The following is a 60,948-nucleotide window of genomic DNA, read 5'->3' on the forward strand; positions in this document are numbered from 1 at the left end:
ATGAAAGTTGTATATCTCGTTGATAGCTACGTGTGGATATAAAACTCATGGAAAACAGAGCTTGTATGAACAAGATATGAGTTTTCTAAGATTTTATAAATATCTGCATACAGTCATGCGTACAGACACGATGTGTGGTGTGTATCTAACAACCCACAAGATTGTAACATGTGTCACCACTAGATGAACGCCACAACACCACCCCCAACATAGTGTGCGGCGTACCCCGGCAGGGTGCGCAACACGCATTGCTTTTTCGGCTATATATACTCGCATTCGTATAAGCTTTCTTCCTCACACCCCTACACGTCCTTTCTCCTTCTCTCTCTTTCTCTCTCTCTCTCTCTCTCTCTTTCTCTCTCTCTCTCTCTCTCGATATTCTTCGAATTATAGCCATTTTACCTTAGGTCCCGTTTGATAGATTGTGTCTGGGAAAGTGCTGTCTGGTAAAGTGTTGTATGGGAAAGTTTTCTGACTGGGAAAGAAACCATGCTGTTTGATTGTACATCTAATTGACTGTGCTGAATGATGAAAAAAAGTATTAATTCAATAAAAAAAATTAAAAAGAAATATTTAAAAAAAATAATAATCCAAGAAAGAAAGAAAGAAAGAGATGGGGTTTGGTGCATAATTGTCTTTCCAGCCCATTCAGCCATAAAGATATGATTTTGGGGCTTTCTGGGAAAGACATATCTTACCGGGAAAGACCCTTTTTTTGTGCGAATCAAATAGTATTTCTGGTCCATTCAGCCAGAAAGATCTGTTTGGACCTGGAAAGATGCGTATCAAATGGGGCCTTAGTTTCAAGTATACCGGCGAAGCCCTACAAGCCCTGAGTGACCGATAAGTAATAGCCATCGAGTAGAAGCTCTGCCAGTACAATTTCCACACTTTTGTCTAGGAAATCTCTATAAGTTAAATTGAACTCTATATTATTTTAGTGTAAATTTTATTTATATTCATAGTCGTTATTATGAATTTAATAAATAAGATTTTTCAGTGATTCAAATGTCATAATACTAATTGATCTACTTACGAGGATGATGTCTAGGCTGGATTTAGTGAGGTGTTTAAAGTGAGATTTCTAAACAGTATACTTTGGATACCAAACAGACCCTACCTCCGATATGATCCTACCTGAATGTCTCTTATCGACTATAGATCAATAGACATTGGGGTTATTGAGAAATCTAAGCTATTAATTAGTCATAAAGAATAATAAACTAAGACTTAGTGATAATTATACCTAGGTCACATCAAAGGAAATGCTAAGTGCTAAAGCAAAGCGCTACCCAACTTTCCAGTCATCCACTTTAACATTGTGTGCATAGTTACTTTCGGCTTACACATAGATATAAAGTATTTGGATGATTAAATGTTATGTGTACCTATTATCTAAATTACTTGATATTCGTGTTAGATAAATTATATTATTTTTAATTGATTTAATCATATAAGTATTTTCTTGTATATTTATATAAAATATATTGGCTAGTAATAGGTGATGAAAATGATGAGATGGTGATAAGATGACTTGACTATTGATGAACCAGTTATCTAGCAGAGTATAGCCGACGACAACAGTCTAATGGAAACGATAGCAGGATCGCAACATGTAGGTGTCAGAGAACTATATGTTCATTGATATACTCTATCGCCCCCCCCCCCCTCCCCATGGTTGCCTTATGGACACATAGACACATATTGCTAAAGGAATCCACCAAACATTATTGTCTCCCCATTGATGATGATGATCCTTAGGATAGGTCCCTTGAGATAAGTATTTAGGATCAAATATGTGAGAATAACGAGAATGGGAAATCATGTGAGTTATTTGTTGTGAGATATATAATTAAAGAATTTAATTATTGTGGGAAGAAAACCTTATGTGCTCACCAGACCCCCAAGTCTGACCCACTCAGTTTCTTTGTATCACAGGTAGCGGCGCGAAGGCCCAAGGATGTTGAGTGATTAATGGATAATTGTAGGCCATAGTGTAATAAGCTATTGTAAGGCATGTAATATTTTAGGTATGCTTATGTTTATGTATTGACAATGACATCCCAAAGTTATTAATAAAACACATTTCTTTGGAAATGCTTAGTAATAATCTTACCATATTATTGGGAACAAATTTCGCATTATAATTCTTTCAAAATGATACTCTGAAATGAAACAAGCATAATTAAATCTGTCTTTTCTGGCCGTGAAAATTGGGGATGTCACAGTTGGTAACAGAGTTTTAGTTTTAAGCGAACTAGGAATAATTGATGATTTCTAGACTTAAACATAGAATGCTAACGATGATTGTAAGATGCGTGTTTGTTATATTTTAGGTAGTATGTCTGAACTGACACATGCACTAGCCTATTTTAGGAATGATGCTTATATTACTTTTATGTGCTAAACGATTTATGTTAAATCATACTATAGCAATAAGATGCCTTAAGATGCTTTAAGTTGCCTACCTAGGAGGTTATTATTTGAATAAATCGATGGTCTGTTGCAAACCCATATTTAGAAATTTTATGTGTTCGAGATTCTAAACATTTAATCACGGTATTAGAACTGACATATAACTTTTTTGAGTGGTAAGGAAGTCTTATGCGTCTAAACATATCTAAAACCTTCCATATCTTAAATTTTCGTCTCAATACATTGAACGCTTGCTTTGGTGTATAGATCGACATGGTGAGAACTTGAAGTGGATTAGGAGATGGTAATCAACAACCTGAGCCCCATGCAGTCGAGCATGAACCAGGGGAAATGCCTACACAATCTAAATGAAGAAAAGTCTGAGGAAGAAAATTATAGTCGGACTGTCAGTCAAGGTGAGCCACGTGTGGTTAGAAGGAACCAACCAAATGAAAGAGATGATAGAAGTGGATGCAAGTACAAGGACTTCATGGAATCCAAACCATTGAGTCTTTTTGGAATACCAACACTAGTGGAAGTCATGGATTAGATCTCTGAGATAGATATGATGTTTGAAATTTGTGATTGTAGCAACAAGAAAAAGAATGTTCTCACGATCAGACATTTGAAGACAAGAGTATTAAGCTAGTGGAAGATATTGGTTGATAGCATGCCCAAGGGAGAAGCTAGTAAGATATCTAGGGAATACTTTTTGGTGAAACTAAAAATGCAGTATTGCTCTGAGCAGGATCTTCTGGAGATTAATAACAAATTCAAGAACCTAAAGAAGGAAAAAATGAGCGTCAACAAGTATGCTGCAAGTTTTACGGAGAAAATGAAGTTTGTTCCTTACTTGGTTCCAAATGAACTCTCCAAGGTCAACAAGTTTGCGAATGGATTACTAACAAATTTTGGTCCAATGGTCAAACAAGCAACTATTTTGAAAGCCACCATCTGGTCAGCCAAGAACATGGAAACTCAATTAAGGGAAAAGGGTTTGGAGAGAGCTGAGGTATAAGAGAAGAGGAAATTTGAGGGATCTTCAAGATCCAACAAGAAAAGCAGATTCTCGAAGTCTAGCTCCAAGAAGTTGGGAGGAGGAGGAGTTGAATCAAAATGGTGTGAGAAATGAAAAAAGCACTCTAGAAAATGTAGTGAGGGGGTGACCTATTACAAGTGCGGAAGGACGGGTCACTATGCCAACGAGTGTACATCCAACAAGAAGATGTGTTACATATGTAGTGAAGAGGGGAATATTGCGAAAGAATGCCCGAAGACGAAAGAGGCTACAAAGCCTAATGTGTCGTCGAGGCTAAAGGCGAGAGCATTCTAAATGAATCTGGAAGCAGCAACGGAGGAAACATATATCGCTTCAGGTACCTTTCTAGTAAATGATTTGTCTTCTAATATATTTTTTGATTCATGAGCTAACTACTTCTTTATATCGCATAAATTTGGTAGAAGACTAGCATTACTTGTAGATAGACTAGATAATGCCTTACTAGTCGATGTAGCTAGTGGCAAATTCATACATGTTAGTGATTGCATTAGAAACACCGTCATTGACCTAAATGGGAATACGTTCCACGATGAATTATTTTCCATTGAATTAAACGGATTTTACATAGTATTAGGGATGGATTGGCTTAGTGCAAAAGATGTCGAGATACTATGTAGAAAGATGATGGTAAGAGTAAACCCTCCTAGAAAAGGGTCATTTATGGTTTACGGGCAAAAACGTCGAGTAAATTCTGAAATCATCTCCCTGATGAAAGCTAGAAAATTATTGGCCAAAGGATGTACATCATATCTAGCATTCGTGATTGATGCGAAGAAAGAGAAGTAGTAGATGAAAAGAATACTAGTGGTGTGTGATTTTCCTGAAGTCTTTCCCGAACATCTTCCTGGATTGCCCCACGATAGACAAGTAGAGTTTCGAACAAACTTGTTACCAGGAACCACACCGATAGCAAACGCACCATACCGATTAGCACCAACGGAGATGAAGGAGCTTGTGATACAATTCCAGGAGTTCTTCGACAAAGGTTTTATAAGACCTAGTTCTTCACCTTGGGGAGCTTCAGTGTTATTTATACAGAAAAAAGATGGAAGCATGAGGACACGAGTAGATTATAGAGAGCTAAATAAAGCAACAGTGAAAAATAAATACCCATTTCCTAGGATAGATGACCTGTTTGATCAACTACTGTAACATCCTGAAAATTGTGAGGTAAAAATTTCATTTTTAACTCAACCAAAACATTGATTATCTTTAAGTCGGCATTCAATATCCTTTTACTAAATATTCAAAACTACTTTTTAAGAAAACATTTATCAGAGTACAATCCCAAAATCATCATAATGCGGAAATATGGGTGGATGCCCTGAGATCAAGTCAGACCCTTCCCTTTTGAACCAGAAATACCTGAAACCATAACCATAAAAATCGTAAGCATAAAGCTTAGTGAGTTCCCCAAAATACCACATACCATACATAACAGACACATACTGGCCACCCGCCCTTCATCAGGCCTCGCCGGACATCGAGCCCCACTAGGCATACAGATCTGTCAATCACCAGGCCTCGCCCGATATATATATATATATATATATATATATATATATATATATATAACATATAAACATATAATCATTATAACACATGCGATAATCACAAAGATAATAGCATACAATACAGTCATCGGGCCTCGCCCAACATCGAGCCCCACTCGATGTACATAATAATGCATACACATGCAAGAGTCACGCATACATATATCATCCTATCATAATAAACCATCAGCCGACATTGGTGCCTTTGACCCGCTAAACATAGTGAGGAAACTCACCTCAAGCTTCTGAGTATCTCTTCGATAAATCTCTGCCTGCTAGTCCGATAAAATCCTTGTGCTATCATCACCAACAACATCCAATTAATAATTAGATCCCGACTCATAACTAGGAATCTAAACTAGGGTAAATGGCCATTTTACCCTTTACCAATTTTGGCCTAAGGCCAAGGCCCAAACCAACTACTCAAAAAGTTCCAATTCCAAAATGGACACCCAAGGCCCAATTTTCCAAATTGGACCCAAACCCCTTTATAGGTCTGCAACCAAAAGAACCCAACATAATGACATCATTCCAAAAATAGAAATTTGATGGCTAAACAAGGCCCCAATCTCCTAATGTCCAAATATGGTCCCAAAATCGAGAAGCCCAAAATCTAAATCCCGCCTGCTAAGTACATAGGGCGTACTCAGCCCGTACGCTTAGCGTACAACGTACCGGCTTGGTACGCCCATAATACTCCCCAGTTGTCCACCCCACTTCATTAAACACTTAATCCATTAATACTTCAAGCCAAACTCTCAGATCTGATTCAATAAGACCTCTAATCACGTAAAGTTGGCAACTTTACACATATGCATGGCTTAATGGGGCTCAAGAGCTCAAAAAGAGCTTAACAAAGGTCTTAACACATGCATGATCCAAGATACACCATAAATATTGCATTTTTATGAACAATGGGACCAAAAGAAGTCTAGATTTAACACCTGGAGTGAGCCAAGAATCTCATCAATCACTCCAACGACTCAAAATGCATAAAAATAACAACATAACTAGATCTAGCATCATGCATCATCAAGATGTGAGCTTTTTACCTCAAAAATCTTGCAAATGATGAGCTAACCCCGAATCTTCAAGCCCAAGACACTTCTCCAAATGGTCTTCTTCTTCTTCTTCTTCTCCTTCACAAATCACCAACAAACACTCGTTAAGGCTTAAAACTCACAAACACACACTAGCGTTTCGATTTTTGAACAAAGGAAGGTGGAGGCGGGCTAAACATGACCAAATAAGGCTATCACAAGGTTTAAATATGGTGCAAACCCTAAAAATTATGGTTTCACTCATGCCCATGCACGCTATACGTACTCCACATACGCCCCGCGTACATGGTTAAGACCTGCGATCCAACATGCACCAGTACGCCCAACGTACAAGGAGTATGCCCATCATACTCCAAATTTCCCAAAGTTGGCAATTATGCCCCATAGGAACCAATTCTGAAAAACATTAACACCCAAGGGTCCAAACTGAAAAATACTTTGAATCGGGCGTTACAACTCTCCCCTACTTAAATTAGATTTTGTCCTCGAAATCATTCCTTCCCATCCCAGACACGCCAGAAAACCAGAGCAATTTAACCATAACCCCAATGCGGACCGTACAAGCAACCCTGTGCATACAACAGCCTCCCAAAAAATGCAACCGAACCTAGCCTTAGCATAGCTCCCAAGTCCCGACGATGGACAAATCCTTACTCAACTTAATTTAACCCCTATAGAATAACCATTTATGCTCTACCCAAAATCTAAAATCTTAAGTCTAACTCCCCGATAGCCAGCTCATATTGAACCACTGCTAATTCAACTCCACGTTGTATTCCAATTGATTGCCTAACTTCTGGTTACTAGTTGTTTCCACTGGAAAACAGAATCACTAACCATTTGCTGTCGTCGGAAACTTTTCATGTGACAAAGGAGATTAGATATTCCTTCGAGTAAAAGACTCATCCTAAAGGTAACGAATCCATGAACACAATGAGCAACAAAAGACAATCTGCGAGTTAAACCTTCTAATGTTGAACAAGTCACTGATTCCTTAATTGCCGAACTGACACACTATTGTTATAATTCTGAAGTCCCATAATTTGCCAGACCCATACACAGATAGAATCATTCCACATTTCGCTTTCATCAAATTTAGGTAAATTCTCAAATTTGAGAGTTTCTTCTGAATTTAATTTCTTGCATAACAAGTTATATTTCTCCATTGAACTGAGTTTGATTTGTTGCTTGTATTTTGTTTTGTTAAAACATCTTTTAACATCCTTTTGTTTACTTTGTACTTAATGTATTCTTCAATTTGCTCAAGTCCAATCATGTAAGCATCACTCATAGATTCATTTGATGAAATCATTGATTCGTACCTATAACATTCAGCATCAATTTCATCTTCTTTTAATTCTAAGAAAGGTAAAATCATTTTATGTAAACTTTTATGCAGTTGGGTGATGTTATTGTAAAGACTTTTCACAATGAGACAAAAGATATTTCTTTGTTTCAGTACAACTCTATTGTCCCTTTTAACATTTATTACATTATCATTGAACTCGACCACATCTAATTCCAAGGTTTCTATTTTCATTCGTCTGTCTTCATTCTTAGATGTAATCCTGCAAAGAGAATCCTCAAGATTAGAATTTCTTATGTGAGTTCTCTTTAAACGATCACTAAGATCAAAAATAGTTTCACGTAAATCTATCACGGGAAGCAGGTACGTTAAGAGAATTAAGAATAGAGTGTACCTTATCAATTACATTTTTGCATTCTGTGAAATGCTCCTTCACTGTCTTCACCGTCTTCGCAGAAAAGCATGTGTCTGAAACATTTCCTTCATTTGTGAAGTGACTCTGAATTTCTGAACTTACACTCTTGACCACGAAACATCTGCCTCCTCTCTTCTTTCCATCCTTCACCATAAAGAAATCTCCATGAGTTGGCCTATTAACTTCTTCGTCCTCCGAACCAATTGACCAAAATTCCACGTTCCCATCATCACTATTGTCCTATGTCACCACCAAAGTTGGCTTGATAGAATTCTTGCGAAGTTCTTCAAGCTTCTTTACGTAATAAGCTTCATCCTTATTCTTTTCTTTTTTTCTCATTCATCTTTCGTAACATGCATTCTTTTGCGAAACGATTCTTTCCATGACAATAGTTACAGTCAAAGTCTAAATAACCAAAAAGCTTCTTCTCAATGTTTTCATCATTTCTTTGAGAGTTTTTGAAACTTCCATTTCTTGATCTTTCTGAATTTGAACCTCCTTGCTTGTGATTATTTCTAGCAAATTCATTCTTGTTATTTTTGAAACGTGATTTTTTTAAAGAATTTCTTTGAATTTGTCACCATTAGAACTTTGTCTTCTTTTGTAAGATCTTCATATGAAATATCAGATTCAGAATCTCCCATAACAATTTTTGACTTCTTTTGCTTTGGACTTTCACTTTTTGTCGCCAATGCCAAAGAACCAACATTTGTAACCAAATTTTCTTCTTTTAGTACTTCATCTTCATGAGATTTTAATATACCAACAATTCGTGCAAAAGAGTAATTCTTGAATTGTTCATATGCTTTGACAGTAGAAACAATTGTCTTCCACTCTGATCTCAGACTATTCATGAATGTGACCTTTTGTTTAATAGATTCCATTTTCAACCCATGTTTCAGCATACGACTTAAAAGATGATTAAATTGATTTACAGTTTTTACAATTGTTTCGTCAGAATTTTGCTCAAAAGATCCATATTCAAATAGAAGTGACGTTTGCAAAGAAGTAGTGAGATCAACCTCTCCAGGATACAATTCTTTCAATATATTCCATATCTTGTCTGTAGATTCAAGAGAGATAATCAAACAAAAAGTATCAGGAGTAAGAGCAAAACTTATGATTCTCAAGGCTTTCAAGTTGCTAAGTAATTTATCTTTTTCCACGTAATCAATTTGTTTATCTTCAACAATGATAGTCTCATAATCATTTTTAGTTAGAACTTCCTTCTTTGTCTTATTATACTTGTGCGTTCCATTTTTGATTGCTTTCCAGATGCTAGATCCATAAGTTTCAATCCTTATAACATAATCTTCAAAGTGAAGAGCCCAAACTTCATAGTCTTCAGGAAATAAAATTGGAATTCTCATTGTGGAACTAATACTACTTGGAAGATTGGATGTGACGGAGTGTGAATCATCATTAGAAATTTTGAGTAAGATTTGATGTGAATCAGATCAATGAACTTGAAAAGGAGTAGATTAAACGACTCAAACAAAGAATTAAAGATCAATTTGCAAAGCAATTTGTAAAATGCAGAACAGATCTGAAACTCGATGAATAGATCTGGAAGAGCACAATCAACACAATACACATGAAGAATAGATCTGAAAAAGTTCAAATAATCACCTGCTCTGATACCAATTGATGGAACGATTAGATTTATAAATCAAACAACTATATGATTCACAAGAACACATGATGTAAATAAGATGGTCCATCTTGCGCCATGATGGCGCAATAGGTGTATGGATGGTGCAGTTAGCTTTAAGTGTGGCGCAAGAACTTCTAGGTTGGAGCAACATCACCATCTTGGTGCGACAAGAACATGTATGGGGCAACAAGGCTATGCTTGGTGCAACAACATACTCCACGACGAAAAAGGAGTACCCCACGACGCAAGAGGGAGTAGCTTGGCACAAGAAGGAATGCCCTTGGTGCAACAACATCCTTCTTGGCCCTACCCTTTATCAGACGGCGCAAAAAGGTCCCCTTGTTTCTCCATATAACTCCCAAGTGCTCCAAACCTCTTCCAGGTGCTCCAACCCCCTTTTATATGACCCGTTCCTTTGGCACTTGATCCACTCCTTTGTAAGACGATCCATTCCCTTCACAGATGATCTGTTCCTTTGTCACATGCTCCACGAACCCCAAGTGCTCCAAATGCTCCACGTGAATGCTTCAAATGCTCAAGTCACATTTAACAATACTAGCATGCAATTCTAAAAGCTCAAACAATCAGGCATATAAAGGCATCTCTCCTAGCATGAAATCCTTAGCATATACTTAGCCCTAATCTAGCATGCAATTCTTATAACATATAACATAACAAACATGTATGGGTATTTTGGGAATCGCTTACTTGAGCTCGGATGATTGCACATACCACACCGTTTTCTTTTATTAGAAAATATTTTAATAAAACATTTCTTTTTATGAAAAATCTACCAAACTCTCATTTTGAGTTCAGATACACACGAGAGTATACTCGAATCCCTCAAACCAAGGCTCTGATATTAACTTGTAACGTCCCAAAACTCAGAACCAAATTTTTTTATATATAATAATAAACCACCAACCAAACATGTTCCTCAAAAACCATAAGAAAATCAAAGTATATCAATGATCATCCAAAAATACATCAAACTCAATAAAGCGGAAAATCATGGTGTGTGCAATGCAATCAGCTCGAGCTTTTTCCTTTTGAACTAAAGGTACCTGAAACATAAACTGAAAACCGTAAGCAGAAAATTTAATAAGTTCCCCAAAATACCGCATACCATACATATACGTCAGCTCAAGGCTATACCGGGTCTATTTCACTCCCGAGGCTATTTCAACTCATATGTCAGCACAAGGTTGTATCAAGTCTATTTCACCCCCGGGTTTATTTCACCCCCAAGTCTATTTCAACTTATATGTCAGCACAAGGCTGTACCGGGTCTATTTCACCCCCGAGTCTATTTCAACTCATATTTCAGTACAAAGGCTGTACCAGGTCTATTTCACCCCACATACATATATCAAATAGGTACACAGGCATACATGCATACATCAGGAGTCACAAAGACTACAAACACATACAATCCTTAGTGTCCTACAGTATAGTGAGCAAACTCACCTCAATCCACTGTCAATCAAATAGATGCTCGAGCTATTGGACCAGAGAATCCCCGCGCTAACCAATCAAATACAACCATAATTAATAATTGGGTCTAAACCATAATCAGGACTTTAATTTAATAATCCCGACTCCTGGGGTAAAAGACCATTTTACCTTTCCCTTCAATTGGCCCAATTAACCATGACCCAAACTCAATGACACTTAATGCCCAAAAATGTCCCAAATCCAAAAGACACTCAAGGCCTAATATGGGCCCGATTCTATAAAGGCCCAAGGCTTAACAATGGCCCAACTCAACAATACGTGTGGCCCAACAAGAGCCCAAAACCCTAGAGTCCAAAAGTGGCCCAAAATCAAAAAGCTCAAATAGCTCCCGGTTGAGTACGCTCAGCGTACCACTTGGGTACGCCCCGCGTACAACTCGCGACGGAAGGGATTTTATGAGGCTTGAACTGAGTACACGCAACGTACAAGGAACTACGCCCGATGTATTGGTCCATGAGCCAATCCTTCTTGGATGGCTTAATCCCTTAAGACCTTCCTGTCTAAACTTTAGATCTACTCTAAAACAAAGTCTTAATCCATAAAGTTGGAAGCTTTAAGCTTATGCATGGCTTAATAAGCCCCACAGCCCAACTTTAGCACTTTATCCTCATGATATGAACACCAACCTTTGCATGGTTGAGTTAAACCCATAAAGCTACCATTTTTATTGACAAGGGACCTTAGAAAAACTAAGATCTAACATCCTAAACTCCTGGAGTAACTTATACTCATAAGAACAACTCAAGGGACCAAAATATGTTAAAAACTTCAAGCTATCTGGATCTAAAAGATACATCATCAAGGTTGCAACTTTATACCTTCTAGAACTTGCCAAGATGATGAAGATTCTAGATCTTCAAGCTCCACTCCAATAATTGCTTGATCACTAAGCTCTTACTTCTTCACAATGAGCCAAAAACACCAAAAGTTTACTTCCAAGGCTCAAGAACACACAAGAAAGGCTAGAGTTTCATATTTAGGGTTAGAGGGGATGGAGGTTGAAGATAAGGAAGGTTGGAAATGAGTTAAGGTCTTTAAATAGGGTCTAAGACCTTAAATTAGGGTTTGCACCTGGCGTTCGTATGCCCAGCGTACCAAGTTAAACACTTTGTGATCACCTAGTCCGGTATACCCAGCGTACCCCAGGCGTACTAGATTGACCCATAATCCTCCTAACTTCTGAAGACCACAACTTCTTCGTTCCAACTCCGTTTTTGACGATCTTTATATCCATAGAAATGTAAAGAAGAGTTCTACAACCCTATCTAATTACTTTTGAATTAAAACACACTGAACTAAAATCTTTAATTTTAATAATAGGCCTGAAGCATTACTTTTACCATTATGTCTTTAGGCTCCACAACACAAACCGAACTCATGGATCACATAATCTACATTACCCACTTCCAAATAGGTCTAAACCTCTCTTTCTGATACTTGATCTTCGGGTCACGACCTCAAATTATAAAACCACTCGAAACATGGTGTTACATTTACTCTCAACCTTAAATAAATTTTCTTTTTCCAACACTACATAATTTTCATCATTTTATAAAAATAAATTAACCCAAACATTTTTTTTATCTTATAAAGTCATAAGCTCATAGGCTGCAACCTAAAAAGATAAACTTATAATAATTTTTATTTGTCAAATTATTTTTGAAACATACATATGTTTTAGTATTTTAATATTTAAAAACTACCGTATAGCCCTTTTACTTTTGTCACCTTTACAAAATACTCTCGCTCTACAGAAAAGAAAAGGTGAGTTGGGGGAAGAAAGTCTTTTGTTTTTTTTCCTTTTTAAATTCGATAGAGAGGAGTCTACAAAACCTCATGTCCGAGTAGACAGACTGAAGCTTCCGAGATCAATTTCAGGCAACAACAGATCATGAATGCAAGCAAAGTTGAAGAAGATGTCTTTCATCATCACCTTGACTCAATCGGCGATCCACAGCCGTTGATTTTAGATCGCCATGACTCAATCGGCGATTCTCAGCCGTCGATTTTAGATCACCATGACCACCAGGAGGAGCAACAGCCGCCGTCTGAATTTTCTCTGCCTCCAATGTCGGAATTCGACTTCTTTCGTGATGAAGATGAGGATGATTCCATTAGCCATACCTCTTCTGACGCAGAAGGTGTTCAATCTTTTACCAACGATGCTATTTCGTCTGATAAAACAAACCCTAGGTTTCAATACATTAACCCGGAGCCTCATATATCGTCTCAGTTCTACACATTTAACATCGAGTCTCACTCCTTGATGATCCGGTGTATCCTAGAAGGCCGTCTCGCGACTCCCGATGAGATCAGACTGGCGACGCCACTCGCCGTGCTCACTAGCTGGCGGTCGGTGTGGAAGGACCGTAACGAGGACACAGCGTACCTGACGGCTTGGAAGCGGATTCAGGAAAAGCTTACAGTTCACGTCGGCGAACAAGGTAACGAATTCCTATGCTTCAAGAACAATTCGAATAATCAATTCGTTTCGCATATTAGTCAGTGGCAAGAAATAGTCATGAGCTTTCATGGTGACGGTGATCTAAAACACCTAGGGTTAAAGGAGACGATCGAGAGAATCAAACAAGTTTGGACTGTAGGTGCTAAATTCTACGGAATACCTGAATCGTACATTAGGGTTTGTGTAGCTGCCTGTCCCGTTTGTCTCGATTCAAGTGGCTCGGCAGGGGCACGTTCTAAAAGGCGTAGGTTTGAATACACAGAATCATTCGATGTCCCAGCAAAAGAGGTGCCAATCAAGCTGCAACAATTGGCAGCTAAACACAATGTTGTTTTGTGTATTAGGCAAAAGTATATTAGGTATAAACCTTTCATGGCAGAGGTTAAAGATTATGCATGTCATCGAGCAGGGGAACCTGCATCTTCCTCAAAGAAATCAAGAAACTTGAAAAGAGAAGCTTATGCTTCAAAACGATGTGGATGTAGATTTCGAATAAGAGCAATTGTCCCCATTTCAAATTACAACGAAAAAGACAAAACTTTTGTTTATCAAGAAGAAGGAATAGCTGTGTTTAAGCTGTATGCAGTGCATTCAGGGCATGAACCAGGGCCATTAGATGGGAATGCAAGAATAATGCACAGAATTGTTGGGCATAAAGGAGGGTTATTAATGGAACAAGACATGGTTTATGGAATGAGTGAAGAAGAGAGTTTTTCATTCATGGGGAAAGATGATGGTGATATGCAAAGATCCGTGTTGCAGCAAGTTAAAGAATTGAGAAATGAAGTCGGGTTGCTGGAAGGGAAAATCACAAAAATACCCCCTGAGCTGCTAGGTTCAGTTTCACAAGAACTGTTTGATTTGTTGAATAAAGTTAGAAGTGTAGGGGGATATGAGGAGTCAAAATCAGGAGGAGGAGGTTTGGTTTGTGAGAAGCTGCAGTCTGATGATGATCATGTGTTGGTGGGAGTGGGAGAGAATGATTTAGGAGATTGGAGCCATCATCAAAGGATTTATGGCGATGGAAAAGATGCAGCAGATTTAATTGAAGATGATGATGACAGTTTTGGTCAAACACTTGGAGATGTTGCTTCTTGTTCTTGGGATGAAAAGGATCTTTTATGTAAACCTGAAAAATGGCTGAAATGCAGCAGCTGCTTTGATGAAAAAACTATAATACTCAGCGACTCCAAATTAATAAAGCCCAATATGAATATGAACATGGAGACAGATAGCCTTGTATCTCTACAAGTGGACAGTTTCTACCCTGAGAATCCTAGTAAATGGTATGAATGAACGAATAATAATCATAATAATAATACAGAGGGGATTGGAATTAGTGCACAGTAACTTACTTAATCCTGAGTTTCACCTTTTTTGGTTTTGTGAGAGTGACTAATGTATACTAATGAGTTGTATATTTGTGTACAAAGAATCCATCCATGCAACTGCAACATTGTAATCTGTAACTGTAAAGTATATAGCCATTACATTAGGCCTGCTTTTTTGCACATACATAATCATATCTTGTCAATCCATCCATAAATTTTATAACTTTCTTTTTCTTCATTCTACTTTTCCTCATATTTTGTAATATAATCTCTTGTTTGGTTTATGGAGGCTTACATTTTTCAATCAACAATGGTTTTGATTTTGAATAAGCAATAGAATAGTGAAGAGAAAACAAAATAACATTAAATGTAAAAAAAAAAAAAAAAAAAAAGAAGAAGAAGAAACTAGCGCTAGCATATATTATGGGGGGGAAGATTAGGGAAAGAAGCTGTTTTCTTACACTTTTTTTAGCTTTGTTTGTGAGCATAATCGATGAGTAGTAGTACCTTGTGTTGAATCAAGCAAAATAAGTGGAATTCGAATAGCTCCATGCCTGATCCAACTTCATAAAAACATTACACCATCATAATTGATATATGCATGGGTGTTAAAAACCATCAAACGGAAACTTAAATTGAACAAAAAAATAGACAAAAAATAATTAATCGAACTAAACTATCTAAAAAAATATAAAATCACAATTTATATTGAACTATGAATTAAAATGTTCCAAAATATAGATAAAATGGGAGCGAGACCATTGAACTTGTACATGTCCACAACATGTTTGGTAGAGGCGCACAAAAAAAAATATCTGATTCTACTATTTTATTATTTTCTTATTCTTATCCATATAAAATGGTTACATGTGTTAAAACACATTTGAATAAGATTAATGATATTTTAATAAATTTTTCATCATTAATAAGAATATATGTAGAAAGATAGAAGGAAACTAAGAGAATATTTAATTTTTCAAAAAAAAAAAAAAAAAAAGGTCCAAAAGCCCGTCAAGGAAGGGTCGACTTGGCTAGCAGGCCATACCTTTAAATACCAGCCCGTTAAAACCCAAAGGTCTGTCTGGGCTGCCCTTGGCCCAGTCTCCCGAGCATTTTTGTGCATTTTCTTTTTTCGTTTCTCATTTGTTTTGGTGTTGAAATGGATCATATGCAGGCCATACCTTTAAATACCAGCCCGTTAAAACCCATAGTGCGTTTCATATACCAATTTGCATGTTGAAACGGATCATCATATGGGCAAGATTTTCTATTAATGAAATCTAAAAATCTATGCATGTAACTACCAACTTAACGTTTAATAATTTATTCACACATCTTTAATGCTAAAAAGGAGACACTGTTGAACGAACACAAAAAAATTATAAAAATTAACAATTACAAATGTATACCACTCTTAAAAGCGATCTTATTTATTGTTGTTGACGATAGCATGAGGTAGTGACATGACATTTAAGGACCAAACTCCCACATGACAAATAAATTGACCACAGTTTCTATGCTATTTGCAGAGTCAAAAGTTTTCCAAACTTTAATTGTTCGTTGGATTCACAAAAAAAACGTTATAACGATATCGTTAGTAACTGCAATCATTCTTTTAACATATATATATATATATATATATATATATATATATATATATATATATATATATATATATATATATATATATATATATATTACTTATTATGCAAATTTGGTCAAAGACTCAAAATTAAGAGGTAGAAACCATTAGTGCATCATGTACAATGACTTTATGCATTAAACGAATACTGAATCTTATCCGGTCAACATTTATGAAAAAGTCAAATAAGATGATGATAAGATTTTGAATTGGTCAAAATTTAACCAAGTGTTCCTCATATCCTATTGAATCGGTAAATACTAAATCTTATCTGGTCAACATTTATGAAAAAGTCAAATAAGATGATGATAAGATTTTGAATGGGTCAAACTTTGACCAAGTGTTCCTCATATCCAATTGAATCGGTAAATACTAAATCTTATACGGTCAACATTAATGAAAAAGTCAAATAAGATGATGATAAGATTTTGAATGAGTCAAAGTTTGACCAAGTGTTCTTCATATCCATTTGAATCGGTCTAATACGATGTACACGTTATAAACATTTCAAATAAACTTGAAGAGGCACATTGATCTAACATTCGTCTATCATGAATGCCTAGCCATTAACCGCAAAAACCTTGGTTATCTCTCATGCTCGCTGTAGGACCTTTGGTTTTTCTTTCTACTAAAATCGAATGAGCCAAAAATGTCTTACGTTTAATCCTAGCCCAGGTATAAGAAATCTCTATTTGTTCGTCATTTTGTTTAACAAATTTTTTATGTCATTTTGTTGATCCGCACCCGTCGCTTTGCACGGGTAACGGCTAGTATATATATATATATATATTAGGCCTGACAATCGTGTCGTGTTCGGGTTGGCGTGTCGCGGGTTGTCGGGTTGGCGGGTCAAAATATGTTAACCCAAACACGACCCGTTTAAATATACAGGTCACGGGTTGGCGGGTTTGGAACATAAACCCATATATGACCCACCAACCCATTTATTTATACGGGTTCACAAGTTGGCGGGTTCGTGGGTGAGATTTGGGTTCGTGGGTCCAAATTTTAGATATTTAAGTCTTAAACATCCAAATGAAAATTAAAAACATTCATAGAAACATGTTACAGACTTAGCTTATAGGTTACGACTTATGACCTTAGACCATCCACCACGAGTAATAATGTCAAAACAATCAAATGGTCTATGAATAAATGGTATATATTATATAATATTTATTAAATATTAATACTTGATACATAAATACATTTAAAAATATCATAATTTTTTATTAAGAATATAAACAGGTTGACAGGTCAACCCGTTTATTTTTTGAGAAACCCATATATGACCCGTTTAATAAATGGGTTGGCGGGTTGGTGTGTTGAAAAACTCAACCCAAACCTATTTATTCCGTGTCGTGTCGCGGGTCGTGTCGCGTATCGTGTCGAGAATTGTCAGCCCTAATATATATCAACGTGGGCTTGTACAAATCTATATATCTTATAAAGTTAGCATTTTTCTTTGAACCTCATGCATTTGAAACTCTCATTCATTTTTCCTTTCACCAAATTCATTTGAAACTCTCATGGCTTTTTAATTTCTTTCTAATAATAATTATAAGTTGATTAATAAAGTTAAATAAAACCTAAAGTGTAATCATATATAAATAAATTATAATATTAAAATAATATATTTACTTCTACTTATAAAGTTATGTTTTTAACTTTTAACATATTATACTTAATTTATTAGTTTTAAACTTTTAATATATTATTGGATGTAAACGATTATCATTATAAAGATACAGTTTTGGAACAATTTGTATAAAATAGTTAAATCATTAATTTAAATATAACATTACATGGTCAACTTAAATATAAATTTTAGTTAACCTTAAACATCCCAAAAAATATTTTGTAAATAGTTAAAAATGATAAATTGTAATATCTTTCTAATAATGATTATAAGTTGGTTAATAATGTTAAATAAATAAACTAAATTTCAATTTTAAAATAATATCAATACTTTTATTTATAAAGTTATGTCTTTCACTTTTAACATATTATACTTAATTTATTAGATTTAAAATGTTGTTGTATGTAAACCATTATCAGTTTAAAGCTACAATTTTTAAACAGTTGAAACAAAATACTTAAATTGTTAATTTAAGTATAACATTACAATGTCAACTTAAATATAAAATTCAGTTCCACTTAAAAAAACCAAAAGATATTTTGTAAATAGTTAAAAGTGATAAATTGTAGTGATAAATGCAAAAACTAAATTGTAATATCAATTTAACTAAAATATTTCCTAAAGATATTTTTATAATCATTAAAAGTTTTCAAATAAGTAGTTTAAAATAACTTACAATAACAATAGTTAAAAATAATTATATATAAATGATTATATTGTTATTTTTAAAATCAAAAAACAATATTTGATGTTTTAAATAATTATAATGATATAAATTAAAACATTAAGCAAATACATTTTAAAAACTTTATTAACAATAATAATAACTATAAATAACATTAAACCATATATTATATTTAATTTTATTCATGTTTAACTCACGGATAGAAATCATTCAAACGATTGAGATAATGCAGTTATAATAGATGTATATATTATCATATAATTCAAAATGGTCAACATATTATATCAATTTAGTATACAAATTATTATATCAAATTTAACAACATTATTGTTATATTTAAAAAAACATATATTTGTAAAGACTTCAACTATATAGGTGTGCAACGCGCAGACACTCGCCTACTACAAATAATAAGGCAAAGAAAAATACAAAATACAAGTATAAATAAATATATAGTAACAAACTTTATTTACATACATCGTAAAAACTCAGACAATATCACAATATTTAAGTGATTCAGATTCGATATTATCATGCTGGACGGTTGTTTATTTACGCCATCATCATTTTCTTTTAAATATACTGTTCGATGATATGTATCGTTACAAATTGGGATAAGAATATCACACATATATTGTTCAGGGGCAAATATCGTAAATAAGTAAAGAAAAGGGGCCATGAGAACTTCATTATTATGGTTGATGAGAATAAGGACAATAATATGGTCAAAGGAAGTTGAACACCGACTGACCAACTTTTTTACTATTTTCTGTTTTCCCTATCTCGTTTTATTATATATATGTACTATAGTCCAATATATATATATATATATATATATATATATATATATATATATATATATATATATATATATATATATATATATATATATATATATATAGGGTTAGGTTCATTTGAGACCACTTATATTTTGTGAGACCGTGAGACGCATTTATTTATTTATTTTTTATTTATTTTTTATTTTTTTTAGTTAACTCATATCCCGAAAATAATATTTAAAAAAAGAATTTTTTTGATTTTTCCATTTATTTTGCATTTTAAAATTATTTTTAGAATATGTACAGTGTAATATTCTATTTAGAATATTTCACGTATTTTTCAAAAAAAATAGAATTTTTTTTTTATTTTTTTTAGTTAATTCAAGTTCCGAAAATAATATTTAAAAAAATAATTTTTAGATTTTTCCATTTATTTTGCATTTTAAAATTATTTTTTAGAATATGTCAGTGAAATATTCTATTTAGAATATTTCACGTATTTTTCAAAAAAAAAAACGGATTTTTTATTTATTTATTTTTATTTTTTTTATATTTTTTTTAGTTAATTAAAGTTCCGAAAATAACATTTAAAAAAAGAATTTTTGGATTTTTCCATTTATTTTGCATTTTAAAATTATTTTTAGATTTGGTCTCACGGTCTCACAAAATTAGAATGGTCTCAAATGAACCTGAACCTATATATATATATATATATATATATATATATATATATATATATATATATATATATATATATTAATAATAATTTACAGTAAATTTATTTATTTTTTTCAAAACAATATTTTAATATCATAATTTACTCTATAATGAAAACAATATCATAGAAACTACTTACTACATGATTATTAGCTATAATAAGCATACTAAATCATTTTTGGATATATCATATTTTCTTTTGTAAGTAAATCATTTTCTTATGAATAATACAAAACTAAACATTGCATTTAACAAAAATAATATGTTGTCTACTCTAATCATGTATGTTTTGCATTTATAATTTTACAATTTATATATATATATATATATATATATATATATATATATATATATATATATATATATATATATATATATATATATATAGGGTTAGATTCATTTGAAACCATTATATTTTGTGAGAAATGGAGACAAAATCTAAACCATTCATTTTGAAGATAATATATATATATATATATATATATATATATATATATTTAAAATGAAAAATAATTGAAAATTTTTAAATTTTCTTTTTAATTAATCATTTATATTTTCCAAACAAATAACTAAATTAATTAAAAAATAACCATTTTGTTAAAATATCTCTAAAATATTCTAATATAAAAATTACAAAAAAAACTGTTAGAATATTCACATATTCTATTAGATTATTCGACTACAAATATTTAAATAATTTTAATAAAATATTAGAATGTTCTATAAATTCTAACAACTTTAATAGAATATTAAAATATTTTAATATATTTAACAATTCTATTATAATACTAAAATATTCTAATAGTCTAAAATTTCATTTGAATATTAGAGTGTAATATTCTATTAGAATATTAATGTATATTAAAATAATAATAATAATAATTTTTTTGTTTATTACTTTTCTATTTTTTTTCAATTTGGGTAAATAAAACGACGAAAATAATAATTAAAAAAAATTCGTAGATTTTTCTTTTTATTTTGCATTTTGATTTATTTTTTTTATTTTTTGATCTCCACGAAAAACTCTCTCTCTCTCTCTCTCTCGCTATATATATATATATATATATATATATATATATATATATATATATATATATATATATATATATATATAAGATTCAGATCCGATAGAAACCCAAAAAATCGTAGGAATCGCGATGACTATTCTCCACCAGTTGTTTTCTTCAGGGGCACAAATATCAAACTCATTTACTTGGTCGTGATGCGTTTGCACGCGACGCACGTCCATGGAACGTAATAAGATCTTGAGGGATAATTATATGCGATGAATGTCCATGAAACGTCTAGAATATATGCTAACGTCTAGGATAAAAGCACAATTCTTTTCTTTTTCGTTTTGTTTTGGTTTTTCTTTTTGTTTTGGTTTTTCTTTTTGTTTATTTTTTTATTTTTCGTTAAAAAACTAATTTTTTTAAAAAAGATATATGCTCTGTTTTAATGTTTTTAATTTTTTTTGGTTTTTTTCACTTATTTTTTTGTTTTTTTTTTGTAATATCTTACTTTATATTTGAAGATAGTGGGGTTTTTTTTTCTTTATTTTTGTTTTTATTCGTTTTGTTTTTTTTTTAATTTTTTAAACTAGATTTCGGTTGGAGATTTTAATGTTCAACAATTAAAAAAATTTGCATGAGAAGATTATTAAGGATCATAATATTCTATGTTCATACTTTTTTTGAATCATATTATTTTTTTTATCATAAAATTATGAATTAAATTATTTTGAATCATAACGATATTATGCATCATACATTTTTGGTTCATAATATATTGAATTAAATAAAGTTTTTTTGTTAAATATAATATTTGGATCATTATATTTTTTGAATTATAAAATATATAATAATTAAGGATCATTAAATATTTAAATCAAAGTATTTTTAGATCATAAAATGATGAATGACAATATTTTTGAATCATCTCTATTTTGATCATATTATGTTCAACATTTTTTTTAAAAAGTTTTAATCTTTTAAAATGAAGTTTAGTATATAAAACACCTTATTTTTTAAAAAGTTATTAGAATAGTAAGTAGAAGTATTCCTTAAATTTTTATAAGTTTTGAAGAATTTTTTTATGAGTTTTTTTTTTATAAATATCATTTTTTTTCAAATTTTCATTATTGTGCTTATATTGTAAATTTTAAGAATTTTGGTTTTTTCAGATTTTATTTTCAAAAATAAATTATGGTTGAAAAACTAAACGAATTACCAACAAAATAAAATAAAATATATCAGCAATAATCTAGTGAATAAAAATGAGGGAAATTAAAACGTTTACTATGGATTACCTACAGAATTTGAGAATAACCCATTTTGTTTTTATTCTGTAGGTATTTTGTAGTAATTGTTTATAGAATACCTATAAAGTTTGAAATAATCCAAGTTTTTCTGGTTTCCATGGGTATTCTGTAGCATGTTACCTACAAAATAACAATAAAATTATTTTTGTAGCTATTTTGTAGAAAATCTGTTATTAAATTAGGGCAACTTTATTGGATAGGCAATATGTCGTTATTCCGTAGATATTTTCCTAATAAAATTTATATGGGTATTTTTCATAGCAATTTACCTAGTTTTTTTAATAGTGTAATATGCTTTTATTTGATAAAATTAATGGAATGATAATATGAAAAAAAAGACGAATATTAGGTGATCTAAAAGATATATTTATTCGCTAAAATGATAATGTTGGGAGCCCGTTACAAATTGAAAAAATATGCAAGTTTCTTATCTTAAAAAACAACCACACAACTTGCATAGTAAAGGCTACAGACTAACGATAATAAGAATCTCAAAAGTTAGCTCCTTGTGGTCTCATTGGTGATAGTTACTCGTCGTCGATCGTTTTTACTTCTAATTAGTTTAAGAATTAAGTCACAAATGAACTCGCTAAGCAATCATGAGCGACCATTAAATTTATATTTATAGTCGACATTTATGACGAGCATGAACAAGTGATACAATGCAAACATGTATTTTGATGTTACTTTTTGCCAAAGAGTAACATTTTCTTAACTAATATCTATAAAAGAAGCCAATGATGAAGAGGAAGATTGTGAATTTGCATATTATGAACTAAAAATTCTTATTTGAAAATAAAAAACAAATTACAAGGACCAATATACATGTAGTCGTAATGCGAATTAGCCTTTATCTAGTTCATTAGATTTTTGGATTGTTGGATTCGTGATTATAAATTTGTTGGCAAGTTGACATATACAACGAACAAAAAAACTAATATTAACTAGAAAGGTTACCCCCGCTACGCAGGGGCCAGAAGCTTTCAATGTTGTTTCCGAATCGATAAATATGACAGACGTAGAAAGTGCAATGATGAAAAGCCCGGGCTTTGCCCCGGACCATTTTTTTCATGTTTTTATGAAAAAATGTAAAAGTTTTGACTGCAAGGACCAGAAGTGTCAAAATGGCTAAAAAATTAAAGGGGTAGGAATTAGCAACTTTTTCGAAAAGGGATCAAAGTTGTCAACCCATTAAAGTTTTGTGACCAAACTTTAAATATTAAAAGATTCATAAAAAGTATAAAATTATTGATTGCAAGGAAAAAAAGTGTCAAAATGGCCAAAAAATGAAGGGCAAAGTTGCCAAAAAATGACAAGTTTATTATTCCTAAGATTCATTTCTTTAATATATATATATATATATATATATATATATATATATATATATATATATATATATATATATATATATATTAATTTAGAAACTAGTTCATTATTTGTGACAAAAAAAAACACTAATATTACAATTTTGATATTTTCATACTTATTAGAGTTTCTTGGATTGTCTAACAGAGCTATTGATGTTGTGAGATTTGGAATGACTTTGACAACTACATCAATATATGGCTTCACTGTTGTTTGATTTGATAGTTAGATGTAAGGTGCACTTTAGTTTTACAACATCTAAAGTTTCTCTAACATAAGTTTATAGATCTATCAGGATCAAGATGAAAAATAAACGTAAGATAGAGTCGATGAATCTTCGATGGTAATTGAAGTTTAGGTGATGGAATAGATGGCCCAATGAAGTTAAACTACTTGAAACATGATAAATGGAACGAATAATAGATTGTTGAATTCCTCAATTTGTACATATGTTACATGTCTTAAGTGTACACACCAATTGATAGTCCATGGCTTGCACATAAGTGTGGTTAATCAAAACAAATCTGACTCTTACAAAGTATATGTTGTGAAAAAAGGTCAGAACATGAACTAGAACTTGAACTGTTTAATGCAATTTATAGTTTGCATTAAGGGAAAACGCAAAAAAAAAGTTTTGTTGTAACATATTTGCTAAAGTTAATTAGGGAAATGAAGTTGTCGGGTGCAATTCACAATTTGTGAATTAAATTAAAATTCTTCCTATAATTGACATTTGCATTAAGATAGAAATATGAAGAGTTGCATGTGAAACACTCTAGTTCATAAATATACGTTGTGAAATCGACGAAAGCTTTAGGATAACATATTCATTTTTATTTACTCGCGAAAGTATTAATCATTACCCTTGAAATTTTCACAAAACATCTAAAATCACTTTAATTTTCTGTAGGAGCAGGTTGATATTGAGTATTTTCTTATCTTTTTTCTTCTTAATGTCTTATTCATCATCTATATCAAGATACCGAAAGAGGAGAAGGGTGATATGAAATGGTGAAATTCAAATATGTCATTGTTATGTAGAAGCTATACTATTTATGTCAACCATGGTAGAACATTTTTAGGATGCCCTAATATCAATGTTTATGGTCCAAATGTCTATGTAGGAAGTATAATGGAGTCAATATTTTTAATTTCAGCTACATTTAACGTTGTATTTTACGAGACAAGAGGAATGATTGTAATTATTTCGGATGAGAAATAAGGACCTAACCCATAAAGCTACAAAAATTATTTTTTGACATGCACAATAATATGAAGGATATGCAGTTGGAACTGAAGGAGATGCAACTCGAGTTGAAGAAGAAAAAAAAACAATAGTTTAAAGAAATAAGTTTATAAGTGTTATCTTACTTAAGATTATTTTATTCATGACAATTGTGATTTTCACATTGTGCATTATAATATTTATTTTGTTTTCCGGAATACCTATAACGACTTTACCATAATGCATTTGTAACACCGAGCCAATCAGGTAATTTCCTTTCTTGTCTCAAAGTATTAAAATATTGCAAAAATGGTCCTTATGCCATGCGTACCTAGGGTGGGGCGTATGTAGGGCGTAAGCCCTTAATGAAGGACGTAGATGCATGTGAGCATGCATGGTGTACTCATGAGGTACGCAGGGCGTACTAGGCTGATGAGCAAACCCAAATTTTTAGGGTTTGAGCCCTATATAATGTCATTATCTGCCTTGAGATCCTCCCACCTTCATCCTCCATTCTCTCATTCGACTCCTTGCAAACCCTAACCATCATTTGTGAAATATTGAGCTCATTTTGGTGTTTGGTGTTCACCTTTGAAGGAAGAAAGTGATTGGAAAGCTAGTGAGAAGTTCCAAGCTTTGTGGATCTGTGTTTTTCACATTTCAAGCAACCTCCAGAAGGTATAAAGTTTTGAACTTGATGAATGATTCATTCTTGAGTGTTTGAGCCTTTTGGTCCCATAATCTTGGTATATACGAGTTTGGCCTACTCTAGACCAAATGAGTTGTCCTTTCAGATGTTTCTGAGTGTTTGTAGTCATAAAAATGTAATCTTGGTCCCTTTCCCCTATTCATGAAAGAGTTATGAAGCTTGGGTTTTGGTTAATAAGTTAGGGTTTGGATTTTGAGCCCTTCCTAGCCATGCGAAGTCATAACATTGAAAACTTTATGATTAAGGCGATTATTTGGGGACTAGATCTGAGTTTTGGATGTAAGGTCTTACGGGAATAAGCACTTTATAAAGAAGTAGGAAGTTTACTGAGTATGTCGGGTGTACCTGAGGGTACACACTGCGTAGCCCCAAAGGGCCCTGTAAGCAGCCAAGCCACCCTCTATATTGGGTGTAGAGTTGGAGTACGTGGGGCGTACTTAGTCTGTGAAGGACCTTTGACCTTTTCACCTTTTAACGTTGACCATGATTTTGACCAAGTTGACTGTAGGTCATTTTGGGTAATATTTGAGTTTTGGATTGAGGTGTGGACCTTCTTTACTTTACTATATAGGTGGCAGGTAGAGTCAATATTCATAGTTTCATTCTTTTTAGAGATCGCCTTGGTTTTGAGGTGAGTTTTGGATCGAGGTGTGGACCTTCGTGGGGTGGACCAACAAACCCGCATGGTTGGGTTGAGACTCTGTGTTAATGATGCGTAAATAATTATGCACTAGTTTAACCTACTAATGTAACTAATTATTACTTCCTAGGCAGTGTACGTTGTTGAAAATAGAATAACACAATAGTCGAGTATCGAACACGAGGAACATACTGATTAGCCAATTTTATCTACCAACTACCTAAATTACTATTTAATTAAGGAAAAATGGCTTTCTCTAGTTTTTTGCAAGACTAGAAACTTAATTAACCAAACTAATTACTATCAACTAATGAAACAAAAACTAAAACTTAAAGCAAGAAACACAAAAGACGATTTTAACCAAGGTAATTGAGAGACTTTCGTTTAGCTTCGATATACTTGCTATTATAGTTGATTTATGGAAGTGCAATGGATTTATGCTTCGTTGGTTACTGATTCCTAAGATGACCAGGTTAATGTTCACTAACCTAATCCTTTAGCAAATAAGTTCATTCATACGACGATTAGGTGGATAAACTAAAAAATTTACTAGTCTTCGATTCGAGTTAAATTAGACTTATAACTGATTGATTAATTTGATTTATTAAATCATTTCAATATATGATTGATCATCATATATTAGCTCATATAATTATTTATCCACTTTTCTATTTAACCCTAGGTTTTGGTCAAAACTCTAGTCCTACAATTTTACAATTCACAAAGATCATAAGATCCGAGTTCAATCAAGACTGATGGTCATGCAAACTTAATTAAACTCAACAATAAATAGAAAAGTAGTTCTCATAAGCATAGATAGGTTCTTTAATAAGCTAAAGTAACAAATAACCAAATATTCATAATCCAAACCATAAATCAAACCACAAATCAAACCATAAAAAGTCAAGTAATCTAATCTAAATGAAATTCATTGGTTTTTAGTAGGGGTGAGCACGGTGTGGTTATTGCTCACCCCTAGTTTTTAGCCTATGATTTTGTTGGATTAGGTGTCTAAGCCCATAACTATTTTTTGTATGTACTTGATTTGATTATGAGCATGGTTCTTTTGGGTTGCTTTCACCATAACAATTTGATAGGATGAATTATGTGAAAGAGGTTAATTGTGATTTATTAATATATTATAAGAATAATATATTAATTGAGAAATCATATTGTTTAATTAGTATTGATCAGAATTTAATTTAGTGATCAAAAGAGACTGATTAAATTAACGGAGACTGATTATGTAAATCAATAATAGTTGTAGTTTGGTGGTGGGTACATTTTTTGTTTTTTATTTCTATTTAAATTGTTAATAACCAACCAATCAAAAAATATATCAAAAAAGAAATAGAAAGGGTAAAATAGTCATTTTACCGTTATAGGGACGGTCCGAGTGAGAAAAAACGTTATAGGGACGGTCCAAGTTAATTTTTGAAAATAAGGACCAAACGTGCTTTTTTGGCACTTGGACAAGAGACGAATCGTGTAATTTACTCAAAAAGAAAAGAAATTGACTTACCATGGTAATTAACTTTTCTGTTTTTTCACATTTGGGTAATTATTTTTTTTACACATCTAGGTAACGAATTATTGGAAGTGTTCACATATGATCATTATAACCGAATGTAACCTGCTACAACCGGTCATAATGGTCATATGTAAATATTTTCAAAAAGTTCGTTGCCTAGTATATAAAAAAAATAGTTACCCAGGTGTGAAAATAGGGACCAAACGTGTTTTTTTGGCACTTGGACAAGAGACGAATCGTGTAATTTACTCAAAAAGAAAAGAAATTGTCTTACCAAGGTAATTAACTTTTTTGTTTTTTCACATCTGGGTAATTTTTTTTACACATCTAGGTAACAAACTGTTAGAAGTATTTACATATGATCATTATAACCGAATGTAACCTGCTACAACCGGTCATAATGATCATATGTAAATACTTTCAAAAAGTTTGTTACCTAGATAGATAAAAAAATAATAGTTACTCAGTTGTGAAAAAACCGAAAAGTTAACTATCAATAAAGTCAATTTCCCTTTTATCTTTTGTATATCAAACCTCTTATCAATTATTAAATATATTTAAATTTAAAATATTTTTTATTGCTTTTCTAATTAATTGATTTTATAAAATACTCTCTAATAATTATTATATAATTATTATATGAAATATTAAATTTATAATGATTATATAATATTTTTTCTATGCACTTTTTTTAGCTATATACTAAATATACTTTTCATATTTTATATTATAAAAGCGACCCGATAGTTTTGTATTTTTAGTTTTGTTTGTGTGGAACATTCAATATTTTATTAAAAGGATGTTATTTGTGCTTAAATGGAAACAAAACTCGCTCTCAAAGATATAATTACATATAATCTCATTATTGCAATATTTTTCCGAACGATGCATTTTAATATGTTAATTAGTTGAATATTTATGTCTACTTATATTTTTTATAAAAATATATATATTAAAAAAATATGTGTATTTAGAATATAGTAAATTAAATGAAAGACTTTATAGACATTTTTATATAGACGGAGATAATCAGTTAAATTTGTAATAAGTTATGATAACATTAAGTAGTAGAATAAAAAAGAAAGTAAGTATTATTTTAAGTCAATTTTACTTCATTTCGTAAGTTTTTTATTTGTTTTTATTACTTTATTTTCAACATTTAATGAATTTATTCCACATTGATCGTTATTGGTTAAAACAGATAAAATATTATTATGAGATGGAAATGGTATAATAATGTAATAAAGTGAATGGTAATTTATTTACACTCCTGACACGATATTTTTTATTTAATTAAAATTTACTTTATTGGATTTTGTAAAAAAACAAATTCATTTATGAGAATTTTGAATTATTACCTTTTCAACCCAATAATCAATACCAATTTATCTATTTTTTTTATTACATTTACACACACAGAATCGATGCGTCTGTGAAAAATTTCACGCAGTTTCTGGGTTTCAGTGTGTGTGTGTATTTTTTTGTTATAAGAAGTTCAAAACTGCTCCTCAAAATCCCATAAATTTCACCGGATTACAGTAATATTCTCTTCTAATTAGGGTTTAGTTTTTAAAATTTGATGCTTGATTTCATTTTTACCGGTTTTTAATTATTTTATAGCTTTCCTTGGATATATTTGAAGAGCTTCTGCCAAATACTAGAATTTCCTGAGGTAATTTTAATTATGATTTCATTGCTATCTTAACACTATGTATTTAGATTGAAAAGGTAATGTAGAATGATCCGTTTGCTAATTTTAGTTAAATTTCTTTTTCTTTTTTTGATTATGATTTTGAAATTAATCTGGATTTATCAAGTTTTCACTGCTAAAATCTTGAATCCTATTATCTAAAAAAAAAAAGACACATGTACTTGGTTTAACGATTTTTTTCACTTCTATTGGAATTTACTTTCCTCAATTTGTGAAGAACTGTAGATGATTCATTCAAACTACTTGGGTTATTATTATTTTTTTATAATTTTTTTATAATATTTTTAATGTAGCCTTCACGTGTCACATGGATTCAAGGGAAAATATGATTCCAGCAGTAGAAACAATATCACCCGAGGCTCCATCAAGCTATCAATTGGCGCCAAGAAACGATAATTCCAATCTGCTGATTACACCACCTGGTTTTTCACCGGTGAGTGGTGGAATCCCGAGTTCATTGGTGAAGAAAAAGAGGGGTAGGCCAAGGAAATACGGTCCAGATGGGGTGGTGGCTGGTGGCGGCGGCACATTGTCACCACTTCCCATCTCCGCCTCTGCTCCGCCTGATTCCGGTGGTGGGTATTCTGATGTAAAATTTGGTGAAGGGGAAGGAAGTGGCGGAGGCAGCTTTGTGGTTGAGAAGAAGAAGAAAGTGAAAATGAATTCTTCCGAGGGCAAGTTAAAGAATAGTTACGGGAGTATGGATTTAGGTATTATTATTATTTTTCTTTTATCTACTTTAAGATTAAAATATGTGATTAAAACCAACTTAATGTTAATTAATCACCAAAATTTCAATTTAATACATTTATAACCTATGGTCAATTTTCTTTTGCAATTTTAGGCGACAGGATTTCATCTGGTGGGAGTTTTACCCCTCACATGGTCACTGTTAATCCGGGCGAGGTATGTTTAATGAATAAAAAAATAATCATATTATACATGATTATAATAGGAATTATTCCAAATTTCCTTGTATTTATGTTGTGAATTTGTGGATATATATGCTATTGATAAAAAAATATATCTTTGTAGTGAAAGAAACAAATGTTTTTTTTTTGGTATTTTATGAAGCTAGAATGAGTAGCTAATGATGCTATGAAACATTCTAATGATTAATTTAAGTACATTTTGATAATTATGTTTAAAATATATATTATTATAAATTATAAATGATGAATAATTATGATTGGGGTTTTTTCAGGATGTTACCTCTAAAATAATTTCGTTCACAAAAGACGGGCCCCGGTCAATATGCATTTTATCGGCGGTTGGTGTCATTTCACATGTGACTTTGCGCCATGCCGATTCATCTTCATCTGGAGGCACCGTAACATATGAGGTGTGAAACTTAATTTATACTAAGAAATAACAATCTACTTTCATTTATTTGTTTATTATATTATAGCACATGCTACTTTCATATTCTTATTACAACTTTATACTTTATAAAACCTGATACAATTATAGCAATATTGGTAAAATTTTCACCTTAACAAGAAAAAATTTGAATGTACAATGCTATAATTTTGTAGATTTTAGTAAAGTATGATGCCTTAATAAGAGAAAGGATGAAAGTACAATGTGTTAATAAGGAAAAAGGGAAAGTAGAATGTTGTAATGAGAAGAATGAAAGTATGATGCTATAAATTATAATAAACAAATAAATGAAAGTGTGTTGCTATTTGTTGCAATTAGGGAAGATTTGAAATACTTTCATTATCCGGATCTTTCACAAGTGGAGAGATTGAAGGGCAAGAAAGTAAAATGAGCATAGCTTTATGTAGCCCTGACGGCCGTGTGGTTGGGGGTCAACTTGGAGGACTTCTCACAGCCGCTGGTCCTGTTCAGGTATATGCAAATATATCATATAATTATGTATTATAGCTTTTTTTTTTTTTAAATGTTTAATTAAATTAATTTTTTTACATTTAAATAAGTATGTATAACACAAGCATTTATAGAGTATGACGCATAGAATTAAAGAAATGATACACATTTATGTGCTGGAAAACGTTTCTAAAGAAATCTACCCAATTATAGCTTGAAAAAAATTCTTTGATAGAGTCTTCAAAGTACAATGAAAGCACGTTGCTGTTTCTTGCATTCAACCCTTTATTTTAATTTTTTTTTTAATTATTTAAAAAAAAATCAGGTGGTGGTGGCAAGTTTTCTACCAAACATAGGCAGTCCAATTGACCCAAAACCAAAAAAACAAAAGACGATTGTTGCCCCTACCCAACCTCATGCTATCAACATGGAACAAGAGAAAAAGTCGAATGAAATTGAACATGCACATGAGGCGGGAGGAAATACCAATTCTACCCCTACCCCTACACGTAATTTCCAATTTGAGAACCACACAACAGGAGCAAGTGTGCATGACTGGAGAAGAGCTGCTACAGACATGAATGTGTCGTTGAGTGAAGATTAAATTAATGTGTTAATCATCTTCATTTATCTTATCAACTGAATTAATTAGTTGCGAATTTTAGGAAATTTAAGACTTAACTAGGAATCTTAATCTTATTCTTATGAGATCATAGGAAATATGTTGTAACTTGTAATGTTGTTTGTTTGTTTGTTTCCAAGTTTGTTAATAGTCAAAGGGTCTTCTCACACGTGGCACATGCACACACCCCCATGCCAACACGTGATTTTTTTTAATTTTCAATTTATTTTTCTTATTCAATTCAACTTTACTAAAGTATTTGAATGCATAGTCATACAGAAGCAAAAAACCAAACCATTGTACTCTAAAGTTTTTTTTGGATGTAATACAAAGTTATTATATAAGACAATGCATAAAAAAATAAAGTATATACTGATATATATGCTCTCAGTTTTATTATTACCTAAATGGTTCGATTTTATTCGATTTTGTCAAGTGGATTATAAATTTCATCAAGTATCCAAAAGATGATTTAAAAGGATATAACATTACCTAGACAGAAAGTATAAGAAGAAACATGCACCACTTGTAATGACTAGTGTGATGATTACATTCCAAACTCTTTCAAGTCGTTTTAAATGAAATCTCTAAGACAAAGCATCGCCTCTCTTATGATGGCTATGTGCCAACTCATCATCTCAAAACATTCTTGTGGCTGTATGTCAATTTTTAAGTTTTATTATAAATTATATACAAAAAAAATATTTGGACATAACATAAAAATGCCATAAAAAATATTAATGACATATCTTATAATGTTTGATAAAAAAGATAAAGGAAAAAAATTAGAATTATAAACAATAGAATTATAGAATGCATATCATACTTGGTTACATAAAAAATCCCACATCGACTCCAATAAAATAGTGGTTGGAGGTTTTCCATCATAAATAGATGTTTTCTCTTTCACACTTAAATACCATGAAACTTGTTGAGTCATGGTTCCGGATTTACTCCAAGTTTAAGTTGGTTTTATAAAATAATAATAATAATAATAATAATAATAATAATAATAATAAGAAATAATGTCATATCTCCTAGATCCACAAATATTGTTTTCAAAAAAATTGGTTTTGTCATTCAGAAAGAGCTAGCGGCGCAACTTGTTGCCTGTTTGCCTTCAGTCGATATGTATTGAACATTTATGAATCAGTTCTATGAGCCTATATTCTAGTTTTGTATTGGTTCTCTCACCATCAGTTTTTATATATATTGAACCGATTGATTTTTGGTTAAACTCGATTTACTCTTAAACCAACTTTGTTGAACCTGGTTAGTGAACCAAGTGGTTTTCTATTCTAACATCACCATAAAATCATAGTATCCTCGCAACATATTTCATTTTTTTAAGCAAGCACTCCACAAAGTCCTAAAAATATAAAATTTCAACCTTGTGAGAAGAGAAGAACTTTCATGTAGGTTGATAATAAATAACATTTTACTTTGGCAAACTCCTTTGTTTTGGTGATATATATATATATATATATATATATATATATATATATATATATATATATATATATATATATATATATATATATTAAAAACTTAGCAATCTATATATTTTTTTTGGATATTGAATTTTCATTAATTTAATTATCATTGTACAACGAGTAAGATGACAAACGGACAACAAGTTGCACCCCTAAGCCTTTTTGTAAGGTAAAACTAATTCTTTTGAAGACTATATTATAGATTTAGGCAATATAATATTGATATGTATGATTCGTTATACTCTATTAAGAAGCTCCACCACATCAAACGCGAGGAAACCAAACGTATCAAATGCAAATGATATGAACACATGTTGATTTTCCATGCATGTCATGTTTGGTGACTTTGCCTGTAGCAGCTTTTAAAGGAGCTTGTCCCGTCGTTAAACCCCCAACCCTCAAGCCTACCAGAAGGGATACCCCTATAAGGTCCACACATGTGTGTTTCCCTCCAACCTATTCAAAAATCAAAATGTTAGTCGGTCTAAGGGTTAACCTTCCTTCTATCGGGTCAACCAAGAAATTCATAGATGCCTCTTTTTTGGCGAAAACCCTGACATGCTTAAATATGTCAAACAAAACATCTCTAACCATATCATGGCAATATTTGAACCCCGTGAGTTCTTTACATTGAACTGTAGGGGTGAGCATTTGGACCGGTGGACCGGACCAGACCGGACCGGACCGGACAGTTTTTTTGGACCCCCGGGCCGGTTCTCGGTTCTAAGATTTCTCTCCGGTCCGGTCCGGTTTTTTTCCCGGTCCGGTCCGGTTTTTACCGGGTTTAGAACCGGTTGGACATGATTAAGATTTTTGTGACGTTTTTTAAACGCACATAACTCATTCGTTTTAAGTCGGATTGACCTGTGGTTTTTTCCAACATTTAGTTTACAGTTTGTAGATGAATTTAGACTATAATTTTGTTTATTTTGGTATTATATTCACCGTGTTACAATCCTTCAAAGTAGAGCTATCAAAGCTGAAAAAATTCAGCTTTTCAGCAACATTTTGTAAGCTGTGACGTTTTTTAAACACCCATAACTCATTCGTTTTAAGTCGGATTGACCTCCGATTTTTTCCAACATTTAGTTTACAGTTTGTAGATGAGTTCAGACTATAATTTTGTTTATTTTGGTATTATATTCACTGAGCTACAATCCTTTAAAGTAGAGCTATCAAAGTTGAAAAAATTCAGCTTTTTAGCAAGATTTTATAATCTGTGACGTTTTTTAAACACCCATAACTCATTCATTTTAAGTCGGATTGACCTACGGTTTTTTCCAACATTTAATTTACAATTTGTAGATGAATTTAGACTATAATTTTGTTTATTTTGGTATTATATTCATTGAGTTACAATCCTTCAAAGTAGAGCTATCAAAGCTGAAATATTTCAGCTTTTTAGTATTATTTTATACTATAATTCCTAGTCCGCGTTTAGCACTTGTGGTAGAGTTGTAAGTGAGTATCAAACTAGTTTATCGACATTGATAGTTGAAGCTTTTTTATGCACCCAAGATTGGGTGATAAAGTTTACAAATCCGATAGTTGACAACGTTGGTGACATCTTGAACGATGATGATATAACTTTGGGTAAAAAAATTACAATCTTTATTCTTTTTTTATACAATTATTACTTTTTATTAAATACTAACAACATTTTCATTTGTGTTTATGTAGAGATTGCACAAGCTTTAAATATGTTACATATGGATGACAATGATATGGGGAAGAGGCCAATGGAAGATTAGATTATGAGTTTATGAAATTTGTTAGTTTGATTGATTTTAAAGTTTAAACTATGATTTTTGTTGTTACGGTAATACTTTTGTATGTTTGTCTTAAAATTGTTTAACTTTTGTTGGTGAACTTGATTTATATGTTAGTTGCTTTTATTTGGAAAATTAATTTTTGCAAATTGCAAGTTATAATATTATACATCAATGTAGATTAGTTAGGCATGAAACGGAAACATATTAATTTTGCAAGTTATAATATTATACATCAATGTAGATTACTTATTATACTCTATGCAATTAAAGTTGTACCGGTCCAAACGGGTCCAAAAACCGGAAAACCCGGACCTGGACCCGGACACGGACACGGACACGGACACGACTCATCCGGTCCGGTCCATGGTCCACAAAATTCTCCATAATCGGTCGGGTCCAAGAGCCGGTCCGGTCCGGTTCGGTCCGGGCCGGTCCAAATGCTCACCCCTATTGAACTGCATGCTCTTCGAAAGAGTCCAAACATGTCTTGCGACACACCAGACATATCTCGTCAGCTGGGTATATTGGAATCATGAGTCGATATTTGAGGATAGTATGATACTCCAAATGAGACATATGTTGGCCAATCTCATCTATAGGGATAGCTAGAAGAAAATATTGAGCATGTGGTGCACGTAAGCACTAGAAAACCGCTTTTTGTCGAACCATCATGTCGAGATGCACATCAATATCTTGGACAATTTTCCGAAAAGTGGCACTCGCCAATGTATTAAGAGATTTAGGGGGGTGTCTTTAGTAGTAAAACTACTAAGGTCAATATCCAGAAGATTGTTACGAAGAAAATCCAAGACACAATCATAATCAAAAACCATACCATATATGTCGTTATCCCGTAAGATGTGGTCTTGCAATACCCAAGATTTGCCCCTTGAAGCAACAAAAGCATATGAGGTAGCCTCTACTGCCGAGTATAAACCGAAACCACCAAACCTAATGGGTAAGGAAGCAATTCACCACTGTATGTCGCCAAAGAAAAGGTCACCACAAACCATAATGCCCTTAATCGCCCCGCGCAAACCATTGTTAAAGAATAATGTTGCCTCCTCCATATGAACGGGTTGACACGTCCTCATCCCAAAGAAAAGCTTAACAATACCCATACAAGACTGAAGCAGAAGAAGCTCACTCTAGGGGTCGGACAATTGTGGAAAAAGGCGCATCAAATTTATAGCGTTTTCGGCTCTCTTTATGGCTAAACTGCTAATGAAACTAGCTGTTGGGTTTTTTATTCAAAAACTAGTTTCAAAAACATAAGATTTAGCAATGGAAGACTTGATAATTTGACTAACATAAAACAAGTTTATAACCCACCAAAGATCTTCTTGTAACGTTTGGAAATAAAAACAAGCACCAAAGAGGAAGAAGTGTTTAACAACCTTTGTAGGCTTTGAATCCTCAAGGGGAGGCTTGGAAGTTGATGAAGAATGTGGAACCTTTGAGACACCAACAATGACTCAACTTGATGTAAAATGCTAGTTCTTTTGTATAAAACGCTTAACACTTTTAAGCTTGAAGTTCATAACCAATATGAACTTCAAGAGAGCATAAATGTAGTAATTTCCTCAAGTGTTCAAAGAAAAAGAAGAGAGGATGAGAGAGCCAAGAGGCTCACGGTTTTGATGCATCTCTTAAGGCTTGAGAATGAAAGCGCCACTCTCATATATATATATATATATATATATATATATATATATATATATATATATATATATATATATATATATATATATATATATATATATATATATATATATATATATATATATAGCATGCACAATACTCATGTTTCTTATTTAAATAATAAAAAATCCATACTCTTATTTAAATCATCAAAGAACCATTCTCTTATTTAAATATTTAAAGAGCCATTCTCTTATTTAACTATTAAAAGAGCCATACTCTTATTTAAATTAATAATAAAAAAACCATACTCTTCATTTTTTACTCTTATTTTATAAAATAATAAAAGGAAGAAGGCAAAACTTTATATTTTATAAACCAAGTTTATAAAATATAAACTTTAACTTTTTGGTAAAAGACAAAAAAATTGTTAAGTCCAAAATGTTGTGCATGACTTATTAATTCATACCATATGAATTATATATAATGTTACTTGCTAATGAAAATTATTATTTCCTAGAAATAAATAATTTTCAATTTAAATATAAGAGTTTATTGAATATTTATTTAAACTAATTTCTAATAAATAATCAATTATATCAAGTTGTTAGTGTTACCCATTAGTATCATATGTTAATAAGCAATATCACTTTAATATGATTCTTGAGCATACTAGATCTTTCAATCTCCCACTTGCGCAAGATTCATATTAGACTTACATAGATAGTGGTGAATGTCTAGCAACATTTCACTGCCCCCATCAACATACGACTTTGTGCCATTCTATCAACACATAACTCCCAAAAAGCTCAAAGCTACAATTGGTGTATAAGGTAAGTTTACCAGTTATCCCTTTATCACAAACATCATGTTAAACATGAGATGTGGATCGCGATCAATCTCATTTGGTGTTCAACTTTTGGTAAGGCACCTTAGATATCTAACTCTAAACACATAAGAGGAACAAATCTCATCTTGACTACATAAGCCTCTTGCATAGTTCATACCATACCTAAAAATGGATTTTATAACTACCTGGTTAAGGACCAGCGTTTGACCATATCTAAGCACAGTACTCCCTACAATTAAGTCCCACTATGTGAAACGACCCAAAAATACGACCCGAAAATTTCATTTTTAATATAACCAAAATCATAAAACAGAGTATATCATAATAGAACCATGCATTGCAAATCTCAAAACCATACTAACATACAAATGAGAAAACGGTGTCATGACTGTATCAAATCATATATATAATAACTGATCAACTCCCAGGATAAAAACTGTGGCTATGGTGTGTGCGATGCCATCATCCCGAGCCCTTCCCTTTGCTTGCGGAAGTACATGAAACCAAAACTGAAACTGTAAGCACGAAGCCTAGTGAGCTCCCCCAAACTACCACATACCACACAATAACATATAAAGCACATACTGGGCCTTGCCCACTGCATTGGACCGAAGTCCGGCTAACCAGGGCCTTGCCCCCTACATCGGACCGAAGTCCGAAGCTTGCTGAAACATCGGACCGAAGTCCGAAGCTGACTGAGACATCGGACCGAAGTCCGAAGCCGACTGGGACCTACATCCCCTACATCGGACCGGAGTCCGAAGCTGACATCGGACCGAAGTCCGAAGCTGACTGGGACCTTGTCCCCTACATCAGATCGAAGTCCGAAGCTGACTGAGCATAACATAAACATATCATCTAGCATAGACACATAACCCTGTCTGAACCACGAAGGCATCAAACATACTAACTACTACATCAGACCGAGGTCCGAAGCTAACTGCTAGCTAAACGGGCCGGCATTGTGGCCTTAAACCCGTTACTACTGGGAGGAACACTCACCTCGTGAACTGGCTGCTGTGTGAATGGCTCTGGAAGCTAACTGCTGCTGCTCCGGTATCTCCCCGGCTACAAGGCCATAAACACACTCAATCAAATACTAAACACTGCACTGGGGTAAAATGACTCTTTTACCCTTGGTCAAAGTCAACTCTCCCGGTCAAAGTCAACCCACAGTTGACCTGACTCGCCGAGTTGGGCCACCAACTCGCCGAGTCTCTAATCTCATTTCACAACCCCACTCGTGGCTACTCGTCGAGTATAGCATCGACTCGACGAGTACTCTCTCTATCCAAGAACTCAGACAATCTTCATCCGACTCGCCGAGTCATATGAACAACTCGACGAGTTGTTCTTGAGCTTAAGAAGATTGCCTTGGACTCGCCGAGTCCCTCCATTACTGAGTCTGCTCTCCGACTTACTGAGTCCACTCTACTACTCACAGGCTTCCACTCGTCATCACTCAAAAGGGGAAAAACGGGGACTCGCGACTCGACTCGCCGAGTCGCTTGCATGCAGCAACTCAAAACTCGATTCTGCTTAAATCCAGTGTATAAAACTAATAGATCTGGACCCCCTTAACTCGATTAGCACGTAAAGATTCTATCTTTACGTGCCCATATGCATCCATGAAGCTAAAATGGCTCAAAAAGCATAATAAAGGCTAGATCTAGGGTTTTCATGTAAGGTAACTTCAAAAAGGCAAAAGATCTGGGCTCTACAACTCCTAAATGAACAGATCTAAGGGTATCTCGTCATAATAGGGCATCCATACAATCATAAGGCTTGAGAGAAGCATCAAACTAGATCTAGAAGAGTTCTAATGGAGGTTAAAAGCATAAAACAGGAGGGAATCCGAAGAATACCTCAAAGAACTCTGATTTGCCCTTGGATCTTTGCTCTACACCTCTTCTCCTTGCTCCTTTCTTCTTCTCCTTCTTCAAGCCTTCAAAATTTAACACAAGAACACTTAGATCACTCAAGGATGGATTAGGGTTTTCTCACAGCTTTCTGAGGGTGAAGGAGGCGAGATTGGGGGCTATAAGGTGGATTAAATAGTGAGCAACCCGGGGATTTAGGGTTTCTTCCAGGCAAGCAGACTCGCCGAGTCCCGAATATGGACTCGCCGAGTCGCCGACTAACACGTGCTCGAAATCCCGTCCCTACTCGGCAAGTCAGGCTATGAACTCGCCGAGTCCCTCTTGAAAACTTCTAATTAAATACTATGGAATCATCATACCGGGGACGGGTCGTTACAATTCTCCCCCACTTGGCTCAGACTTCGTCCTCGAAGTCTGCTACGGCTGAATTTGCAAATATCTCCGGATAGTGCTCTCTCATCTCCTCCTCAGCCTCCCACGTCCACTCAGACCCCTTCCGGTGCTGCCACTGCACTTTCACTAACTGAATTTCCTTGTTCCTCAAGGTCTTTGTCTTCCGGTCTAGAATCGCAACCGGTCTCTCAATATAATTCAGGCTGCTATCAACCTAAATATCCTCTAGGGGAACGACTGCTGACTCATCCACCAAACACTTCCTCAACTGAGATACATGGAAAGTGTTGTGGTTTTGACTAAGCTCCTCAGGAAGATCCAACCGATAAGCAACCCGACCCACCCGGGCCAAAACCCTAAAAGGACCAATAAACCTAGGACCCAACTTGCCCCTCTTCCGGAACCTGATAACACCCTTCCAAGGGTTGTGGATCTGACTAAGCTCGAAATCCCTAAAAGCCGACTAACACGTGCTCGAAATCCCGTCCCTACTCGGCGAGTCAGGCTATGAACTTGCTGAGTCCCTCTTGAAAACTTCTAATTAAATACTATGGAATCATCATACCGGGGACGGGTCGTTACACTATGTATCTTAGGTGTTAATGATACAAAAATAGTATATTTTATAACCCATTGCCTACCTTCGTCCGGAGAAAGTCAACTAATCCAATTCATGTTAGTCTTATTTCATAATTTATCCCACAATTGTAATCGACTATGAACTTTTAGAATAATAAGATTATTCATGGATTAAACATGTTAATATAGAACACAACAAGTATTGGTGTTATGATCATATCCCAGTATATCAAAAACATTATATAATAGTTGTTGTAACAATGTTCTAATATCTAAATACTAAATCCAAATCAAAATCCCATTTCTAAAATAATAAGGTCTTACAGCTGAAGTGTGACCATTCATACTTATCTGAAAGAAAGACTTTATCAATGGGTTTGACAAAATTTCTTTGTGTGAATTTTGCGAATACCATGATCTCTATTTTTGACTTTACTCTAAGTATAATTAAATATCTTGAAGTATATGATTGGTGTTCTTTCATGACATAGAGTCTCTTAGCTCAATTAAGTATACTCTCGAAGTCACAAAGATTTCTATGTGATTCTTGAATGACATAGATCAACATAGTTTTTCAATGAACTCATTTATCCAATCCTATTAGATTTCAACTTCTAAAGTAGTGTATTCTTATTTTGTAGTATATTGTGTCATTTTGTTTTGATTGGACCTCATTCCAACTAAACTTAAATCTTCATCCTCAATGAAATCATAATCCATTCTCAGCCTCCACCTCTCCAACACTACAAATAAAATGACATTTAGTGGCACAGAAAAAATGTCACTAAAAACCAAAAAAGTGTCACTAAAGACCCTTTGGGTAAACAACGACACAAAAAAAATGCCACTAAAGGCCTTTAGTGGCACTTTTTGGTTGTGTCGTTGCAACCCTACTGGGTTTTATTGACACTTTTTTATTACACCACTAAAGCACTTGTAGGTTTTAGTGGCACATTTTTATGACACTATTTAACTTCTAAAATAAATATTATTCTCATACTTTTAGTGACATTTTTTAACATAAAAATTTATATTAATAAATTAGATCCGAATTAATTTTAAATGGAATATAAAATAATAATAAGATAATGAAGATAATAAATTGAAACACAGTATCATTACATCAAATCAAACTTGTCTAAAAATAAAATCTTAATATTTAAAACACAAATATCTTAAAAATTATAATAAATCTAAATGTTATGCTAGTACTAATAACATAATACTATCATAAAATCGTCATCCAAGACATTCACTTCTTTATCAAGATCTTCTACCACATCTCTAGTCTCATCGTTGGTTAAACCTGTTTTCACATTGCACAAACAACATATCAAAATTCAAATGTTAAAATGAAAGGCAAAGTAATCGAATTACATAGTCACAAAAAAGCATTAGAAGAATGTATATAAAACTAACACTTCACATATGATAAGCTATGTAGAGCGGTGTAGATGTGTCTAGAAAAGTATTAACAAAAACAAAAAAAAACAAAACAAAACATAAAAAACTAAGCTATGTAGACGTTAAAAATCACAAAACTTAAACAAAAAAGGTTAATGAATTCCATGCTCCTAAACAATATGTGATGCTTTAAACTAACACTAAACTAACACTTCAAATATCATAAACTATGTATAGGTGTGTTTAGAAATTAAAAAAACTTTTTTATATACATAACATTAAACCAACACTTCGTAGATCAAATACTCAATCATCATTATTTAGAAAGGAAAGATTAATTTATTGATTATAGAGAACTAATAAAAAAAGGAGGAAGATTTTTACCTCTTATTGGTTACTAGTTACCAGGTCCAGCCGTCAAGGAAAATCACGATGCTCAAAGAAGGGAAGTCGTAATTGTCAATGGATGCTAGGGAAGTTGACTTGATGACTGTTATGCAATAGAAAAAAAAGACACTAAATTTTTTATAATTTAGTCAAAGAATCCAATTTTGTTTGGTCCAAAATCATTTTTTAAAAGCTAAACAGGGAAAAACCTCAATTTCTAAACCATCATTGTGTGTTTTGTTTGGCTGCGAGGATGGACAGAATCCAATTTTGCTAGAGGTTTTGACTTTTAGGTTCTTATTGGAACGTTAAGTCTATTTGGCTTGTTTTCCTTCTCATTTAACACATCCTCATTTATTTCCTCCTCCCATCTTCCTTGACTTTCATATTTGTAATCTTCGATTATTTTCTTACTATTGCACCACTAATGCACTAGTGCTTTGGAATAACCTCTTTAAGAAGTGGTTCAGTCACTTATGTGTGAATGTTACCCACATAGCTGCATTTGAGAAAGAAATTTAGCTAAAGAATCTTCTAGTTATGAATAAGGTAATAAAAACACAAGCATTGTGTGTGCTTCAGGTGTACATTTGTTAGAAACTTCATATTCATAATAGAATAGCAAATATCATGAGCATACATGTGTTATAAATGAGTAAAACATTATAAAGTCACAAACAAATTGAACTTGTAGTGATGTTTGTTTCAGGCATTTCATTGAGCACTTGATGTGTGTCTCTAAACAAGGAATATATTTAATTAATAATGAAAAAAATCCAAAAACGTCGAAACAACAACAAATTACACCAATTTGGATTAAAAATTAAACTCAAAAAAGTTCTGACCAACAACAATTTACACTGGCAGAAGTAGCTCAAATGTTAATGAAAAAACCTCATATTAAAACAATACCTCAATTCCAAATAGTCGATCTACCTCAAAGTAGCAACAACTACGGTTGTGGCCATCAATATATGTTGTGGATAAACTAACAGAGCTGCAAAAACCTACAAATGGAAGTCTATTAACATGAAGACTCATTAGAACTTATATCCTGAACCCATTCCTATAGTTCTGAATCTTCAAAAGGCAGTTAAAAAAGTGATAATCGGATAATATTTAAAAACGAATAAGAAATAGAGCAAATAATGTTCATCGGAGAAGAGAGAGTGAAAGAGAACAGAGAGCGAAAGAGAACTTTTCACTGAATCTGAAACTGAATTCCACTAATGATTAATCTTCAAAACTGAGAAGCCAAAGACAGAATTTGGACATGCCGAAGAGAAAAATAGAATGAACGTTCATCAGAAAACCGATGACAAGAAAGAAGAGAAAAGAAGTTGACCTTACAACAATCTTTGAAATCCAATCCAAAGCCTAAACACGATAATTTGCAAACCCTAGTTTGAAAATTTGCTTACAGTGGAGAGCATAGCAGGAAGAGACGTAAAGATAGTAATTGATAAGGTAAGGTGTGTGTGAGAGAGGATTGAGAAGAGTTTATGCACATAGAAAGAGCATCGTAAAAGATGAGCTGCAACTTAGGTCGATTTTGGTTTTAGGGTGGCGGACGATGGTGGCTATTTTGGGAGAGACAGAACTAGGTCAAAAAATTTAGAGATCAAGAGTGAAAATGAAAATGAATGCGGGGGTGGCGGAAACCTTTTTCTTTTGGGAAATTTGAAGCGGCAAAAGCTAAAATTGAGGTGATATAGTGGCAAATATATATATATGTGCCACTAAAAACTTACTATAGGCACAAAAAAATGTGCCACTAAATGTAATTCTATTTGTAGTAAAAACACGTTTTTTTCTCACAATGATCAAACTAGGGTTAGGGTTTTAAGATAACGGGTTGGAGAGGTGGAGGCTGAGAATGGAGTGGGTTTGAGGATGTTAAGGAGCTTAAATAGGGAGCAAAGCACGAAAATAGGGTTTGGGCACTGATCACGTACGCCCATCGTACTAAATTTGTGCCCAACGTACTAGGGATGCGCTAGTATGCACAACGTACTCCCCGTACGCCCAACGTACGCGGCTAACCCAAAAATCGTCCTAACTTCAAACGGTCATAATTTCTTCGTTCCAACTCCATTTTCAACGTTCTTTATATCCAAGGAAAGGTGTTGAAGAGCTCTAAAATATTATCTAAATATCTTGGACTAAATTTTTTTTGGATAAAAATCCATATTTCATGCAAGAACCCGACCTATGACTTTTTCTGTTCTACCCTTTGGCCCAAAACACAATTCAAAGGTTTAGATCTCATAACTAGCATTGCCTCCTTATAAAAGGTCTAAAAATTACCTCCTTAAGGCCAAAGCCTTTACACAATCGAATTCCGATCCATGGCCCTGACATAAGAAATGACGAGAAACAGGATGTTACAATTTACAGGTGGGCATGTTAGCTGCACCTGATCCCACATCGGTTGGTAAGAAGAACTAAGCATTCCTTAAAAGGTGTGTGGATACCTTCTCTATCACAACGTGTTCTGAAGTCGTGAGGGTAACAGATCCAATAACAACTCTACAGTTAAGCGTGCTCGGGTGAGAGTAATGTAGGGATGGGTGACCCCCTGGGAGGTTTTCGTGTCGAGAGCCAAAGCGGACAATATTGTGATATGTGTCAGATGGAGGATGTTACAAATGGTATCAGAGTCAAGGCACGAGTCGATGTGTTCGGCGGGGACGTCGAAACCTATAATGGGGGTGAAGGCAGGCAGGTTAGTTGCACCTGATCCCACATCTGCTGGTTAGGAGAACTAAACATTACTTAAAGGGGGTGTGGATACCTTCTTTATCACAATGCATTTTAAAGCCGTGAGGGTAGCAGATCCCATAAGAACTCTACAGTTAAGCTTGCTCGGGCAAAGAGCAATCCATGGATGGATGACCCCCTTGGGAAGTTTTCGTATCGAGAGCCCAAAGCGGACACTATTGTGATATGTGCCAGAGGGGGATGTTACAAAGGCGGCCTACCGATGCTAGCCAAGAATATCCCCTCATGTAGCTTCCTGCCATCACACGAGGGCCAAAAGAGCTCGATTTTTTTGATATTCACCTGAAGGCCCAATTTTGGGCAAATCACCTTAATGATGTCCAATGCTTTGGCAACCTTCTCTGAATCTCCAATAAGTGTGCCATCATAATATTCTCTGAATCTCCAATAAGTGTGCCATCATAATATTCTTCCTAGGTGTACTCTTCAGGTGTTCAAGCCCAAGAATAGGCAAGAAAGTAGGCTGACAATAGGAAGTCTTTGCAACATCGTAATATCCTAAGCGCATTAGCTACTTGGGGGACTGAAGACGGTATCGCCAAGCTAGTTAAAAATTAGTTGACAATGCAAGACTAGATCAACAAGGCAAAAAAGAAGAGTACATTAAGGAGGAAAGAACGTTGGGCAGCACCATTGTCAGACAATGTCTTCATAAGGTTTCCGATGGACATTTTACAGTGGTAGTGAAAGTTTTATGTTCTTCGGGGGTTGATGCGGTTTTTTGGGTTGATACTACGAAGGCATTGAAGGATAAACATCCATACAAGCCACCACCTTCCATGTCGAGCACCATATTTTCAGATCCTCCCCTTGTAGTGGATGCTAACAATGTCCTTGGGGCATTAAATCTTTCCCTGAAGGTACCTCGTGTGGGAGAGACAGATTGAGAGCTCAACACATTTGACAATGTCCTTCGGGGCACCAATGTCAGACAATGTCTTCATAAGGCTTCAAAGGTTTTAGACGTAGAGAACATGAAGGAAATCAGATCTAAAGGTTTTAAACTAGATTTGAAGGAAATCAGATTTGGAATCATGAGCATGAACAACGAAATGACACAAAATTATGGAGATGAAGCAAATATGGAGGAGTAGTGAAGATATGATGGTGATGACACATCTGGAGGTGGTACATGTCGGAGGTTCGAAGGTGATGTCGGAATCTCGAATAGAAGGCCATATAGTTAGGTATGGATGTTTCACCGGAGATCTGATGTAGATCTAGTAAAATCTAATGTAGATCTGGTAATTTGTAATGTGGATCTAGTAAGATTTGATGCATATATGGATATTCACCGAGGATCGGAGAAGGAGGTGGTGATTTATGGCGGTAGCAGAAGTCGGCGGAAGAGATGGTGGTGGCGATGGTGTTGTCGACATAGGAGACGGCAGTGGTAAGGGCGGCGGAAATGGTGGATGTTATCTGATGAAGGAAGAGGCAAAGATGAAGATATGTTTGAAGTCAGGTGAAAGAATGGTCTGATGATGTTTATGTTAGAAAGATGAAGTGATGTTTTTTAGAGGTTCTTAGAGTTATTAACATTTAGAGGTTTTCATTTGAATTTTGAACATATATATATATATATATATATATATATATATATATATATATATATATATATATATATATATATATATATATATAGACCTAAATAAACCTTGAATTTGGGTTATTTTTATTTAAACAATTGGATTTTGGCAAGTAGATTAAAATTTGTATGAAGCCTCCTAAAGACGATTTAAAAGGATATAAAATTAGCTACACAGAAAGTATAAGAAGGAAGAAACATGCAGCACTTGTAATGACTTGTGTGATCATTACATGCCAAACTCTTTGTAGTCATTTTAAACGAAATCTGTTAAGATTGATAGTACTCGAAAAGACAAAGACCAGCATCTCCTCTCTTACATGGATTACATGCCAACTCATCATCTGAAAACAGTCTCGTGGTTTGGTTAAAACCTATTCCATAAGATAGGATCCTCACGCCATCTTTCATCTTTATAAGCACTCCCAAAAGTCCAAAAAGTATTAAAATTAGAACCTTTCATAGCATTCCTACTTTGGCAAACAGCTTTGCTTTGGTTTGGTGGCATACTATCGACTTATCAAAGTGCTGGAGCTGCCCACAACTTCACTTTCTTGTCAACACTTGCTGTTGCTAGAATACTCAACCGTTTATCCCCTGTCGTGTTCAAAAATATATACTTTGTTATTATCTCAGATTGCTACTTTTTCTTTCTTTCTTTCTTCCATTAACTTGTGTCTGTTTCAAATATATTTAAGAAAACACACCTTTTCCTTTTCAGTTTATGCAAGAAAAGTAATGAGCCGTTTCATTTATGACTAAAAGATGCTATATTTTTCTTTTACAAGTCATAGTTGCATAAATTGTAAAAAAGTAAGATATTGTTGCATAAATCATTAAAACATATATTTATCCAATAAAGAAACATGATGACAAATTTCATGTAGAAATTACATAATTGGGAAGGTTGTGAAACTTTGTTGTATAAATATTAAGTAAATTGGGAATAGCATGGTGTAAAAAACAAAAATTATGAGAGAGAGAGAGAGAGAAGGGTGGAAGATGGATGATACTTACCCACAGAAATAGGTTTAGGTGCCCATGCGATGTCTGTGATATCACCTGCAATTGCATACATAATATTAATATTAGTAAGCCAACATAACATTTAACTGAAACCACAAATAACCTACTGGAAACAATGCAAGAAATATCCCCAAATATTGTCTAGACTAATACTATTTATTAATAAATAATAATAGGGCTAAATGCAAGAAATACCAACCCACTTCCATGAAGTCATTGTACTAAATTGAGTAAATTCTATCCAATTATAGCATTCTACATTAGTTTTTTCAAAGTACAATGCTATAATAGTGAAAAATAATATTTTACCATCATGTGCTTTGTCAGCTGTTTCTAATACTTGTCCAGTTTCAACAGACAGCCATTGTAGCAATGAACCATGAGTAGCAGCCAAAATCTTTCCATCAGGGGATACACTCAGCCTGTCATAGCTCAGCACACTGCCTTTTGAGTCATGAAGTGGAATCTCGAAACTTTTTAATGTCTTTGGGTCCTCATCAAGATGATACCGAACTTCACAATTCACAATTTATGTATGTCATGTCACTTGTCACTTGTCACTTGTCAGAAAAAAAAAAAGCAAAACAAAATTTCATGAAATACCATTAATGTTCCACACTCTTATGGAACCATCTTTTGATGCAGTAATGATTTGTTCTGAGTTGGGTGTAAAGCACAGCCATGTAACAGCACTCTTATGGCCTTTCAGTTGCATAACTTTTGTCACCTCTTTCACTGAACTATCCTTTGAATATACTATCTCCCACACCTGTCACCAAAAACATTTTCAATAAATAAATAAATGTTACTCTTAAAGTAAAAATAGTTATTTTGAGTTTCTCACCTTCACATCAGCTGTGAAAGCGGCTGCAGCAATAAACCGCCCGTCTGGCGATATGGTAGCCATATTGTTCTTCAGCTGATTAGTGTCAACATTTCCCAACAGCTTTCCAGATTTGCCATGCCAAAGTTTAATATCAGTTCCTGTAAAGGCAAATAACAAAGGGTAAAATGGTCATTTACTCGGATTCATTCCATCCAGTCCATAAAAGAACAAGTCTTTACGTATAAAACACTTAGCATGGTATAAGAACATACCCTCTGAACTTGATGCAATAATTGTACTTCCATCAGCAGCACCATGAGTAGCTTTAGTGCCAAATAAAGTGATGATATACTTTTTATCATGAACATTATGGTGTTCCCATTTGATTTCAGGCTTTGACTGTTGAATATTATCGCCAGATTTTGGCTTGTCTTCTCCATACATGTATAAATTAGCACCAGTAAGATTTTGTGAAGCCACAACAACTGAATAAGCATCATCAACAAATGCAACTGCAGTTGGATGGCCTCCAGCTGGCAGGTTAATTCTCATAAACCTACATTTATGATAGTACCAAAATAATAGAACTCATTATAATGTGGGAAACATTGATATAATAGTTGGTATAAAATTATAAAAACTTAGTTCTTACTTAAAGCTTTTACTTGAAGCGTCATCCAACTTAAATACTCTGACTACACCATCATCACAAGCTGCAAGGACACATAAGCTGAATTCATTAAACTCATAATTGGGTTATTATTTGTAAAGTTAAAAGATTGTGATGAGAATTACCGGTTGCTAAACTATGACCATCTGATGAGAAGCATAAGCCATTAACAGAATCTCCATGACCTTTTAAAGTATTTAAGTCTAATGGGTGATGGCGCTTGTTCAAATCCTACATTCACAGCCATTAGTGATAAATGAGAATATGATCTGATAAACAGATTGTTAAGAATCAACTAGATCACCTATCACAGTTTAAAGATACATAGAATCAACTACATCATTAATTTTAAATTTTAATCATATATTTCAGAAACCAGGCTTGATTTCATAAGTATTTCTTTACTGAATAGAATCATCTGACAACTGTATATGCTTCTAAATTTAAAAGCAGCATGCAGTAGAAACAACATACCAGAAGTTCCATCAGAAAATGTGTACACATAACAAAATCTTATCAGCATGGATACTAAAACTTATATGTCCACTTTTGAATTTGAGATATATTCAATACTTCTAACTTCAGTAATCATATTAACTAGCATCATGAATATTCTAGTGCATCTAATTAAGGACAGATCTTGGTATCTATGTAGAGGATATGAATGATCCTTACTAATGATTCAAAATCTTAAAAATAACTTTCATTTGTATTCCCGTATTTATAGGTATCGCCCTCCCCTGACGATTTCATTTAGAATTTAACATCAACATTGTTTTGACATGACAATCGCTAGTATACCAGATTTCACATGTATATCTCCATCGCAATATCATATACTTATAACGTGAACAAAAAATGTTGGTACAGATAGCCGTGTATAAAGCCCTAGAAATTGAAGCTGGAAGGGTTTTATACTCATAACTTATCAACGATTCAGCGTGAACATCAAGCTTTTAATCATATTTCTCAAAATTAGGTTAGAATTAGTGACTCATTTCATCCACCAACTTCAAAATCACATGATTCACCAAAAATCATATCAATTAATAAACACATAACCATCGGCCCATCGCTTCATATGATTATCAACTGAATGTCGCTTATAATTTTTTTTACCTTATCAGCATGTGAATGATGAGGCTTGGACTGAGATTTCTTAGTTTGCTGAGGCTTTGAATTCTTCAGATTCGGTGCCGCCGCTTCGGCCGGCTTTGCGATGGAAGCAACCTCCGATTTCCTCTTGCGAAAGTAGCTACTAAAGGCTACAAAAGCGATCAGAGCTCCGAGAATCAGAGAACTAAGTATTGCGATTGGTACGATCGGTTCCATTTTCAGTTGATTTTGGTTTAGGATCAACAGACGGAGAGATTTCGAATTCCAATTTGATATGAAGGAAGTGATTGATCCAACTGTTTGCGATCGAGGTCTTTTAGAGATTGAAGTTTCAAGGATACAGTCCGCAAAAGAGTTTGAGCCCAGACGTGGAGACAAAATGAGATGGGCTTTAAATTCTAGAAGGATAAAACTGTCATTCCACTTTTATAAATGCTTAAGTTTCTTTTTTGATTAATTAAACTATATAGAAATAAAATAACCAGTGTAGAAACATGTAAGAAGTTGATGTATAAACAAAAGGTTATTTTAGAAGATAAATGTAACCATTTTTTTAAACAAGAATCAAGTGACTACTTAAAAACAAAAGTTAAAACACTTTTATAATCAATAGCAAATTGGTTTACTATACATTTGTGAATTTGTATTGGATTTTGATGTATTCTCTAAAAAACAATCATAATTTTCCATGAAACTTTTATAATTTTTCCATTATCTTAAACATATACCATGTGGTTCAACCTTCACATTCACAGTCACTTTTTCATCATAACTTTCTTCTCATAATTCACAAGGTAAAAGTGAAAATTATAGTGTCAAAATCAAGCAAAGTCTTCAATCTTTATAAGAGAAAAACTGGTGTAATATTTAGGGCTAGATACAAGAAATAACAAGAACTTTTGTTGTAATATATGCACAAACAATGTGAATAAAAAGATCTGGATATCAACAAACTAGTAAAAAGACTCACAATGTAAACCTACTTACAAAAACTGCAATATATTTATATACATAATACATATGCATGTAACCCAAGTACCAGACATAACATGCATCTGGATATCAACAACCGTATCCACTGAAGGAAAGCATCTTCACTTTCTGCAACACACACACAAAAAAAAAAAAAAAAAAAAAAAAAAAAAAAAAAAAAAAAAAAAAAGTTACAAAAGGAACAATAATAGTTTATTTATAGAGAGAATTTAACAACTAAGATTTATTATTACTGTTATGTAATTTGGTGGATCGTCTATGCTAGTTGAACCCAGTACAATTTCCCTCTTCAGTTTGGCAGTAAGCTTGTGACATATCCGCAACTACACATATAAACAAATGAACTATTATGATTAACAACAAAAAGGCAACCAAAATAAGTAGTAGTTTATCATATAGAGTTTGGGGATTTCCACTTATATTCTTGTTTGTGTTTAGTTTTCTCTAATATTTTGGGCATGTTGTTGGGGTCTTTGAGATCAGTTTCCCAAGATTTACCTCAGATCTAGTGGCACCACCGATAATAAAAACAAAAATCCGTTGCCCCAAGTGTTTTAAATCCACAGTTGCATTTTTTACCACCGAGTCACTGCAAATAAAAAGTAGTTAGACACAATTGATTTTAGTGTCATCAACACATTTTATGTGTTTGTGAATCAGATTAATTAGTCTTGTAATATGTTTTAATTTCTTGGATTATCCGATATAGTCTGAATTCGTGTTGTAACCCCAGAAAGAAACAGGGTTGAATTACAGATTTTGGAACGTGTTGTAATCACGATCCAAGAAATTATCAAAGTCATATTGATATTGATCAGTCCCTAAAATTCTTACAATTATGAGTTTTTAAATACGAAGAGAAATGGGTGAAAAGTTAACCTCGAATGTCCGTCATCAGATTTTGTTTGTGCCGCTTTTCTCCTTGACCGGATTTGACCGCCGCCCCTCCCTGTTCGACCACCAGGGCCCGCCGGCCGACCACTTGAGCTTGATTCTGATTCATTTATGCATTCGTACTCGTCCTTTGGCATTTCATTTTTGTCAATTTTTTCAAGTAATTCCTGAGTCATAAATAGGTTAAATTGTTACCACTATTGTAAAAATTGAAATATAATAAGATATTGTTATAGATTTATAGTAGTTGCACAAGACCTCTAGAACAGGAAAAAATCTGAAGAGTGCCCATGTCTCTTCTTCCCCTTGTTTGTCCTTCCTCAGTGCAGTAGTCGCTTTCTAGTAACCAAAAAGAATGTTGACATTATTATTAACTTTAACACTTGTCATGATATAATATAGTACTATTCAAGATTTTTTTTTTTTTTGTCACATTGAAGATTTACCTTTTTACCCTTGAGGAATCCCCCGCTGGGTTCTGGTTTCTTTGGTTTGGGTGGACCCTCTAGCAATCTCATGTTATTAATAAAGATCATACTCTGCGGCGTCAAATCTGCCAGCTGTAGGGTGCCCAAAAAAATAAGTATATAAGTACAAAACAAAGGTCAAGTTTCCTTTTGTGTTCCATTTTATGATTGACATAAAAAGAAAAGAAAATGGAATACCTCCATAAGCTTTGCTCCTTGGTCACCCTCAAACTTTTCAGGATCAGCTAATGCATAAATCATCATCAATCTCAACCTATTTTCAACATTATGATCCTGTAAGAGGTATAACAACTGTTGGCCAGAGAAAAAAATAACAACTCTTAGAAGAAGCTTCTCAAGCCACTAATTCACCTCATATTCTTCTAAAAACTCAAGGAGTTCTTTATTTCCAGCATCACCAAACACAAGATCCTGCTCAATTTGACCAAGGTCTCTAAGCCCTTCTTCCGCAATAACTTTATTAATTTTTCCAGCAATCTGATTTATAGAACCAGGTAATCAATCAGTCCACAAGCACTTAATAGATAAATAAAAATTATAGTTGGTTTTTGCAATTTTCCTTCTTATTTAAGGTTCTTGTAATATTTTTGGTCCATATTCCAAGTAAAATAACTATTTTTTCCCCAAGTATAACTGGTTTTTGCAACTTTGGTCCCCAAAAGTATAGTCATTTTACTTGCAACAGGGACCAAAAACATTACAAAAACCACAAATACGGATCAAAATTGCAAGAGAATTTTGTTTGGGACCAAAGATGTAATTTACTAAAAAAATTAACAGGAACCAACCTCTACATGGAGTGAAAGTTTTTCCTTTTGTTCATTAAATGCAGGCATAGCTTGAACCATTTGTTGTATGTCTCGGGTAGACAATTCACTTTTATCTCTGCATTGATGTAAAAAAAATTAATGTGAGAAACTCTCACAAGGAAAATGAATTGTTTCCATTGCTTGACCCAACTAACTTTTGTTGTAATTGTGCAACTTTGTTTGTTGACATCAAAGTGTCCATTTTGTCACTCAATCTTTCACTAGCCTGATATGACATAAATCAAAAAGATGTTAGAACTTGTAATATTTCAACTATGAAAAAAGTATACATATAATATAAAAATGGAGATGAGATGTACATCAGCTATATGCAAATGGCGCATTTCAAGCCAAACAGGATCATGGTCTTCTAGAAGGAAATCCTTTCTCTCAGGTGCACCACCGGATTTATTAGGGACCTACATGCAAAATCCATTGCTATTCGTAGATCATCAGTTTACTCTATTCGGAAAAATTAATGAATTTTTATACAAAAAGTACCTCCATTGTGTATTTGTTTCCATCCAAGTCTACTAGATCATGGCACATTGCATCATAAGTCCATTCATGAATGACGGGTGCAACCTGAACTTGTGTGTTATTATTAAACTATGAAAAAGAAAGAAAAAAAAAATCTGAAATTACCAGATCAACGGATCTATCCACAATGAGCAACTCGCATGTTTCAGATTGTGGGAAGTTAGGAATAGTATGTTGATATGACTTAATGTATTCCCAAATAGCTAAAGCTAGCTTTTTAGGAACTAATTCACGAAATGTTGTCTCTACAGATCCATCTGTGGGCTTTACACGATACCGTACATTGGGGAACTCCTGAAAGGATGCAAACATTCAACAAACAATTCAAATGCGGATGTTTCCTTATAGAAAACTTTTCAAGAAAACTATTGATATTTGATTTAAATCAACAGTAAATATGTTTCTTTTGTGGAGTTATCTCAAGATTCAAAATGAAACAGAATGCTTTTATTAGCACTTTCACATTTAAATCAAGACTCAAGATGTTTTAGGTGGTATCGATGTAGCATTGTCATCTATGTTGGATTCTAATGTCACCAAGTAGTTGTGGCATATGAGACTTTTGCATCTTGGTGTGAGGCATTTGTATATTATCAAAAAGCAGAGACAAAAGCCTGATAGAATGGTGACAAGAGTTTGTAGGATATAAAGTTGTATGTAGAGATGTTGAGTACAATATGCATGCACGAACCCGTTTTCTCAAACCAATAGGAATATCTAAATCATCATTAGCAATATTATCATGGTTAGAATTACCTTAATGAGTTTCTAAAGATTGAGGATCTGGTTCAGATTAATGGCAGTCCTCAAGATGTGTTGTGTGCTCTATTTCTTTGACAGATTATTTCCTTCTCATGAAGGCAAGGATTTCTTTTTCTTTGTTCTTTGGTATAAGGCGAGGAGATGGAGTCATTGATTGAGTATGGATACTCGGATTAGTACTTAGAGATTGAGTATTGGTACTTGGATAAAGTCCTAAAGATGAGATTTGTTTGTGTTTTCCCCTTGAAGCTCAGATTTGTAGTAAGCATGATTCTCAAAGAAGGTAACATCCGTAGAATTATACAATTTCTAGTTACAGGAGGATAAAACTTGTAACCCCTTTGATTTGAAGAATACTCGATAAAGTCCTAAACTTACTATGATTTTGAACGCAACCAAATATTTTAGAATCAAGAAAGAAGACTACCGAACTTTGTATGAGGGAATAACTGCAAGATTGTCTTTACATGGAGTTTGGAAGTTGAGAACCCGAAAAGGCATTCGGTTGATAAAGGTAGGTAGTTGTGAGAACAACTTCACCCCAAAAATGTTTAGGAACTTGAGCTAAAAATAAAGTGACCAAACAACTTCTAAGAGGCCTCGATTTTTTCTCTCAGCAATTCCATTATGTCGAGGGGTATATCTACACAGGAACTTAAGTGTAGGATATCGTGTTGAGTAAGATGAGGACTAAGAGTAGAAGTGAAGTTTTTTTCTCATTATCTGTCTTGAGGATTTGAATTTTAGTGTGAAACTGGGTTTGAATCATAGAATGAAAATTTTTAAAAATTTCACCTACTTTGGATATGGTTTTCATGAGATATACCCAATTTAATCTAGTGTGGTCATAGATAATTTTTCCCGGTTAGTGTTTACACATCCTGATATCACTATCTTTATTTGAATGGGACTGATTATTTAAAGATAACAAACTGGATTTTTGAGATGTTCCAACGGAAAGAGTGTCATCTTGTAGGATATAGAGCCCATAACACTGTCTTAGCACTGCCAATCATCTTCCCTTAATCCAATTCCTGAAACACACATAGATTTGAGCAAAACTTAGCCATGCAATTGAGGTCACGTGTACACTTACTAACAAACAATAAATTACAATCCAATAGTTCTACTGCTATGGATTATGGTCAGCATTAGGGTTTTTGATGAGGAATTGAAACAGAACAAACAACAATATATGATTGATAGAGAAAACTGGAATTGAAATTGATGATTGAATGAAACAAGATAGAGAATACAATCTCCTGATAGGATGATTGCCCAGGGATGAATCCCTCTCTCAAAGGCCTAGCCAATGAGCCAATCTCACTCTAGAGACTAACACCAATCTAAGATATTTCTTACTGACTAACAATAAAATCCTACCCTCTATTTATTAGCAAACCTCTACCAAACTTTCTTAGGAATTACCCTTTTACCCCTTTAAGTATTTAACTATCTAATTCCTATCAGTTTTAACCTAGAACCCTGATACCATGTTATCCGATAAGCAAGTTTTGATACCACTTGTTATACAATAAGCGAGCTCTAATGCCACTTGTTATATAACAAGTGAATATAACATATACAAGAGAAAGATGCAGATGCCACCACCAATAACCAATATGGCTTGATGAGGATAGACATGAGGATGGACAGAGATGTGCTGAGTCATATTAACTCTCCAAAAGAGCCATTGTGGAGAGAAGGGAAACTCCAATATATATATATATATATATATATATATATATATATATATATATATATATATATATATATATATATATATATATAGCCACTTATAAGACCGTGTCGCACGGATGTGAGATGTGACACAGTTCTATGATACAATTAGTGGAAGAAGATAGAAGACACGTACTACGATTATGTGGCTCTACAATCGCAGCAAGAGGTGGAGATAAATAAAATCGTTTTTTGGCACCAAATAAATTTTGTTTATTCATCAGCAGAAACTATAAAACTAGGCATATTGGTAGTGGCAACATGAGCGGAGGAGAGCTTTTGATTTTCAGACTTTTGCTGCATTTTTATATAAAAGATTTGATTAATTCATGACATAACATGTTTTACTAGAAGCCTTGATCGTAGTTGTGTATATTTGAGGCTATGTGATGAGCAATCCAATGGATTTTCAATATTTTTGTCTAGAACAAAAGACAATGGATTGCTATTTGAGACGTCAAAAGATGATGTAGTATGCTATGTTGATTCAGATTTTAAAGGTGATTTGGATAGACATCATTCTCTCACAGGATAGGTATTTATAGTTGGTTCGTGTGCTATTCAGTGAAGATTCAAGGAGGCGATTTGGCTCAAAGGTTTACTCAAAGAGAGTTGTTGCAAGCTTTGACATCTAGATCATGTTAAACCCAAATGTACAAGATTATCAGCACTTGTTACTTTCCAATTTTATATAACACAACTTGTGCTCCCACGGTAAAAGTTCTTGCTTTTTACCTTAAGTGAAGCAAAAACAGTAGCAACACGAATAGCCATCTCACGTAAGCAAACATCATATTCAGGAGTAGTATCAGCATCATCACCATACAGCTCTTCTAATGCTCTTTCATGATCAGTTACAAATACCTATATATGATCAAACACATAAAAAAAAGTTAACAATGTTCAAGAATAAAAAGGAAAACTGAAACTAGAGATAGAGATAGAGCATGTTGAGAGTTCATCATACTTTCTGCTTTATATTCTTAATAACATTTAAAGGATTTAATAGTACCTGATTCTCTATAGGAAAGTACTCCAAGTTCATCTGCAAGTATCAATCGAATCACTTAGTATGTTTACAGAAGGTGTGACTATTTACAGATGTAATTAATATCTGATGATTCAGAATTAGAAGAAGAATATGATGGTAACGGGAACCTCACTCAATCCACCTATGCGTGGTATGACAGTTGTATCAGCCTTGATTCTACCAATAAAATCCTTTGGGATAGGAGAACTAAAATAAACAAATGCTCTGCAACAGGAGGACAAAACCATAAGAAAAGGAACAAGATATAATTAAGATCTAAGACCTCAAATTCATGGTAAATTTCAGCTCTTCACATACTTTTTATACATGGGTGTTCTCCCTGTCATGTCATGCATAAACAGGGCAAGGCTGTCAATGAGAGAGAAAAAAAAAAGTAAAGCTTAGTCTTCTTAAAAGCTATTAGAAGATAGGAAGAAAGCATGCATAATGCAAATACTATCAAAGTGAGTTATATGATGAAGAAGGAAATTGTACTTTTCATCTGTTGGTTGAACAAAATATACGACATCCATGCCAGGCATAGGCTGCCTTCTTTTGAAAACCTGTTCCACCACTGGATAACAAAGACACTTGAGATCACATTTGGTAAAATGTCATTTCTATAAGCTTATATTCAACAAGATGTTAATGTAAATCTTAAGAATTTACAACATATATAGTGATGCTAGTGTTGAACTTTATTTTCTTACATGAAACTCCTTGATCTGTTATGTCTGCCATTTTGCATGAATGAGATATAACTTTCATAGTAACTCTATCCATGATAAGTACCTGCAAAATATCATAAAGTTACATAATGAAGAGTTTGATTTTTTTGGGATGATAGTGGAAAAGTTGACAGATAAATAAGTCATATTTGGGTTGATTTTTAGGTATTTCAAATAAAAAAAGGATTGGGATCCATTAAACATTGTATAACACATTCTATATTTCAAGAAATAATAGCATATCTTGATAATACCAACAAATATTGTATGTATCATTAGATAAAACATGAAGTAGGTTTTCAAAATTTTCATTCCACCCAAATTTACGCCAAGGATTCATCTGTGAAAAATGCAAAATTACAAGATATGTACCTTCCACATTGATCTTGACTCCTTTGAGTGGGATGCTTTGATCATTTCATACAGTATCCCTGCAAAGTAATAATAATCTCTTTCCATATCATAAGCGAAAAATGACATATTTAGTTTCATGTTCTACCTCATGTATTCCACCATAATAATTCTTCATTTGTAATGTGTGACACTTGGCAAAACAAAATAAATTAGCTTTCTTCCACAGTTCAATTGCAACTTCAACTTTTTTATTACATGTTGATCATAGCTTGTATTCCTATTACAATGAGCTTGTTTGTAATTATCTTTTAAGTGTTTGTATTAGTTAATGGGACCATTTTGTTTCTTAAACAGTTGTATTTTCCACTGGGTCCTATACTCCCACTTTTCTGCAAGTTTCTCTATATAATATTCTTCATGACAATTTCTCCTAACCTAACTTTACAACAATCTAATCTCTCTTGTTCAAAGACTTGCAAATTTCCACAAATTGAACAACCACATAAACACAGAGACTGTTTGTTCTTATCACTTACTATAGCTATCAAAGATACTAGATAGGTTAATTAGAGTGATCTGCGACTTATTAGGTAAAACAAAAAACTTCAGACCTGAATTTTGATATAGGATTTCTAATCCTTCAAATGAAGACAAAAACGTATACTTAATCGAAGTAATTTTAATCGTATTGTTAAAGTACAACAACAGTCTCAAGGATACTGAAAAATAAACGTAATAACTCTATGCAAAGGAACTTCATACATTATGCATTCAAAAAATTAGATGGAAACTTACGATCACGGGTGACTTGACGGAACATCTTATACTCTCCTCCATGAGAGGAGGTTTCAGAATCGGACACCGACATTAAATTACAGGTTCAAAAGATCCTAATATCTGACCGGGAAACTACAAGTTCGAAATTTCGAATCTCGGAAAAGTGAAATTACAGATCGATGATTGAACAAAGATGGAATTCTAGAGAGAGAATGTAGAGAAAGAAAGAGAGGAGAAGCGACAATGAAGGCTAGGAATAGGAAGCCTACCCAGTGGAAGTGTGTTCGGTTGGTTATGTTTGACGGGTGTTGATTTTAAGCGCCATTTGTTTCCTCCGACCATTTCGTAACTGCTGCTTTTACCATTATACCCCTCCATCATCAATTCCATTTCTTAATCGATACAGAGTATAATACTATTATAGTTAGGTTTTCTTTTGCAAGAGTGGGGGACATTTGAAAACTCCGTAAAAATGGGATAGTCAAGGCATTGTTGTGTACAATTTATATGATTAACCTTTTAACTTTCACATAACCATAAAAATGATCAAAATTTAAGGTATGGTATAATAAAATAAGGATTTCTTTCAACATTTTATCAAGGAATGACTATGCTTGTATAATAAAATAAGGAGTTTTTTTTTTCAGGATTGATTGGCTAAAGATTTAAGGATTGCGACGCAGCCACGTCACTTAAGTAGCGGCACAATCAGGAGGGTGTCGTGGTGCGATGGCAGCTGGGCTCAAAACCCTAGGCCTCGGGCCTTGATCCATATTTAATGGTGCTAACTTTTAGGGTTTGCACTCTCATCTCAACCTCCACTGTGACATTCTCAATTTCACGGCCAGAAAATACCGATTTGTTTATGCTTTGTTTTTAAAATCAGAGTAATCGTTTAAAAAAAAACGTTGCGGAATTTGTTCCCAAAACAAAATATGATAAAAATTTATCAAATCATTTCTTTAAAGAAAAGTATTTTCATTATATAACAAAATTCTAGGATGTCATGTTCCGATACAGACACATAAGCATAAACAGAACTTACATTTATTTACACTAATGATTTACGTCTCCTTTAATCTCTCATTGAAATATGTCTTCGTATTGATAAATGTGATACAAAGAAAACTGAGTGTGTCAAGCTTGGGATACCCACAATAGTATACTTATTATATTTAATCAGCAAACAATCAACCCAATTACCCATCCCCATTATCTGCTTTATTTCTTAAGGTTTT

The 60,948-nt window shown here is 33.5% G+C and overlaps 4 protein-coding genes and 1 long non-coding RNA gene across 6 annotated transcripts; 2 read left to right on the forward strand and 3 right to left on the reverse strand.

The window, feature by feature from the left end:
• Nucleotides 1-12,753: 12,753 nt before the first annotated feature.
• LOC145062631 (uncharacterized) lies at nucleotides 12,754-15,012 on the forward strand. Its single transcript, XM_079010208.1, has one exon. It carries the CDS (start codon nucleotides 12,871-12,873, stop codon nucleotides 14,737-14,739), a length of 1,869 nt encoding a protein of 622 aa, XP_078866334.1. The 5' UTR covers nucleotides 12,754-12,870; the 3' UTR covers nucleotides 14,740-15,012.
• A 14,430-nt stretch (nucleotides 15,013-29,442) lies between these two features.
• Nucleotides 29,443-32,429, forward strand: LOC145062119 (AT-hook motif nuclear-localized protein 1-like). 2 transcript variants are annotated; one of them, XM_079009753.1, is made up of 7 exons: nucleotides 29,443-29,564; nucleotides 29,647-29,698; nucleotides 30,031-30,447; nucleotides 30,582-30,643; nucleotides 30,942-31,079; nucleotides 31,436-31,588; nucleotides 31,893-32,429. In XM_079009753.1, the coding sequence occupies exons 3-7, from the start codon at nucleotides 30,045-30,047 to the stop codon at nucleotides 32,169-32,171; spliced, it is 1,035 nt and encodes a 344-aa protein (XP_078865879.1). In that variant the 5' UTR covers nucleotides 29,443-29,564; nucleotides 29,647-29,698; nucleotides 30,031-30,044; the 3' UTR covers nucleotides 32,172-32,429. The 2 variants fall into 2 exon arrangements, with proteins under 2 accessions (XP_078865879.1, XP_078865880.1); XM_079009754.1 differs by having other exon boundaries at nucleotides 29,561-29,698.
• Nucleotides 32,430-41,922: 9,493 nt separating this feature from the next.
• Nucleotides 41,923-44,289, reverse strand: LOC145064965 (uncharacterized). The gene is made up of 4 exons (XR_013688168.1): nucleotides 43,501-44,289; nucleotides 42,798-43,087; nucleotides 42,586-42,691; nucleotides 41,923-42,103 (listed from the first exon to the last, which is right to left on the reverse strand). It is a non-coding gene; the product is annotated as an uncharacterized LOC145064965 (long non-coding RNA).
• Nucleotides 44,290-47,141: 2,852 nt separating this feature from the next.
• Nucleotides 47,142-50,959, reverse strand: LOC145062627 (Transducin/WD40 repeat-like superfamily protein). Its single transcript, XM_079010206.1, has 9 exons — nucleotides 50,599-50,959; nucleotides 49,605-49,710; nucleotides 49,462-49,522; nucleotides 49,082-49,365; nucleotides 48,828-48,967; nucleotides 48,587-48,752; nucleotides 48,293-48,496; nucleotides 47,975-48,019; nucleotides 47,142-47,554 (listed from the first exon to the last, which is right to left on the reverse strand). Exons 1-9 carry the CDS (start codon nucleotides 50,809-50,811, stop codon nucleotides 47,478-47,480), a joined length of 1,296 nt encoding a protein of 431 aa, XP_078866332.1. The 5' UTR covers nucleotides 50,812-50,959; the 3' UTR covers nucleotides 47,142-47,477.
• Nucleotides 50,960-51,416: 457 nt separating this feature from the next.
• Nucleotides 51,417-59,949, reverse strand: LOC145063084 (protein transport Sec1a-like). Its single transcript, XM_079010676.1, has 21 exons — nucleotides 59,729-59,949; nucleotides 58,952-59,010; nucleotides 58,562-58,643; nucleotides 58,347-58,425; nucleotides 58,170-58,220; nucleotides 57,980-58,076; nucleotides 57,834-57,866; nucleotides 57,557-57,685; nucleotides 54,425-54,613; nucleotides 54,281-54,364; nucleotides 54,100-54,198; nucleotides 53,935-54,005; nucleotides 53,759-53,855; nucleotides 53,322-53,447; nucleotides 53,148-53,243; nucleotides 52,929-53,042; nucleotides 52,741-52,821; nucleotides 52,468-52,649; nucleotides 52,087-52,177; nucleotides 51,822-51,911; nucleotides 51,417-51,696 (listed from the first exon to the last, which is right to left on the reverse strand). Exons 1-21 carry the CDS (start codon nucleotides 59,799-59,801, stop codon nucleotides 51,658-51,660), a joined length of 1,962 nt encoding a protein of 653 aa, XP_078866802.1. The 5' UTR covers nucleotides 59,802-59,949; the 3' UTR covers nucleotides 51,417-51,657.
• Nucleotides 59,950-60,948: the final 999 nt, after the last annotated feature.

This window comes from Lactuca serriola, chromosome 7 (assembly GCF_051521515.1).
Source record: "Lactuca serriola cultivar US96UC23 chromosome 7, Lser_US96UC23_V15, whole genome shotgun sequence".
Lineage (NCBI taxonomy): Eukaryota > Viridiplantae > Streptophyta > Magnoliopsida > Asterales > Asteraceae > Lactuca > Lactuca serriola.

What these genes read in the sequence shown, in the direction of transcription:
- LOC145063084 (XM_079010676.1), bottom strand. Translation starts at nt 59,801, where the DNA reads ATGTCGGTGTCCGATTCTGAAACCTCCTCTCATGGAGGAGAGTATAAG. An exon ending in CCGTCAAGTCACCCGTGATC is followed by an intron (nt 59,011 to 59,728) that starts GTAAGTTTCCAT and finishes ATTACTTTGCAG; the next exon opens with GGATACTGTATGAAATGATC. An exon ending in GTGGTGCCACTAGATCTGAG is followed by an intron (nt 51,912 to 52,086) that starts GTAAATCTTGGG and finishes TTATATGTGTAG; the next exon opens with TTGCGGATATGTCACAAGCT.
- LOC145062119 (XM_079009753.1), top strand. Translation starts at nt 30,045, where the DNA reads ATGGATTCAAGGGAAAATATGATTCCAGCAGTAGAAACAATATCACCC. An exon ending in GAGGCACCGTAACATATGAG is followed by an intron (nt 31,080 to 31,435) that starts GTGTGAAACTTA and finishes TGTTGCAATTAG; the next exon opens with GGAAGATTTGAAATACTTTC. An exon ending in CAGCCGCTGGTCCTGTTCAG is followed by an intron (nt 31,589 to 31,892) that starts GTATATGCAAAT and finishes AAAAAAAATCAG; the next exon opens with GTGGTGGTGGCAAGTTTTCT.
- LOC145062631 (XM_079010208.1), top strand. Translation starts at nt 12,871, where the DNA reads ATGAATGCAAGCAAAGTTGAAGAAGATGTCTTTCATCATCACCTTGAC.
- LOC145062627 (XM_079010206.1), bottom strand. Translation starts at nt 50,811, where the DNA reads ATGGAACCGATCGTACCAATCGCAATACTTAGTTCTCTGATTCTCGGA. An exon ending in ATCATTCACATGCTGATAAG is followed by an intron (nt 49,711 to 50,598) that starts GTAAAAAAAATT and finishes CTGTGAATGTAG; the next exon opens with GATTTGAACAAGCGCCATCA. An exon ending in AAGAGTGTGGAACATTAATG is followed by an intron (nt 48,497 to 48,586) that starts GTATTTCATGAA and finishes TGAATTGTGAAG; the next exon opens with TTCGGTATCATCTTGATGAG.